The sequence below is a fragment of the Salvelinus namaycush genome, chromosome 7, assembly GCF_016432855.1.
Source record: "Salvelinus namaycush isolate Seneca chromosome 7, SaNama_1.0, whole genome shotgun sequence".
Lineage (NCBI taxonomy): Eukaryota > Metazoa > Chordata > Actinopteri > Salmoniformes > Salmonidae > Salvelinus > Salvelinus namaycush.
In genome coordinates this window covers 42,882,122-42,954,210 of record NC_052313.1, presented here as the reverse complement: position 1 = coordinate 42,954,210, position 72,089 = coordinate 42,882,122, and the positions used below count along the sequence as shown (strand labels likewise).

Below are 72,089 nucleotides of genomic sequence, written 5' to 3'. Positions count from 1 at the left end.
CCGTAGTTGTACCATAGCGTACCGATGCCGGGTTTGTGTTCCAAATGGCACCCTATTCCCTATGTAGTGCACTACTTTTGAACAGAATCCTGGTCAAACGCAGTGCACTACATAGGGAATAGGGTGCCATTTTGGAACAGAAACAGTGGCGCTGGGCCGTTTAGCTATGGTACATCTGCGGCCTGGTGTCTATAGAAATCCTAATTCAGCAGTGCTTCTGTAGAGTACACTGGCCTTGAATTAATTAATTAATAAATGGCTCGCTGACTGAGTGGATGTCTGCTAGCAACATATAGCATCACTCATGTGGCCGGCTGCTCTTCCGCTCCTCATTGAGACGAGTGCGGTAAGTTAAATGATTTGTTCTATATAGCCCAGCCTACACATGAGTTAAGTGCTTGCTTTTTGCTTATAATCCACATGCATTTCTGCAGGCGTCACATAGGCTACATATACTAGGCTAAATATGTAGGGCCTAGGCTATGTATGCACTCACTGAACTGTGAGGCGATAAGTGTCTGCCAAGTGCCATATTATTAAGCAATAAGGCACGAGGGGGTGTGGTATATGGCCTATATGGCCAATATACCACGGCTAAGGGCTGTTCTTACACACGACGCAACGCGGAGTGCCTGGATACAGCCCTTAGCCGTGGTATATTGGCCATATCACAAACACCTGAGGTGCCTTATTGCTGTTATATACTGGTTACCAACGTAATTAAATCAGTAAAATAAATGTATTGTCATACCCATGGTATACGGTCTGATATACCATGGCTGTCAGCCAATCAGCATTCGGGGCTCGAACCACCCAGTTTATAATATTACATAGACAATGTGTTGGCTCATACAATCCATGGAAGCAAGCGAGAAGGGCTCTGATAGCGTACTGAACATAACACTATCACAGAGGTTCCCAACCAGGGGTACTAGGACCCCTGGGGGTACTTTGCCTATCTACAGGGGGTACTTAAGAAGACTCAGGAGACCATAGGCCTACTGGTAAAATGCACATGAGGGGGTAAATCACGTGTACTCCAGCAGAGCAAAATTCAGTTGGTGATACAGTAACAGGCAGTGGTTCCCAACCTTTTTTTTCGATCATGTGAATTAGTCGCCCCTAGAGGGCACTAGTTTTTATGACCTCGGTACAGTACACAGGATGGGTTTGGGTGTATGTTTGTTTTGCTATGGAAATGTAGCATAGCCCTTATCCCCAGAGTGGGTCAAAAAGAAATATCTGCGCCTTTTGAATAAAATCAAAGTTGATAGGCCTAGAATGTTTAATTTTATTAAATATTTTTTGTATTTTACATATTGATTAAATCTATATGAATATAGAAACGTGCGACTGGACAAGAGTGGTAGTGAAGTTGTCAGTGAATCAGGGGTCTTTCTGTACGTGCCTCTTCACCTCACCCTAGTCTTTTCATGTGCCAGTGGAGAATTCAGTGGCCTTGGCTTCTAGTGAAGAAAAATGTGACCTTCTCCATAGCATCCGTCACACCGGCCTTTGAAGTGTGCGCACACACTCAGCGCTCCAGGAGACAAAAGCTCCCTTCAGAACAACACGCCCTAAAGGTTGACTGCCGCGTAACCGTTCTGTCAAAGGTCGTGTAGCTTCCGTAGTGGAAGAATGTAGAGTGGGGGCTTCTGAAAGTTACGTGGTGTGGTAGGTTTACACACTCCGACATCCATCCGCCCCAGGGTCCTGACTTCTGGGAATAATCATGACGAGGTCACCTGTGCACTTAGCTCCACACACACTCAGTCCAGCCCGCCTGTATCTTACACACACACACACACCGACACACATACTAACACACACCGACACACATAGACAGTCCAGTAGGCTTGTATCATCCTGTATCTAATCCTGCCTGGAGGGGGAGCCTGCTCTGCTTAATGACAACCGCCCTGTCTTTGTGTGTGGTCCTCCCTCCCTCCCACTCACATCACAACATCTTATCTGGTCAATGTAGCCTATTCCAGTTCCATGTGAACCGGAAACAGTTTTAATTTCTCAACTTATAGGCCTAACTGTTTTTCTACAATATATGGAAGATGGATATTCTTGAGAGTACTCTTGTCCATTCTTGCTGTAGCTGTGCTAGTTTAAATCTACTCCTAAACACATAGGCCTACTCCGACATACAGACTATCCGAACTCATACTAATAAACACCTAGGCCTACTCCGACATACAGACTATCCTAACTCCTACTAATAAATACCTAGGCCTACTCCGACATACAGACGATCCTAACGCCTACTAATAAACAGCTAGGCCTACTCCTACATACAGACTATCCTAACTCCTACTAATAAACACCTAGGCCTACTCCGACATACAGACTATCCTAACTCCTACTAATAAACACCTAGGCCTACTCCGACATACAGACGATCCTAACTCCTACTGCTAAACATGTTAGTAGTTCCCTGTTTTGATTGATCCTGTTTTCACCATGTCCTCCAACCGTTCCTCTCCCCATCCTCCTCCCTGTGGAATCTTGGCGACACCTCCGGTGTTACGTAAGCCGTAGGTTACTGTTACATAAGAGGAGCCAAGTCTCTAGGCTCTCACTATCCATCACCGGGGACCTAGACTAATCTACCGGCAGGCTGGCGGGGGTACCTGGGGGAGTGGGGTGGTAGCCTGGGGGGGGGGGGGGTAGTCTGCACTTGGCCTCCCTCCCTCTCTACCATCCAGTAAGGTGAGGACCCATCAAGACAGCAGCTCTCTGTTGATTCATCCTTTGGCTCCCCTCGTATTCTACCAACGCCCAGGCTCTTCCTCTTTTTTCCCCCCTCCCTTCTGCTCTGACATTCACTGTAGAGACATGTCCCTGCTTAAGACATTACATTCCCCTTGGCAACGAGCTTCTCTGAAGGACTTCTCTGAAGTTCACCTTTGATCGTTGGTAATATGTCTTATCTGTCTTTCGTCTGACCGTCTTACTTCAATGAATCTATGACACAATTCTCTCAGACCTTTATGTAACAATTGCTTAACACTATGGGCTACTGTATGTTTAAGCTTAAACTCTATTGGACCAGGTCCGCTACTGGAGCAGTACGGAGAACTGAAAACCACACAACTGAATAATTTCGGAAAAGAATGCCGGCTTGTATAAATAAAAATACTTACAAAAAAATGAATCACCTTGAGTAAATATTGATATGTGAAATTTGTACGATGAGCTCAATATGAATGAAATGCATCAATAGTACAATAGACTTAGATATCGGCCATACATCCTGGCTATAGTTTACTAGGGCCCACCCAACTCTATCTTAATCTGACGGTCACTCAGATTTCATTGTTCAATAGAAATAAAATAAACATGAATCCACAGAAAAACACAACCCAATTTACAAATACCGACTTATAAACCACTATGACATGGAATCAAATGTGAGTGACTGTGCCAATCAGTGTAGCATCTGCTTATAACAATCCCACTGCAATGTATGATGCAATGATGTCTTGCAAGAGAAATCCTACCACACCATAGTTGGCGGTGCAAATTCAGTGTTCTCCAAGGAAAAGAAATCTTCGCATGCAAATCGTCTTGTTGATGTCCTGGGTTCGGGCGGCTCGCCATCCTTGGTGGAACTGAATCCATACAACAACAAAAAAAAGCCTGACCAAATCCTGGCGTCAATCTTTCCCTCCATCCCTTCACAGCATGTTTGTATAGATAGGTGAGTGTTAATATCCAGTTCTCTCTTTTTAGTTCAGTTTCATACAACTTCTCAACAATTTGAAACGTAGTTTTTCTTCCATGGAATGGCGGTAGTTCTTCACGTTCTAGCTCTTTTTTTATTTTATCAACTGGTGTATAACGTGAGGTTAGGAGAGGGACTAAGAGAATATTGAGTTTTGATAGGCTCACAATAAACTGCTCGCCATGCAGCTTCTGGCAGCTGATTTGTAATAGCTGTCAACTTAAACATAGCAAGATAGTATAATGTGTTTGATTACTAGTAACGATAGGTTTTCTACATTAGTTGGCCTGCGTTACGTTTGGTCTGTGTTACACATCAAAACAGCCTCCAGGCCCCCATTCCACGGGCAGAGGTTTCTGACTCCTTTTTGACTGGCTCAGCTCGACAGCCCCTGTGACAAACTGGTGTGATTATCCGGCTGTCTGCTGCATGTGTAATGTATTTAGCTAGGCTGGCCTGGCCCATTATGTAACGCAGCCTGCACGGTTAATGGCTTGTCCAGGTTGGAGCAGTGCTGGGGAAGCATTCACCATTAAACCATCAGAGTCACCAGAATGCAGCTGATTTGGTCTGAGGAGCTACAGCTCTGTACTACACAGAGACACGTAGGCGAGTGTGTTCATACATGTGCGCAGACACACCACACACACACACACACAGGGTCAAACGGCACACACAGGTCACCAGATGAGTTATTTAAACTGTAGGGTCATGTGTTTCACTGCTTTATGTTGTCGTGTACTTTAGTGCAGCCCTTTCAATTTTCTGTTTATAGCTAGGTTTCCATCTGTCAAAAAATCGGAATAAAAATAATATGTGCATTTTACCACCACAGATGTGTTTCCATCAAATTGATTTGTTGCGGATAAAAAGCTGTGCGTGGTGACGTAGGACATATCAAAATAACTTTTGCGGTTAAATTCACATGTACCGAAAAATAAATACAGGTAAATGGGTTTCCATCTCATTTTCAACTCTACTGATGGTTTTGTCACAAAAAAATGTTGCGTTTTATATAGCAAATGTGCCCACTCTGGTCTTGACAGCTGGGCTCTAGTCAACGGCTCACAGATGGCGGGTAGGCAACAAAATTATGAGATTGTAATGGACAAAAAATAGATTATTTGTCAAACAGCAGCCAAGCATCACCACCCTGTGAAGTTCATCATAACTTACTTCATCTGTAACCTAGTAAACTGCATGCTTTCCCATGCCGTAGTAGGAGGACATTTCAACATTTTACATAATTTAGCAGACGCTGTTTAGCAGACCATCCAGAGTGACTTATAGTAGTGGGTACATACATTTTCATACTGGACCTGGGAATCGAACCCACAGCCCTGCCGTTGCAAGCGCCACACTCTACCAACTGAGCCACACGGGACCACACAAAATATCAACGTGTGACACGTGTGTCAATATTTGCGCATAAATGCATTTCTCGCCCAATCAATTTAACAGACACATCTTGTATAGCGTATTTTGCTTGGCGGACATTTAGAAAGTTTACCGACAAATTTGCCGTTTCCATCAAGCCTGTCGTGACATTTTAATCTGACGTACTTGACTCGCATAAATAGGTTGGATGGAAACCTGGCTTTTGATGCTATTTTTAACTTGGTGATTTAATTTTATCATTTTTTTTTAGTGTTTGCCAATAGGAGCAAACCTTTTTGAAGGAGTTTGCAAGTAATCACCGGTTGAGGAGAGATGACTGTTTTCTGACATGTTCTTTTATTTTTCCCTCCAGGTACCCACCGTTTTTTGATGACAATCCTTTTGGTATTTATCAGAAGATCCTCGCCGGGAAGCTGGAATTCCCGCGGCATCTGGATTTCTATGTAAAGTAGGTCGTACACACAAACACACACACACACACACACCCAGGCACACACCCAAGCACAGGGGATTGTGCGTGAAATAATGGAGGGAAAGTACCCAAAGTCTACCACTACCTCGGCACAAATGTATTCCATTATGATACATAATATACGATAAGCCGTCTTATATCATTTCAACTTGAGAGGAGAATTTATGGATGTTGTTTTTCACATCACATTTCAATCAGATTTTTAGATTTAGGTCTTGGCATGCAGGAAACAAAATGTTCCTGAGATAAGTCCTTCTCCAGACTGTAATTGGAAACAACCGCATCCACCACCACACTCTCTCTACCCATAACAAACAGTGTGTTTTGGAAATGCATTATTACCAATAATCATGATTAGTACCTGACAATTGGAATTTGTCAGAGGTGCATTGTGAATACCTTTAGTTGTGAATGTGCATCTGGGAATGTACTAAATCCGATATTTAACCTATCTCTCCAGTGTGGACGTGTGTGTGTGTGTGTGTGTGTGAGACCGTGTCTACAACGGATCTACGTGTGTGTGCTAACGGCTGCGTCACACAGCGCAACCATCCTCCCAAACGACCGGGTCAATCAGCCTCCCATGCAGAAGATGAAGAGCTAGCTACGCTGAATGTGGGGTGTGGGCCCTCACTAATGACACACCCTGCTGAGTTGGAACTCGTCCTTTTAAACCCATCACAACCGTCACACTGCTCCTCAGAACAGCTGGGGGTTGGAGTAATGTGAGGAGATTACCAGCTTTAGGAGGAGAGGGCCTGGGACGCGCTCAATCAGCCCTGACACACTGTCCCAACCGGATACCTGGGAGAGGCCACACACACACACACACACACACACACACACACACACACACACACACACACACACACACACAGTGTTACCTAACGCACATACACACACAGTCCCGCTGCTACCAAACACACACACACAGTCCCACTGCTACGTAACACACTAACAATAGAGCCCCCAAACACTTAAGCCGTCTATCTTTTGGCCACCAAAAGAATATTTTTTAATATTCCCTCCAGCTATATCACTGTCACTTTGACCCACTCCCATCCATCCATCACAACTGATGGGTAGAACCTGAGGCAGAGTTGCGTGCCTCTGGCTCTGGCTGTGTTTGTCTGTCCATTGCAGTAACTCTTTTCTATCGCAGAGAAGATAAGACGTGTTACAGTATTACTGAACAGGTGTAAGACCAACTTATTGTAAAATGTTATATGCCATTTTAAATATGCTGTATTTAGTAACGTCACTGTACAGGGCTTTCTGCATAGAAAAGAATTGGGGGCGGCAAAGTGTTTTTTCAGGCCGCCTTAATCCAAACAGAAAGAAAGATACAAAGTGTTTTCAGTGTAAACTTAAATGACTAAAACCAGATATGATCTATGAAGAAAAGATAATGGACCTATGTATTTTTAAATAAGAGGACTGTCGACTAACAATCACCCAAATAAAAACGAGAGAGTCAGGGGAAAATCAAAAAACAATGCATTCAGGAGTATTTTTGTCATGGCATGGGGCCCCCATTTGATTTTGTTATAATGTTTGAGTCACTCAGATAGCATAAGTCATGGCGAAATGTGTAGATTTGCAGGAAATGCACTTTAAAACTGCAACAAAACAAAGGATCTCCGCCACAAGGCAAAATGTGTAGAATTCAAAAAAAATTGTTGGTCGGTGACTTCACCATTGGCCTTTCCCACCACCTAAGCCCCATTTTGATCCCCAAAAAAAGCCCTGCTGTGTGGTGTATTTCCATAGAAATGTACAGTGACATTGTTTGTCGCTTGCATATTGCATAAGATAGAATTGTCTCAATTGGGGTTAAGGAAAGTTGTATTTCCCCTCGACGTTTTTATTTAACCAGGAAAAAAACATTGATGTTAGAAATGTCTTTTGTGATGGAGACCTAGCGAGAGGTCAGCAGGAAGTAGCCAGTGTGTACATACAATTACAATGGTCAGTGACATTTTCTTTTAATCATTGCTTTAAACTCTGATTAAAGTCTTTAAAGTCTTTTGTAGTTCGTTCCAGGACCAAGGAGTATTATAGGAGTAGGATTGTTTCCCCATTTCAGTCCTTGCCCTAGGAACTGTAGAAGAGGGCACTGAATGAGAGCGGAGGCTGTCGGATTGTGAAGTTGTTGTTAGTTGGGAGGGTTTAAGACGCTAATATGCAGACTGTCGATAATCGGATAGTATATTTACGTCTGTGCTGGCATCTCGTTGGTTGTGAGATATACATCAGCTTTATTGAAAGCTCACTCTGTCAGCGCCGGCCGCATATCATCGGAAAACTTACACTGTCATTTTAAAGACAAATTCTTCCCTAAAGTATGCCTACTCCAGCATCTTCATAGTTGTGAAAAGTTTCACTTTAAAACCTGTCACTTTCCCTCAATTAAAAGAGAGGGAGTGAAAGAGCAAGAGCGAGAGCGAGAGAGATGTTTCTGTCAGGATGCACCTCACATATATATATATATATACACACACACACACACACACACACACACACACACACAGGATGTACTGCTCTGTTACCCCATGGCATCTTTATGAGTCCGTCAGGTTATCTGTTGTTCCAATGGCCAAGCTCCTCCATCTTGTTGTCAGCTTTTGGATGGAAACGGACTTCTTGGCTTCTGACTGAAACTGCAGACCTGCAGTAAATCTGCTGTCTGAACACACACACACCCTGCTGTCTGGAGATAGATTGTTAGTGTGAACTCATTGTAACTCTCTCTCTGACTGTCTTTCTATTGTTTTCCAGAGATCTCATCAAGAAGTTCCTCGTCATTGACCGAGCCAGGAGGTTAGGCAATATGAAGGTGAGTTTCAAGATCAAATAATTATTGGGATTCGATTTCAGAAATGTTTATTGTCCCAGGCTATACTAAAACATTACATGAGAACAGATACACAGTACTAATTAAACAGAATTTCAAGTATTTTGTTCACTCGGCAGGTTGTGGAGTGAGTCTTTTGCAGTTTGACGTCACGCTCTCAACACTGAGACGGGAAAGGAAAAAGCCTAGGAAGTGACTGAATGTCTGCATTTGGTTCCAATTAGTTGGATACATAGAGGAAGTTGTTGTAGAGGTAGTTTGCACCGTTAAAGGGGTGGGAGGGGGTTTAGGGTGGATCACAGAAAAACGTATTTCCCCTTCCTATGCACTGTCAGTTTAGTAGTTAATCACATGGGGTGTCGGTTCATTACTTAGTCCTGCCATTTCAGCATAACTGGGCATTCTATGCAAATATGAATTATATCTTGCTGAAAAGATGCCCCCTTTGGTAGCCAGGATGTCCACTGTAGTAGTAGGAGTGAAGCCAGTATGCACAAGCCATCTGCACAGGAAATGTATAGGAGGCAACAGAGAAGCTGTGTTTGCACAGTGAGAAATGGAGTCTCCCTCCACAATGAACACGGTCTCTTGGTAACGCCATATTCCCTTTTATAGTGCACTACCTTTGAACAGGGCCCATAGGGCTCTGGCCGAAAGTAGTGCACTATGTAGGGAATAGGGTTCCGTTTGGGACACTGTGTCACTCAGTGGAGTGATCTGTAATTCCTCTCGCGTGGAATAATTTATTTTTACACCACTGTGATGAATTGGCTCTCCGTCATAACAGGAGGGATTTTATTTTTGAACTGCACAATGCTGCCCATTCTACTAGACACTGAGCGGTCCAAAGTAGGCGCCATGCACATCTTAACTCTCATGGCGAACTGATTGTTCCTTGTTTGCTTGCCACCGTTGTGTGCAGTATGTATGTATGCCTCAGGAACACTGCAGGCCTGGTTTGTACTCATCCACCTAAAATGGAAAGACGGAGTGAAAGGGAAAAAAAGCGTGTATTTATCTGTTTCAGACTTCTAGTCCCTGTAGTCTACCGACATTTTATGATTCATTCATTGGAATCATGTATGTATCTGGCACTGACGTTCAATCGAAGGATGATGTCTGAGTGTTTTGAATTACACTGTTCAAAGGCATAAGAGTCAATGTGGGAGTATATGAAGGCTCTTTTCAATAAAACAACTGTCGGTAAGCACAATGATTAAATAAACATAATTCAGCACACAGTCTGTTATTGACTTGTGCCTCAAAGAGTTTTCTGAGGAAAATGTGCTAGTTAGCTGACTAGCTAGCTGACTCATGGAGTGGTCTAGCCACACACTCGCAGTATACAGGGTGAATCACCACAGACACCGCAAAGTGTTTAGAAAGAATGACGTGTTTTGCTCTAATTATTATTATTTCAAACCGTTTATTCCAGACGAGAAGAACGTTATTTATCCTGATTCCAGATTGTGTCGAATAGACCGCCCACATGCGGCTCTGATGCACAATGTCTTCTCTTGCAGAACGGAGCAGACGATGTGAAAAAGCACAGATGGTTCAAGTCTATAGACTGGGATGGTGTACCTCTGAGAAAACTGAAGGTCTGTCACACTGGCTATGTTACACACGCAATCATCCAGACACATCAATGGGAACACTCGTAAAACATACCCTTTATTTTCAGCATATACTGTTTTCATTAAACTCACCATTTAGAGTTGATATACTTATTTTTTTTTTACACCTGCTTTTTAGCTCTTTGATGTATTCAGCGTCACATTTTTTTGTTCCCTCAGCCACCCATAGTTCCCAAGGTGTCCCACGAAGGTGACACGTCTAACTTTGATGCCTACCCCGAGGACGAGTGGAAGAAAGATGCAACTGTGCCTGCAAAGGATTTAGAAATCTTCAAGAACTTCTAAAAAAAAAAAAGGCGGAAGTAACGGCAGAAATACTTCGAAAAACATATAGGTCTTGTAGAGAAAGACTTAAAAACTTTTAGATCTTGGAAAAAGGGGAGTCCAACTTCTAGATGTTGAAAAAATATAGAAAGACTTCTGGATCTTGCTGAATAACAGAAAGGCTGGTAAATCATCTGAGATGTCACCATTGTATGGTCAGCAAGAGAACTTCTAAGCTTCCAAGTCCCAGAACTTTATCTTGCTTGAAGACATTGAAGTGTTCCACATTGGGTGAAAGAGCAGGACAGCATTGACCTAAAAATAACTAAAAGCATCATCATATCACCACAATATTTATCTATCATTAATTTATTTATTTTTTTCACTTAACTAAAACCTCAATCCTCTGTCCTCAGTTTCTCTGAGCCTTCTCCTGTTATGCAAAAAATAAAATGATGGTCCTCTTTGAACCAAAGGACATTGTTACTGAAATGAATATGTTTAAAATGCAATAATCAGGAATTTTATATTTTGTTGGGCCAAAAAGGTTCCAGTTATCTTTGTTGGAACTTGTGAGACACAACCAACCGAGCAAAGCTTATGATCCAAAAATGATCACGCATACAGTAGACTCAGTATTGAGCTGTACAGTAAATGGAATTTAGATATGTGGTCACTATATCCTTAGTAGATTGTACAGGATATTTGTCAATGAGAAAGTAGCAAACTTGTACAGGAACGTACTACAATATCATGCCAAGCAAGCTTTGAAATATCATGTCATTTATCAAAATTGTCATTTTGAGCTGTAAGTACTTGGCTAACTATCGGCCAGACTTCCGTGCATGTGTGCATCAAGGCCAGACCAGAAAACGCTTGTAAAAGGTGCCTTTGGATGTGACATACTGTATGTCTTCTTCTTTTCTCCTGACAAGCTAGTGGTACTTTTTCAACTTTATTCATATCACACACACTGTTTATACTTGAGCTGTGCTGTTGAAAACATTGACTGTTAATAATAATATACGTGGAATAATTGTTGTGTGGAAGAAGTGTAGCTAGTTGCTGTATGTGGAATCGGGTTTCTCCCGTCTTTTTCTTCCGTCCACTTTGTCCTATTTTGCTGTTCACGCAATAACAGAAAATGTCCCTGTATATTGACTGTTATGTCTATCTTTCTCTAGGTCTCTTTCACGTACTATAAAGAACTGTAGAATACAGATCTCCAGCTGGTTTCATGTATAGCCAAGCAGGAAGTAGTCTCAGCAAGATGCTTGGCCATCTGCTTCAGGCAGCCAATAAACTCTTGTCTTCTCTCCACCAATCATATCACTGGCCAGTAGAAAGCACATCATGACTAGACACATCATAGTACAATCACAAACTGTCTCTCACACTTACTTAGTAACACTTAAGTCATTTGTGTCAATTTTAGTCAACTTAAATTATTTGAATTGTTCAATTCGATTGCTTGTATGTAATGTTTTATGTAGTTTTCTTAATTACCAATTATGAAACAATACTCAGTGTGAGTTTACACCAAACGGACCGAATAATTAGGACTTTTAGTCAACGCATGTATTGTTTTTTTGCATCTTTTTTGTGTATCTAGGGAATTTGTGTGTATCTAGGGATCTAAGTGTGTATCTAGGGAATTTGCTTTACAATCCTCAGCCTTTTGCCTTTTTTTAAGATGTTGTTTTTGTTTATGTATTAGCAAAAAGAAAACGAATATGAAAGAAGAAATACTGTACTTTTAGGTGATATGATATTTTATACCCAATACCATTTTACCAATGCCTTTTGTCAAAGTGTATAGATTTTTTTTTATTATTATTTAACAGCCTACCTTACAAACTTTGTATGGCCTTTTCATATTGTTAATGTTGCAGGACTGTATTTAACTTCTTGAGATACTGTTTAAAAGATCCACACAACCAGGATTAAAAACACCTCCTATCCACTGACTCAACAACTGATTCTCTTTCCTCTCAGAAGTGTGGTTATATTATATTGTAATGTATTAATAGTGTTAACAATTTGGTTATTGCTAAACTTTACTTTCTGATAGGCTAGGTAGAATTGTTTCCATATTGCTTACATCTATGTAATCGTTTCAGATGTATCAGTACTTGGGGTGGTAGGAGCCAGGGTTAGATTTGTAACTCAGCATAGGATGTGATTTTCTATTTCCACATTGGTTTTGTATGTACTGTAGGCGACATGTAAGTGATGTGACTGACGGTTGTCTGGTTAGCCAAACGCTATTAGAGTATCAAAACCTTTCAGCTTCTCTATGATTCAATAGCTCTTAGCTGGCCTTAGAAGTATTAGCTACCACTATTTCAAGTCATCAGACAAATTAACTTTCGGAGTGTTTCCGTCGGTTGGTAATTTGTCTACAAGTTCACCGGCCTAGTCTGTATCTACCCAACATTGTAATTGAGTTGTGTGTGTGCAAGAACACTTTAAACCGCACAGCAGTCATCGATTTTGGAGCTTCATTATCCCCTCTCTTAAAGGCTCTCATTCATCCAAATGAATCTAAAAAGGTATAATTTCAAGGAAGTAATTAGTGTTAACAGTGGAAAGTGACTCGTGTTGTCTGGACCTCCTTGTGTTGCATGACATCCAAGGCTGCTCCAGAGACGCAGAGTGGAGCAGCCTCGGTAATAACTGACTAATGAATCCCTTATGATCAGAGAGACTCCACTGAGACTCTGCGGCTGTTTTTCAAATGGCACCCTATTCCCTGTACAGTGCACTACTTTTGATCAGGGCCCGCCCATAGGGCTTGGGTCAAGAGTAGTGCACTATATAGAGAATAGGGTGCCAATTGAGAGACTGACACTCTTTCCCTGACATCCCAGGAAAGCTGTGTGTGTTCCTCAGTGAATATCACATCTTCTACCCGCTGCACAGTGCAGCTCATGTCCTGTTATTTTCTGTAATGGACGTGTGAAGATGTTTGTACATCTGTGTTTACCATTTATGTTTCTGTGTTGTTCAGCAGATGCTAACGGAGACTCATGTTTGACTGGGGAGAGGGGATCCAGTCGACCACAGTGACTCAACCATATCACAGTCTTACCATAGACACCCATAAGGCATTGAAGGAAATGAACTCTCTCTCTGAATCATTCCTCATTATGAATGATTGAGAATAAGTTAATTGAATTAAACCCTTACAAAAACGATTACATTCAGAAAATGTAAATTCAAACCTTAGGACAATAAGTGCTGTGAGGTACCTCTGCTCTGTCATTGATACAATGCTAGAGCTCTAACACACTTTAGTGTTAACCTCTCACCTCCGGGCGGTCGTAAACAGGAGCCCCGCCTGGACGCCTGACCACCAAGTAAAAGACTAGAGTCTCCTCAGAGCATTCCCCACCCACCCCTTAATGACAAGCAGAGGTCCTTTCTGATGACACTTTAAACACTGTTGTTATGTCAGATTGTCAACGGCACCTGTCATCAGTTTAGCATTGCCTTGTGACACTACCTTGTTGAGAGGTTCTAACAAGTACATGTACCCTCCTCAACGCTATACTTGAGTTAACCACTGAATGAACGCATCAAGAAGACTAGGTCTTGTGTCTCTGGTTAGCAGTTAGCAGCCTACAGGCGGTGCATTCACTATGACTTAGCCGGCAGTTTAGGATGGCTGCTAGGTCTCCTATTGGTGGATGAATGCAGAGTCAGCCAGTTGTGAAAGAATACCTGAGACGGAGGACTGAGCTAGCAAATGACCTTAATTACAGGGGTCTTTTAGTGGGAGCACGGAGCAGGAACCACTTTAATTTGAGAGGGAGCGTATGTCTGGGCCAATAGCCGAGCGGTTAATGGCCTAAGAAGGGTCTGAATTTGAATTACATGACATATGTTCCCTACAAGCATTCACCACCCAGGTAGTATCACTATTCAGAGGTTGGTGGATTAAAAAAAACTGAACAAAAATATAAACTCAACATGCAACAATTTCTAAGATTTTCATGAGTTACAGTTCATATAAGGAATTCAGTCAATTGAAATAAATGAATTAGGCCCTAATCTATGGATTTCACATGACTGGACATACAAATATGCATCTGTTGGTGACAGATACCTTAAAAAAAAAAGTAGGGGCGTGGATCAGAAAACCAGTCAGTATCTGGTGTGACTACCATTTGCCTCATGCAGCGCGACGCATCTCCTTCTCATAGAGTTGATCAGGCTGTGCGAAGTTGCTGGATATGGGCAGGAACTGGAACACGCTGTCGTACGCGTTGATCCAGAGCAACCCAAACATGCTCAGTGAGTGACATGTCTGGTGAGTATGCAGGCCGTTGATGAACTGGGACATTTTCAGCTTCCAGGAATTGTGTACTTATCCTTGCGACATGGGGCCGTGCATTATAATGCTGAAACATGAGGTGATGACGGTGGATGAATGGCACGACAACGGGCCTCAGGATCTCGTCACGGTATCTCTGTGCATTCAAATTGCCATCGATAAAATACAATTGTGTTCATTGTCTTATGCCTGCCCACACCATAACCCCACCGCCAGCATGGGGCACTCTGTTCACAACGTTGACATCTGCAAAGCTCGCCCACACAACACCATACACGTAGTCTGCGGTTGTGAGGCTGGTTGGACATACTGACAAATATTCTAAAACGACGTTGGAAGCGGCTTATGCTAGAGAAATGAGCATTCAATTCTCTGGCAACAGCTCTGGTGGACATTCCTGTAGTCAGCATGCCAATTGCACGCTCCCTCAAAACTTCAGACATCTGTGGTATTGTGTTGTGTGACAAAACTGCACATTTTAGAGTGGCCTTTTATTGTCCACAGCACAAGGTGCACCTGTGTAATGATCATGCTGTTTAATCTGCTTCTTGATATGCCACACCTGTCAGGTGGGTGGATTATCTTTGCAAAGGAGAAATGCTCACTAACAAGGATGTAAACAAATTTGTGTACAATATTTTAGAGAAATACGCTTTTTGTGGGAATGGAACATTTCTGGGATTATTTACTTCAGCTCATGAAACATGAGACAAACACTTTACATGTTGCGTTTATATTTTTGTTCAGTAGATACACATTTTGTTTTTTGCTTGCTGCATAGTTTGAAATCTTACCATATTTAGTGGCATTTTATTTACTCTCACCAAGTTTGTTCCTATCCTAATAAAGTGAGAGAGGGGTAGAGGAGATAGAGAGCATATGTGTAAGTTTGAACTATTTTGCCCTAACTCTTTCACTTGTAAATGGATACATATGCTTCACAAAAAAATCATCCATCAACATAACAGCTGAACAGCTGAATGTGATTGTGTTTCACAAAGTCTTGTCCTTAAGATACGTCCTCTGATGCTGAAGGCCCATATTGGAGCGCTTCACAAGGGCGCTAAATCATTCACAACTCCAAATACCTCGAATCTCAATGTGTTTTGAAATATTAGCATGTAATTCCAGCACAGTTATCCTTATTAGTTGAGGTCTACTTTCATAGTTTTGAATGGTTATTTTTTATCAGTTCTTACGTTAGACGGTGCTCAGACAGCGGCTGTAGAAATGTTTGATTGTTCATACATGCTTGTTGCGAGTTAAAGCTGTGTAGTTTTTTAAAATATTGACACACTAAATAAGAAGTTATGGCTGCCGCCCTGGCATCGGTGCAATGTTTAAATGTCAAGCATGATTTGGAATCATCTCCAAGATACATCTTTCTGGCACGGAGGAAGGAAACATTAAACAGAGCCTGATGGCTGGAAGACAGCAGTGAAATGTATCATCCCTCAGGCAAGGAACAGGTCCAAACACAGCCTGCCTGGCCGCTCTTCTGCCTACTGTCTTCTCCCTCTCCCCGCTGTCTCTCTCAAGCTAAGCTAACATATGGAATTGTTTTAATAGGATCATACCATGGATAATTTAGTTGTTTTGATTTTGGATCATTTAGCTACTGTTTGATTTTGAATTTTAGGATCCCTTTAGGCATCCCCAAAATATATAAAAACATTATTTGATAAAATATTGAATTTAGCCTTTTTTTTATGTATTTATTTATTTCACCTTTATTTAACCAGGTAGGCTAGTTGAGAACAAGTTCTCATTTACAACTGTGACCTGGCCAAGATAAAGCAAAGCAGTGCAACACAAACAACAACACAGAGTTACACATGGAATGAGCAAACATACAGTTAATAATACAATAGAAAAGGTTTATATACAGTGTGTGCAAATGAGGTAGGATAAGGGAGGTGAGGCATTAAATAGGCCATAGTGGCTAAATAAATACAATATAGTAATTAAACACTGGAGTGACACAGTTGAAGTCGGAAGTTTACAGCCATGACATAGAAAATTCCAGAAATAGATGTCATGGCTTTAGAAGCTTCTGATAGACTAACTGACATCATTTGAGTCAATTGGAGGTGTACCTGTGGATTTATTTCAAGGCCTACCTTCAAACTCAGTGCCTCTTTGCTTGACATCATGGGAAAATCTATAGAAATCAGCCAATACCTCAGAAAAATAATTGTAGACCTCCACAAGTCTGGGTCTTCCTTGGGAGAAATGTCCAAATGTTTGAGGTACCACGTTCATCTGTACAAACAATAATACGCAAGTATAAACACCATGGGAACATGCAGCCGTCATACCGCTCAGGAAGGAGATGCGTTCTGTATCCTGGAGATGAACATACTTTGGTGCGAAAAGTGCAAATCAATCCCAGAACAACAGCAAAGGACCTTGTGAAGATGCTGGAGGAAACAGGATGCTTTGTTGCGAAATAGGAAGCCGATTATAGATTTAATTTTGGATTGGAGATGCTTAATGTGAGTCTGGAAGGAGAGTTTACAGTCTAACCAGACACCTAGGTACCGTCCAGAGTAGTGATGCCGGACGGGCGGGCAGGTATGGGCAGCGATCGGTTGAAGCGCATGTGTTTAGTTTTACTTGCATTTAAGAGCAGTTGGAGGCCATGGAAGGAGAGTTGTAGGGCATTGAAGCTCGTCTGGAGGTTAGCTAACACAGTGTCCAAAGAAGGGCCAGAAGTATACAGAAGGGTGTCGTCTGCGGAGAGGTGGATCAGAGAATCACCAGCAGCAAGAGTGACATCATTGATGTATACAGAGAAAAGAGTCGGGCCGAGAATTGAACCCTGTGGCACCCCATAGAGACTGCCAGAGGTCCGGATACACTGAACTTTGTCTGAGAAGTAGTTGGTGAACCAGGCGAGGCAGTCATTTGAGAAACCAAGGTGTTGAGTCTGCCAATAAGAATGTGGTGATTGACAGTCGAAAGCCTTGGCCAGGTCGATGAATACAGCTGCACAGTATTGTCTCTTATCGATGGAGGTTATGATATCGTTTAGGACCTTGAGCGTGGCTGCGATGCACCCATGACCAGCTCGGGAAAACCAGATTGCATAGCGGAGAAGGTACGGTGGTATTCGAAATGGTCGGTGATCTGTTTGTTAACTTGGCTTTCGAAGACCTTAGAAAGGCAGGGTAGGATAGATATAGGTCTGTAGCAGTTTGGGTCTAGAGTGTCTCCCCCTTTGAAGAGGGGGATGACCACGGCAGGTTTCCAATCTTTGGGGATCCCAGACGATACGTATGAGAGGTTGAACAGGCTAGTAATAAGGGTTGCAACAATTTGGGCGGATCATTTTAGAAAGAGAGGGCCCAGATTGTCTAGCCCGGCTGATTTGTAGATTTTGCAGCTCTTTCAGAACATCAGCTATTTGGATTTGGGTGAAGGAGAAATGGGGGAGGCTTTGGTAAGTTGCTGTGGGGGGTGCAGGGCTGTTGACCGGGGTATGGGGTAGCCAGATGGAAAGCATGGCCAGCCATAGAAAAATGCTTATTGAAATTCTCAATTATCGTGCATTTAAAGGTGGTGACAGTGTTTCCTAGCCTCAGTGCAGTGGGCAGCTGGGAGGAGGTGCTCTTATTCTCCATGGATTTTACAGTGTCCCAGAACTTTTTGGAGTTTGTGCTACAGGATGCAAATTTCTGTTTGAAAAAGCTAGCCTTTGCATTCCTAACTGCCTGTGTATATTGGTTCCTAACTTCCCTGAAAAGTTGCATATCGTGGGGGCTATTTGATGCTAATGCAGTACGCCACAGGATGTTTTTGTGCTGGTCAAGGGCAGTCAGGTCTGGAGGGAACCAAGGGCTATATCTGTTCCTGGTTCTAAATTTTGGGGCATGGAATGGGGCATTCTTATTTAAGATGGCGAGGAAATAACTTTTAAAGAATAACCAGGCATCCTCTACTGATGGAATGAGGTCAATATCCTTCCAGGATACCCGGGCCAGGTCGATTAGAAAGGCCTGCTCGCTGAAGTGTTTTAGGGAGCGTTTGACAGTGATGAGGGGTGGTCGTTTGACCGCAGACCCATTACGGACGCAGGCAATGAGGCAGTGATCGCTGAGATCCTTGTTGAAGACAGCAGAGGTGTATTTGGAGGGCAGGTTGGTTAGTATGATATCTATGAGGGTGCCCGTGTTTACGGATTTGGGGTTGTACCTGGTAGGTTCATTGATAATTTGTGTGAGATTGAGGGCATCAAGCTTAGATTGTAGGATGGCCGGGGTGTTAAGCATGTCCCAGTTTAGGTCACCTAACAGCACGAGCTCTGAAGATAGATGGGGGGCAATCAATTCACATATGGTGTCCAGGGCACAGCTGCGGGCAGAAGATGGTCTAAAGCAAGCGGCAACAGTGAGACTTGTTTCTGGAAAGGTGAATTTTTAAAAGTAGAAGCTCAAATTGTTTGGGCACAGACCTGGATAGTAAGACAGGCTATCTCTGCAGTAGATTGCAACTCCGCCCCCTTTGGCAGTTTTATCTTGTCGGAAAATGTTATAGTTAGGGATGGAAATTTCAGGGTTTTTGGTGGTCTTCCTAAGCCAGGATACAGACTCGGCTAGGACATCCGGGTTGGCAGAATGTGCTAAAGCAGTGAATAAAACAAACTTAGGGAGGAGGCTTCTAATGTTAACATGCATGAAACCAAGAATTTTACACTTACAGAAGTCAACAAATGAGAGCGCCTGGGGAATGGGAGTGGAACTAGGCACTGCAGGGCCTGGTTTAACCTCTACATCACCAGAGGAACAGAGTAGGAGTAGGATAAGGGTACGGCTAAAGGCTATAAGAACTGGTTGTCTAGTATGTTCGGAACAGAGAGTAAAAGGAGCAGATTTCTGGGCACGGTAGAATAGATTCAAGGCATAATGTACAGACAAAGGTATGGTAGGATGTGAATACAGTGGAGGTAAACCTATGCATTGAGTGACGATGAGAGAGATATTGTCTCTAGAAACATACATTAAACCAGGTGAGGTCACTGCATGTGTGGGAGGTGGAACTAAAGGGTTAGCTTAGGCGTATTGAGCAAGGCTAGAGACTCTACAGGGAAATAAGGCAATAATCACTAACCAAAACAGCAATGGACCAGGCATATTGACATTAGGGAGAGGCATGCGTAGCCGAGTGATCATAGGGGTCCAGTGAGTAGCTCGGCGGGCTGGAGACACGGCGATTCAGACAGCTAGCGGGCCGGGGCTAGCAAGCTAGCAGAAGGGCCTTAGAGGGACATCGCAACGGAAGAAGTCTGTTGTAGCCCCCTCGTGCTGTTATGTCGGAAGACCAGTCGTGATGGATCAGCAGGGCTCCGTGTGGTAAAGGGGACCAGGCCAATTGGCAAAATAGGTATAATAGCCAAAGAATTTGTCCGATGGGCCTCTTCAGCTAACAGTTCGATATGCTCTGGACAGCTAGCGGGCCGCGGCTAGCAGATGGGAATTCAGGGGACGTCCCGATGGAGGAGCCAGTTGGAGAAAAAAAACTCGGGCAGATTACGTCGGTAGTCCAGTCGTGATGGATCGGCGGGGCTCCATGTCGGCAGTAAAAGATGTCCATGCCAATTGGCAAAATAGGTATGTAGCCCAAGGAGTGGCTGATGGACCTCTTCGGCTAGCCGGGAGATGGGCCTAGCAAAGGCTAGCTCCAGGTTAATTGGTTCTTGCTTCGGGACAGAGACGTTAGCCAGGAGTGGCCACTCGGATAGCAGCTAGCTAGCTGCGATGATCCAGGTGAAAAGGTTCAGAGCTTGCGGTAGGAATCCGGAGATATGGAGAAAAATAAGTTCGATTTGCTCTGGTTTGAATCGCGCTGTGCAGACTGGCAAGAGTTGTCCGGGCTAAAGGTTAGCTGATGACCGCTAGCAGTGGCTAGCTGACTACTAGCTAGTAGCTAGTTAGCTGGCTAGCTGCTGTTGGGGGTTCCGGTTCAAAAGTAAAGAAAATAGCAGATCCATACCACATTGGGTGAGGCGGATTGCAGGAGAGTATGTTGAGGTTAGGAAAAATATATATATATATATGCGAAGAAAAAAAATATTAAAAGATATATACACGACGAAAACAAAGACGCCTGACTGCTACGCCATCTTGGAAATGTAGTACTATAGCCCATAGAAACACACTGAATAACACATTCATAAATGGGGAAAAAAGACAGTGAAAAAAAATATATCATAAGGAATAAGGTTTTGAAGTGTCTGTCCTATGTCTAGGAGATATAAAAAAGCTCAGGGAATACTTTTTGGACACATATTTAACCCCTTATTTTTGTTGGCACAAAACTACCTCCATACTTCCATTTGTTTGTATGGGTTACCTTCAGACGAGTTCAAAGCGGAGAGATTCGTGAGAGTCCCTCCTTTCCATAATGGGGTCATATTAGTTTGTAGTCCAAACCGTTCGGACGCTACAGATGTTTTCGTGAGAAGACTGATTTTCAGGATGTCTCATGATCTGACAAACACCGCTGTAGCTCGACCACCTTCCACCGCAGATGTGGAAGGCCGACATCGGCGGATGCGGTGTATTGAGACGCAGGCCCTGCAAAAATATTCCTAATTTAAACTTCTGGATTTTCATGGGAATTGTTTTTTTAATGTTACTTAGATTTAGGCAGGGGTGCGTCAATCCACTCTTAATTAATAACCAGAGACGGTAGTAAATGTACAGTCGTAGCCAAAAGTTGAGAATGACACAAATATTAATTTTCAGTCTGCTGCCTCAGTTTGTATGATGGCAATTTGCATATACTCCAGAATGTTATGAAGAGTGATCAGATGAATTGCAATTCATTGCAAAGTCCCTCTTTGCCATGAAAATGAACTGAATCCCAAAAAGAAAACATTTCCACTGCATTTCAGCCCTGCCACAAAAGGACCAGCTGACATCATGTCAGTGATTCTCTGGTTAACACAGGTGTGAGTGTTGACGAGGACAAGGCTGGAGATCACTCCGTCATGCTGATTGAGTTCGAATAACAGACTGGAAGCTTCAAAAGGAGGGTGGTGCTTGGAATCATTGTTCTTCCTCTGCCAAACACGGTTACCTGCAAGGAAACACGTGCCGTCACCATTGCTTTGCACAAAAAGGGCATCACAGGCAAGGATATTGCTGCCAGTAAGATGGCACCTAAATCAACCATTTATCGGATCATCAAGAACCTCAAGGAGAGCGGTTCAATTGTTGTGAAGAAGGCTTCAGGGCGCACAAGAAAGTCCAGCAAGCGCCAGGACCGTCTCCTAAAGTTGATTCAGCTGCGGGATCGGGGCACCACCAGTACAGAGCTTGCTCAGGAATGGCAGCCGACAGGTGTGAGTGTATCTGCACGCACAGTGAGGCGAAGACTTTTGGAGGATGGCCTGGTGTCAAGAAGGGTAGCAAAGCAGCCACTTCTCTCCAGGAAAAACATCAGGGACAGACTGATATTCTGCAAAAGGTACAGGGATTGGACTGCCGAGGACTGGGGTAGTCATTTTCTCTGATCAATCCCCTTTCTGATTGTAAAAAGCTTGTCCGGAGAAGACAAGGTGAGCGCTACCATCAGTCCTGTGTCATGCCAACAGTAAAGCATCCTGAGACCATTCATGTGTGAAGTTGCTTTTTAGCCAAGGGAGTGGGCTCACTCACAATTTTGCCTAAGAACACAGCCATGAATAAAGAATGGTACCAACACATCCTCCAAGAGCAACTTCTCCCAACCATCCAGGAACCGTTTGGTGATGAACAATGCCTTTTCCAGCATGATGGAGCACCTTGCCATAAGGCAAAAGTGATAACTAATTGGCTCGGGGAACAAAACATGTATATTTTGGGTCCATGGCCAGGAAACTCCGCAGACCTTAATCCCATTGAGAACTTGTGGTCAATCCTCAAGAGGCGGGTGAACAAACAAAAACCCACAAATTCTGACAACTCCAAGCATTGATGATGCAAGAATGGGCTGCCATCAGTCAGGATGTGGCCCAGAAGTTAATTGACAGCATCCCAGGGCGGATTGCAGAGGTCTTGCAAAAGAAGGGTCAACACTGCAAATATTGACTCTTTGCATCAACTTCATGTAATTGTCAATAAAAGCTTTTGACACTTATGAAATGCTTGTAATTATACTTCAGTATTCCATAGTAACATCTGACAAAAATATCTAAAGACACTGAAGCAGCAAACTTTTTGAAAATGTATATTTGTGTCATTCTTAACTTTAGGCCACGACTGTACTATCCGGGTTGTACCTAGGTCAGACATCCAATAATGCCGGCGGCGGTTTGAGACCTGGCTGGTTTGAGAATGCTCTTGTATAGTTGTGGCAGGTTTAGAACTTCCCGCTTGTATAGACTAGTAGTACACAGCAGTATGTGAACGCTCTCCCTGCATAATAGCATCATATTGGGCAGGTTGATCTTGTCTCCCCAAAGCAGTCAGACACTTCTCCCTGTCAACACCCTGTTATTATTGGCTGGGTGATTTACTCTCTCTCTGTCTCTATTATATTCATATTCAATATGCTTTATTGGCATAAAGGACAAGGTCAATGTTGCTAAAGCGAAGTGATACATAAAATTCTGAAAACAACAGTGACAACCATGAGAATAGTAAATATAATACTAATGGAAAAATGCATACAGTTGAAGTCAGAAGTTAATATACACCTTAGCCAAATACATTTAAACTCAGTTTTTCACAATTCCTGACAATCAATCCTAGTAAGAATTCCCTGTCTTAGGTCAGTTAGGATCACCACTTTATTTTAAGAATGTGAAATGTCAGAATAATAGTAGAGAATTATTTCTTTCAGCTTTTATTTCTTTCATTACATTCCCAGTGGGTCAGAAGTTTACATACACTCAATTAGTATTTGGTAGCATTGCCTTTAAATAGTTTATCTTGGGTCAAATGTTTCGGGTAGCCTTCCACAAGCATCCCACAATAAGTTGGGTGAATTTTGGCCCATTCCTCCTAACAGAGCTGGTGTAACTGAGTCAGGTTTGTAGGCCTCCTTGCTCGCACACGCTTTTTCAGTTCTGCCCACAAATTTTCTATGGAATTGAGGTCAGGGCTTTGTGATGGCCACTCCAATACCTTGACTTGGTTGCCCTTAAGCCATTTTGCCACAACTTTGGAAGTATACTTGGGGTCATTGTCCGTTTAGATACCCATTTGCGACCAAGCTTTAACATCCTGACTGATGTCTTGAGATGTCGCTTCAATATATCCACATAATTTCCCTACCTCATGATGCCATCTATTTTTTTAAGTGCACCAGTCCCTCCTGCAGCATAGCACCCCCACAAACATGATGCTGCCAGCCCCCGTGCTTCACGGTTGGGATGGTGTTCTTCGGCTTGCAAGCCTCCCCCTTCAAGCATAACGATGGTCATTATGGCCAAACAGTTCTATTTTTGTTTCATCAGCCCAGATGATATTTTTCAAATAGGTATGATCTTTGTCCCCATGTGCAGATGTAAACCGTAGTCTGGCTTTTTTATGCCGGTTTTGGAGAAGTGGCTTCCTTGCTGAGCAGCCTTTCAGGTTATGTCGATATAGGATACTTTTGTACGTGTTTCCTCCAGCATCTTCACAAGGTCCTTTGCTGATGTTCTGGGATTGATTTGCACTATTCGCACCAAAGTACGTTCATCTCTAGGAGACAGTACGCGTCTCCTTCCTGAGTGGTATGATGGCTGCGTTGTCCCATGGTGTTTATACTTGCGTACTATTGTTTGTACAGATGAACGTGGTACCTTCAGGCATTTGGAAAATGCTCCCAAAGATGAACCAGACTTGTGGAGGTCTACAATTTTTTTTCTGAGGTCTTGGCTGATTTCTTTTGATTTTTCCATGATGTCAAGCAAAGAGGCACTGAGTTTGAAGGTAGGCCTTGAAATACATCCACAGGTACACCTCCAATTGACTCAAATTATGTTAATTAGCCTATCAGAATCTTCTAAAGCCATGACATCATTTTCTGGAATTTTCAAAGCTGTTTAAAGGCACAGTCAACTTAGTGTATGTGAACTTCTGACCCACTGGAATTGTAATTAAGTGAAATAATCTGTCTGTAAACAATTGTTGGAAAAATTACTTGTGTCATGCACAAAGTAGATGTCCTAACCGACTTGCAAAACTATAGTTTGTTAACAAGAAATTTGTGGAGTGGTTGATAAACAAGTTTTAAGACTCCAACCTAAGTGTATGTAAACTTCCGACTTAAACTGTATATATAACAAATAAATATACAATACAGAAATGTAATAATGGTCAACGTTCAGACTCTATTTCAACAAACAAAAACAGAACAGCCTGAATTGGTCGGGGCATGGACACTACAAGGTGTCGAAAGTGTTCAACAGGGATACTGGCCCATATTGACTCCAATACTTCCCACAGGTGTGTTAAATTAGCTCGATGTCCTTTGGGTGGTGGACCATTCTTGATACACAAGGGATGCTGTAGAGCGTGAAAAACCCAGCGGTGTTGCAGTTCTTGACACACATTTAAGCTAGTGCGGCCGGCACCTTCTACCATACCCCGTTCAAAGGCACTTAAATATTTTGTCATGCCCTATTCATCCTCTGAATGGCACACATACAAAGGCTGTGTCTCAATTATCGAAATGCTTAATCCTTCTTTAACCTGTCTCCTCCCCTTCATCTACACTGATTGAAGTGGATTTAACAAGTGACATCAATAATGGATCATGGAAAACTCAGTGTATATTGTCTATTACTTATAATACATGGAGAAAATAGTACATTTTATGTTTCCTCTCTTAGCTTGTGGCAAGCTGTGACATACCGTGCTGCCAACTCTGTAACATCAGATCTTTCCCCAAAAATATACAAAGTGTCTCTTTGTTTGATTGTTCTGTGAATGTTAAACTTTTCATTTTGAATTTGGGGAAGAATGAGTCTTTAATTAATAGATATTTGGGGCAGGTGATTAGAAAATGTTCTTCACTTTTTAATCTCTCCTGACAAAGTGATGACAGAGTCTGTCCTCTATGGCTAACCATGCTTTTTGATGGCATCTGGTTTCATTTGCCAGGCTATGATCTCGAATTCTGTATTTGGTTAACGTTTTTCTTTGGAGTCTTTTACACCGATTACGTATTCAGTTAAAGTGAAGTCTCTTTCCAATGTTCGGGTAGCATTCCAACTTTCTCTGACCTTTGACCTCACTCCACCAATAGTTGATGTATGCATTCTTATTATTCACCTCAGCTTTTCTTAAGTGTTGCCCTTGGGGCCAGATCACTTGTGCTAATTTCAATCTTGTGTTTTTGGGCCAGTTTTGATAAGCGGTTACTCTCTGGGCAGAGACTGTTGTTCATAAATGCTCTGTCTGTCTCTTTCTCTCTCTGTCTCTTTCTCTCTCTGTCTCTCACTCTCTCTGTTTTGCTCTCCGACTCTCTCTCCCAGGGCCTTTGAAGTATTACTGTTCACTTCAAGATGTCTTATCAATCCTGATTAAACTTCAAGGAAGGAGCGTTATTAGGTGGTTGAGGTCGAGGTGATGTAACGTTACGAGATTAGTTGCATCAGAGTCATGGTTTACGGGAATTGATGGTGCATCTTTCAGTAATTGGAAGACTTTGTGTGAGTTGCACACTGGGAAACATTCCACTGGGCAAAAACGGGTTGAATCAATGTTGTTTCCACATCATTTCAACAGCAAAAAATATAATCAACACGGAAAACTGATTGGATTTGCAGAAAGTAATCAGCGTAAAGGAATTGTATCTTTTAACCTAAATCCAATGTCATGGTGAATTATTTTGTTGCTTTCACGTTGACTTCACGTTAGTCGTGAAGAGGGCACGACAAAGCCTATTACCCCTCGGAAGACTGAAAAGATTTGGCATGGGTCCTCAGATCCTCAAAAAGTTCTACAGCTGCAGCATCGAGAGCATCCTGACTGGTTGCATCACTGCCTGGTATGGTAACTGCTCAGCCTCCGACCGAAAGGCACTACAGAGGGTAATGCGTATGGCCCAGTACATCACTGGGGCCAAGCTTTCTGCCATCCAGGACCTTTATACCAGGCAGTGTCAGAGGAAGGCCATAAAAATTACCAAAGACTCCAGCCACCCTAGTCATAGACTGTTCTCTGTGCTACTGCACGGCAAGCAGCACCGGAGCGCCAAGTCTAGGTCCAAAAGGCTTCTTAACAGCTTCTACCTCCAAGCCATAAGACTCCTGAACAGCTAATCCAATGGCTACCCAGACTATTTGCATTGTCGCCCCCCCCCCCCCCCCCCCCCCCACCCCCTCTTTTACGCTGATGCTACTCTATTTATTATCTATGCATAGTCACTTTAACTCTACCTACATGTACATATTACCTCAATTACCTCGACTAACCGGTACCCCCTGTATATAGCCTCGCTGCTGTTATTTTACTGCTGCTCGTTAATAAAAAAAAATGAAATAAAAAATTTACTTATCTATTTTTTACTTAACACTTATTTTTCTAAAAACTGCATTCTTGGTTAAGGGCTTGTAAGTAAGCATTTCACTGTAAGCATTTCACCTGTTGTATTCGGCGCATGGCTCACTCGAGAGACGCTAACGGAGTCGGTGGAGCCAGCTGGTTTCTTCAGGCATCGCGCCGACAGAAACAAACATCTTTCTGGTAAGAAGAGGGGCGGGGGTGTATGCCTTATGATTAACAAGACGTGGTGTGATCATAACAACATACAGGAACTCAAGTCATTCTGTTCACCTGATTTAGAATTCCTCACAATCAAATGTCGACCGCATTATCTACCAAGGGAATTCTCTTCGATTATAATCACAGCCGTATATATTCCCCCCCAAGCAGACACATCGATGGCCCTGAACGAACTTTATCTGACTCTTTGTAAACTGGAAACCACACACCCTGAGGCTGCATTCATCGTAGCTGGGGATTTTAACAAGGCTAATCTGAAAACAAAACTCCCTAAATTCTATCAGCATATCGATTGTGCTACCAGGGCTGGTAAAACCTTGGATCATTGTTATACTAACTTCCGCGACGCATATAAGGCCCTCCCCCGCCCTCCTTTCGGAAAAGCTGACCACGACTCCATTGTGTTGCTTCCAGCCTACAAACAGAAACTAAAACAGCAAGCTCCCGCGCTCAGGTCTGTTCAACGCTGCTCCGACCAATCTGACTCCACGCTTCAAGACTGCTTCGATCATGTGGATTGGGATATGTTCCGCATTGCGTCCAACAACAACATTGACGAATACGCTGATTCGGTGAGCGAGTTCATTAGAAAGTGCATTGACGATGTCGTACCCACAGCAACGATTAAAACATTCCCAAACCAGAAACCGTGGATTGATGGCAGCATTCGCGTGAAACTGAAAGCGCGAACCACTGCTTTTAACCAGGGCAAGGTGACCGGAAACATGACCGAATACAAACAGTGTAGCTATTCCCTCCACAAGGCAATCAAACAAGCTAAGTGCCAGTATAGAGACAAAGTGGAGTCGCAATTCAACAGCTCAGACACAAGAGGTATGTGGCAGGGTCTACAGTCAATCACGGATTACAAAAAGAAAACCAGCCCGGTCGCGGACCAGGATGTCTTGCTCCCAGACAGACTAAATAACTTTTTTGCTCACTTTGAGGACAATACAGTGCCACTGACACGGCCCGCTACCAAAACCTGCGGGCTCTCCTTCACTGCAGCCGAGGTGAGTAAAACATTTAAACGTGTTAACCCTCGCAAGGCTGCAGGCCCAGACGGCATTCCCAGCCGTGTCCTCAGAACATGCGCAGACCAGCTGGCTGGTGTGTTTAAGGACATATTCAATCAATCCTTATCCCAGTCTGCTGTTCCCACATGCTTCAAGAGGGCCATCATTGTTCCTGTTCCCAAGAAAGCTAAGGTAACTGAGCTAAACGACTACCGCCCCGTAGCACTCACTTCCGTCATCATGAAGTGCTTTGAGAGACTAGTCAAAGCCCATATCACCTCCACCCTACCTGACACCCTAGACCCACTCCAATTTGCTTACCGACCCAATAGGTCCACAGACGACGCAATCGCAACCACACTGCACACTGCCCTAACCCATCTGGACAAGAGGAATACCTATGTGAGAATGCTGTTCATCGACTACAGCTCAGCATTTAACACCATAGTACCCTCCAAACTTGTCATCAAGCTCGAGACCCTGGGTCTCGACCCCGCCCTGTGCAACTGGGTCCTGGACTTCCTGACGGGCCGCCCCCAGGTGGTGAGGGTAGGTAACAACATCTCCACCCCGCTGATCCCCAACACTGGGGCCCCACAAGGGTGCGTTCTGAGCCCTCTCCTGTACTCCCTGTTCACCCACGACTGTTCACCCAACTCAATCATCAAGTTTGCGGACGACACTACAGTGGTAGGCTTGATTACCAACAACGACGAGACGGCCTACAGGGAGGAGGTGAGGGCCCTCGGAGTGTGGTGTTAGGAAAATAACCTCACACTCAACGTCAACAAAACAAAGGAGATGATTGTGGACTTCAGGAAACAGCAGAGGGAGCACCCCCCTATCCACATCGACGGGACAGTAGTGGAGAAGGTGGAAAGTTTTAAGTTCCTCGGTGTACACATCACGGACAAACTGAATTGGTCCACCCACACAGACAGCGTTGTGAAGAAGGCGCAGCAGCGCCTCTTCAACCTCAGGAGGCTGAAGAAATTCGGCTTGTCACCAAAAGCACTCACAAACTTCTACAGATGCACAATCGAGAGCATCCTGTCGGGCTGTATCACCGCCTGGTACGGCAACTGCTCCGCCCACAACCGTAAGGCTCTCCAGAGGGTAGTGAGGTCTGCACAACGCATCACCGGGGGCAAACTACCTGCCCTCCAGGACACCTACACCACCCGATGTCACAGGAAGGCCATAAAGATCATCAAGGACAACAACCACCCGAGCCACTGCCTGTTCACCCCGCTATCATCCAGAAGGCGAGGTCAGTACAGGTGCATCAAAGCAGGGACCGAGAGACTGAAAAACAGCTTCTATCTCAAGGCCATCAGACTGTTAAACAGCCACCACTAACATTTAGTTGCCGCTGCCAACATACTGACTCAACTCCAGCCACTTTAATAATGGGAATTGATGGAAATTATGTAAAAATGTATCACTAGCCACTTTAAACAATGCCACTTAATATAATGTTTACATACCCTACATTACTCATCTCATATGTATATGTATATACTGTACTCTATATCATCTACTGCATCTTGCCATCTTTATGTAATTCATGTATCACTAGCCACTTTAAACTATGCCACTTTATGTTTACATACCCTACATTACTCATCTCATATGTATATACTGTACTCTTACCATCTACTGCATCTTGCCTATGCCGTTCTGTACCATCACTCATTCATATATCTTTATGTACATATTCTTTATCCCTTTACACTTGTGTGTATAAGGTAGTAGTTGTGGAATTGTTAGGTTAGATTACTTGTTGGTTATTACTGCATTGTCGGAACTAGAAGCACAAGCATTTTGCTACACTCGCATTAACATCTGCTAACCATGTGTATGTGACAAATAAAATTTGATTTGATGTGACAAATAAAATGTTATTTTATTTGATTAGTTGACAACTCAACCAAATGTAAGTAGACGTTGTAAATAGACATTGAACTGACATCTGTGCCCAGTGGGATATCAAATTGGAGAAAATGTAGCGATATGTAACATATTATAAGCCTTTACAAGATGTTATAAAGGTTCATACATGCGTATAACAAGTAATAAAGCATTAACCTGTCAGCTGTAAATTAAGTGTTATTCTCCAGCTGAGGGCCATCTTCTCTCTCCCTCTGCCTCACTGTCTCTCACTCCCTCTCACTCTCTCCCTCTTTCTCTCTCTCTCTCCCTCTCTCTGGCGGTGGTCCCACAATCCTCTTTCCATATGCTCACCCATCAGTGTTCCTCGAGAGGTATCCTCCCATGTGGCTATGTTTAAAAGGTGCATCCGCTGAGGTCCCCATGCACTGGGCTACTATTCCATCAGTCTTTTTGGAATCACATATTTTGTCATGAAGCGCTGTATCAATGTGTTACTGTTATGGTTATGCAAGCGGTGCTGTGTCCACACAACCGTTCTGGCTTAGTCTATCTTTTCCAGGAGTGGGGCTTTAAGCCAGACCCTCCCTCTATAGCGTTGCAGAACTAGCTTCTAGTGAAGTTAAGATACTCTGAAGAACCCAGCTTAGAGGAACAATGACCACACTTTAGATTTACTTAGAGTAAGTTTCCATTGATGGTCAGTTGCCATCCATAGGCCTATCCCTCCACCACTCTACTCACATGACACTTACTGCCATACAGTCGTATATTCATGTAAACACCACATTAACACTCCACAAATCTTCAATTACTGTCTCATTATAACACACTGCATACAATGGCCTGTACAGTAACTTAATTTATTTAGCAGGCAGATTCAGTAGTTTAGCAGAGTTAGTGGTAACTTGATGATCAGGCTGTGCTCCACATGGTAACAGCCTGGAGAGTTAGTTAGCCCTGCACGGTTGTGTCGCTATGTCTCTGTCATTTTTCTAATGTACCCATTACCCATTAGGTAGTGTTCCATTGACTAACACATGGACCTTGGCTCTGTTTCTAATTAGATTAGTATGCATACAGTATGTACTGTACTGTCTTCTATGTGCGAGGGCCTTTGTTGCCTTTTATGATTCCAATTAGCCAGTAGCCTACATTGGTTGGGGAACTACAGTACCTGTTGAAAGTTTGAACACACCTACTCATTCAAGGGTTTTTATTTTTTACTATTTTCTACATTGTACAAAAATAATGAAGACATCAAAACGATGAAATGACACATATGGAATCATGTAGTAACCAACAAAGTGTTAAACAAATCAAAATATATTTTATATTTGAGATTCTTCAAAGTAGCCACCCTTTGCCTTGATGACAGCTTTGCACACTCTTGGCATTCTCTCAACCAGCTTCACCTGGAATGATTTTTCCAACAGTCTTGAGGAAGTTCCCGCATATGCTGAGCACTTGTTGGCTGCTTTTCCTTCACTCTGTGGTTCAACTCATCTCAAACCATCTCAATTGGGTTGAGGTCGGGTGATTGTGGAGACCAGGTCATCTGATGCAGCACTCCATCACTCTCCTTCTTGGTCAAATAGCCATTACACAGCCTGGAGGTGTGTTGGGTCATTGTCCTGTTGATAACAAATAATAGTCCCACTAAGTGCAAACCAGATGGGATGTCGTATCACTGCAGAATGCTGTTTTGGTCACTACATGATTCCATATGTGTTATTTCATACTTGTGATGTCTTCACTATTATTCTACAATGTAGAGAATAGTAAAAAAACAGGTTACTTAACAGGTAAATAGGATGCTTTATGGTTATATACTGTACACAGCTAACAGGTAAATAGGAGGCTTTATGGTTATATACTGTACACAGCTAACAGGTAAATAGGATGCTTTATGGTTATATACCGTATAGTGTAGCACAGCTAACAGGTAAATAGGATACTTTATACTGTATAGTGTATACAGCTTATTGCAACATGTATTATCAACTAGTTTCATTTTTATCTCTCTCCCCCTCTCTCTAGTCCTCTCTCCCTGACCTCAGGTCAGTTACCCCAAAGCCCAAAGGTTTTCACAGCTATTACTATGAACAGTATCAGTTCAGCAGCTTCAGTTCCTCCAAGGTTCCTTCAATATTAAACATTTTCCCTGGCCAACCAACCTGACTCAAACTGTTTGCTTTAAGAAAGCTGATATTTTTGTTTTCTTTCTTCTTAAAAGTGTTCATTAATGAGGCTCTTGCTGCTAACCTCCTTGACTAGGAAGAGATGGAATGAGAGTGATGCATCAAACTGCCATTCCACAGATGGTCCTCATCGTGTTGTGTTTTTTATTATCTCAGGTGTGGCTCCCACCTCCCCAGGCCAGTTCATTAGCAGTAAAAAACAATCGCATGCAGACCCACATGGTCGGTCACACACACTGAGACACACTCATGCACGTACGCACAGACACACACAGACGTAAGCATGCATGCTCGCACACACACACCCACACAAAGGGGGACTTAGTCTGAGTAGGGGCTGGAGGATAAGGCTTGATATCCCCCGCCTCTTTGAACCAACAACGGCCGTTTGACAACCCTCTCCATGTTCTCAAAAACAACAGAACCGATTCCCTCAGGCTATAGCAGGTTAAAGCTTGCGAGGTACAATGTAATCACACGATGGAAAACAAGACCGCCGTGCCACATACTGTGTTCTATATTACACGCCATATAGAATGATTACGTCCTTCTGCGAGCCTGAAAACCAACAGTTAAATCATAAGCTTTGACAACAGGCACCCACTCCTGTAGACCTAAAGCGGTACAAGGTGAAGTGAAACTGTCGTCCCTAAGCTATGATAGAACATTGAGGGGTTAGTCTCCAGAAGGGAATCAGTCTGTGATGTGGACAAATCAGCCTTTAGAGGTTTCCCATCCAGTGAGGGGAATGGAGGTGCTGGTACACTGGGGACGGTAGATAAATACAGTTGAAGTCGGAGGTTTACATACACCTTAGACGAATACATTTAAACTCAGTTTTTCACAATTCCTGACATTAAATCAAGTAGAAATTCCCTGTTTTAGGGCAATTAGGATCACCACTTTATTTTAAGAATGTGAAATGTCAGAATAATAATAGAGAGGATTTATTTCAGCTTTTATTTCTTTCATCACATTCCCAGTGGGTCAGAAGTTTACATACACTCAATTAGTATTTGGTAGCATTGCCTTTAAATTGTTTAACTTGGGTCAAACGTTTCGGGTAGCCTTCCACAAGCTTCCCTCAATAAGTTGGGGGAATTTTGGCCCATTCCTCCTGACAGAGCTGGTGTAACTGAGTCAGGTTTGTAGGCCTCCTTGATCGCACACACTTTTTCAGTTCTGCCCACAAATTTTCTATGGGATTGAGGTCAGGGCTTTGTGATGGCCACTCCAATACCTTGACTTTGTTGTCCTTAAGCCATTTTGCCACAACTTTGGAAGTATGCTTGGGGTCATTGTACATTTGGAAGACCCATTTGCAACCAAGCTGTAACTTCCTGACTGATGTCTTGAGATGTCGCTTCAATATATCCACATAATTTCCCTTCCGCATGATGCCATCTGTTTTGTGAAGTACACCAGTCCCTCCTGCAGCATAGCACCCCCACAACATGATGCTGCCAGCCCCGTGCTTCACGGTTGGGATGGTGTTCTTCGGCTTGCAAGTCTCCCCCTTTTTCCTCCAAACATAACGATGGTCTTTATGGCCAAACAGTTCTATTTTTGTTTCAACAGACCAGAGGACATTTCTCCAAAAAGTACGATATTTGTCCCCATGTGCAGTTGCAAACCATAGTCTGGATTTTTTATGGTGGTTTTGGAGCAGTGGCTTCTTCCTTGCTGAGCGGCCTTTCAGGTTATGTCGACTGTTTGTTTCCTCCAGCGTCTTCACAAGGTCCTTTGCTGTTGTTCTGGGATTGATTTGCACTTTTCGCAACAAAGTACGTTCATCTCTAGGAGACGGAACGCGTCTCCTTCCTGAGCGGTATAGCGGCTGCGTGGTCCCATGGTGTTTATACTTGCGTACTATTGTTTGTACAGATGAACATGGTACCTTCAGGCTTTTGGAAATTGCTCCCAAGGATGAACCCGACTTGTGGAGGTCTTGGCTGATTTCTTTTGATTTTCCCATGATGTCAAGCAAAGAGGCACTGAGTTTGAAGGTAGGCCTTGAAATACATCCACAGGTACACCTCCAACTGACTCAAATTATGTGAATTAGCCTATCAGAAGCTTCTAAAGCCATGACATAATTTTCTGGAATTTTCCAAGCTGTTTAAAGGCACAGTCAACTTAGTTGATTTAAACTTCTGACCCACTGGAATTGTGAAGCAGTGAATTATAAGTGAAATAATCTGTCTGTAAACAATTGTTGGAAAAATTACTTGTCATGCACAAAGTAGATGTCCTAATCGACTTGCCAAAACTATAGTTTGTTAACAAGAAATGTGTGGAGTGGTTGAAAAACTAGTTTTAATGACTCCAACCTAAGTGTATGTAAACTTCTGACTTCGACTGTATATAGAAAGTCAAACCTATAGACTGTCTGCTCTGAGGGAGCTATAGAGTTATTAACAGTGTAAAGTCTAGGGGGAATTCGTGTCACTCTGAACTTATCCATCTGTGATTTTGAGATTCAAAATGACTGTGGGTAGGAAGGGAAATGTGAGATTTGACTGCATACCAGAAATTAAATGAAATTGTAACGCTATACTCCAGTTTGGATGTAGGCCTATTCAACCTGTTTAAATGTAGGACATACTGTACGCACACACACACAGATGGTTCCCTGCTTTTTAAACCTCTTAAGGATCGGACCCATTTTTTATATTTTCGCCTAAAATGAAATACCCAAATCTAACCTGAAGCAAAGATATGCATATGCTTGATACCAGAGATGGAAACTCGAGTCTGAGACTTGGACTCGAGTCGCACTTAAGTCGCAAAGAAAATGACTTGCGACTTGGCTTAGACTTGTGATCAGTTGACTTAAGACTTGACTTGGACTCTAGATGAGAGACTCGTGAACAATGCAAGTCAGTAATGAGAAGTTTTAGTTGTGCATTCTGTCAGATAACATGGAACAGGTGGCGTTGTAACACAGAGAAAGTAGTTTAATACATAGGTCTAAAAAGCATTCTAGAACATCTGCGTCATTTGTACGTCACTGTAGTACGACAGTTAAACAATCGTAATCAGCAACAATGTCATCAGGTGGTGAGGCTTTCGTTATTACATTTGGTTACAAGAACCTGCAGTATAATGCCAGTGGGAAAAAAACAAAATGCTGTTTGCAAAACTTGTGGAATTAACATTAAAGATGCTGGCGCAACTGCATGCGACATTTGAAAACTTACTACGAAAGGTCAGTTAGGCTAGCTAGCTAACAACGTTACAATGTGGTAAGACTAATAATAGCCTGTTTAGCAGATTCCAGATAGCTAAAAGATGACACACAAGAAAGCTAACTGGAAATGTATTGCTGTCGAATATTTCTTGAAACGTTAATTAAGAGGTGGGTTGTCAGATGGCTAGGCCTGCTTGTTAGCAGAGATTATTAAGTTACATCTCGGCTATATGCATATCATTCTGAGATGTAATATACTTTCTGTTGTAACCAGGTCCTAGGAAGTAACTTAGTATAAAACGAGAGTTCAAAGCATGCAACTTCTTGGACATTTCTGCTGAAAATCCCATAGACCATATATATTTGTTTGTGTCCTTGTACTTCCATCTCAAGTCAGCAGCAACTATCCATGATGTTGTTGATCTGCAGGTACACTGAATTCTGCAAAGCGAAGGTTACCAGCACAGGGACAGAAGGACAGAGCAGCATCGACTCATTCTTGACCACCACAGGTGTCCATGTGTACAGCCAGGGCCACCCCAGACAGAAGGCCATTACAGAGGCTATATTGCAAGACCTGATCATTTCCTGCAACCTGCCTATGTCCTTAGTGGACAACCCTCACTTTAGGCATTTCATGTCAGTGGTAGATGATAAATATAGACCAGAGAGAAGACCCTAGAGAAGACAGAATCAGTGTCTGTCACTAGATATATGGACTGACAGGGCCATGAGGCGCATCATGGGAGTAACGGCCCATTACATGGCCACAGAAGAGGGGAAAAAACTCCCAGTTGGAGTCAGTTCTGTTGAGCTGTGATAGATTCACAGGGTCACACACTGGGGAAAGAATCTGTGATACATTTAGAGACGGACTAAAGGAAACAAAAATCATAAACAGTGTGATTGCTAAGGTAACTAAACGTTGCAGCTTACTACATACTACCTGTGGTCTGAAAGAAGCATTTGAAGCAGAGTTCCGAGACAGTCATAGTATCCCTGCTGCTGTGTCTACCAGATGGAATTCCATCCTCTGGCTTGTTAAAGCAGTCACCAATCTGAATAAACAGAGCCTCAATACTCTACTTGAGCCCCAAGGACACAAGGAGCTCTGCTTATCACCAAGGGAATGGAGCCAGCTATTGTAGCTAGTGGACATTTTGGACCCTTTTGTCCAGGCCACCGACCTTACTCAGGGGGAGAAAGTGGTGACTCTCAGTGCTGCCCTTCCTTGTGTACTGTCACTCGACTATCGTCTGCAAAGTATACTGAGCACAAGTCGTCACCTAGTCAGTCTAGTAAAAGCACTGCAGCAGTCACTCAAACGCCGATTCCCGGGGATGTTTGTGAATGTCAGAATGGAGTACTCGGATGAACAGGCAACAAAACTTCCATTTGGTGACAATGTATACATAATGGCTACACTGCTGGACCCATCTTTCTGCCTGTTTTGATCATGATGTCCTCATACCACATGAAGATAAAGCTGAATTGAAGGAGAGTCTGATTGGTAGATACAATGCATTGCAACATGCAATGTTTTCTATGTCACTTACATTAAAATAATGTTTTTTCATGTATAATGTATTCTGTTATATTCTTGATCATATACGTAATTGTATGAATGCTTTTCAGACCTTGTTCTGGCTGAGGCACGGAACGTCACCGTTACGGAGAGCAGTTTACGGAGATAAACAAGAACAACCACCTGCCAAAACCTCCAGACTGTTCTCTGGCTACCGAAACAAGATTAGCAAGAAGGAAGGAGACAAAGTTATCTTTCAGAGCAGATATTATTCGCTACATTAAAGTATCTTCTGATGAAAATTAAGTTGATTGCTTGGATTTTTGGAGAATCTATGCAAAAGAATTTCCAATGCTCAAGCAGGTAGCAATGACAGTGTTGGCTGTGCCTGCCACCTGTGCCCCAGTGGAGAGAATGTTTTGTCATGGAGGTCTCATCATGCGCCCTCATCGTGCCAGGCTCAGTGCAAGGACGCTGACAAACTTGATCTTTCTGAAATGCAACCTGTCTGCAACATAAATGTTCTCTGTCTTAAGGCACAGGATGTAATTTGCTAATTGTTACAGGAAATTGTATTTCTGTTAAGTGTCCGGGTCAGTAAATATATTTTAGGAATAAAGGTCATTACGTTTGATATATAGGACACTTTAGTGCAGTTAATGAACAGTTGTCAGTCATTTTTGGCTTACATTCATGCTTGTCATTTATCTTCCCTCACCTACAGATGTTCTGTTTGTGTGACAGAATGAAGTGAAATAGAGACAATGTCTGCCACAAAATACTATGCACTTTAAAATGTTATGCTAGCTTTTTTTCATATCCGGTACAATTACTTTTTTTAATGTAAACTGTCTACATTTTAAGAGGAAATTATTTTGATTTAAATAGCGCCTGATGTGCTTTCTTTCATACAAGTATGGACTAATGAACAAGGGAGTCTCTTCAAATAATTTACAAGGTTTATAGACCTAACCCACAGCAGGCAGAAAGCCATTGCCAAAAGGGACTTGAGACTTGACAAAGACTTGGCCCTAATAGACTTTCTTTTTTTTTTTTCTTTTTTTTTTTGTCATTTAGCAGACACTCTTATCCAGAGCGACTTACAGTAGAGTGCATACATTTTTATTACATTTTACATACTGAGACAAGGATATCCCTACCGGATATCCCTACCGGCCAAACCCTCCCTAACCCGGACGACGCTATGCCAATTGTCCGTCGCCCCACGGACCTCCCGGTTGCGGCCGGCTGCGACAGAGCCTGGGCGCGAACCCAGAGACTCTGGTGGCGCAGCTAGCACTGCAATGCAGTGCCCTAGACCACTGCGCCACCCGGGAGGTTCTCGGGAGGACTTGACTTGGACTCTACCTCAAAGACTTGTGAACATCGCTGCTTGATACCATTTGAAAGGAAACACTGAAGTTTGTGGAAATGTGAAATTAATGTAGGAGAATATAACACAGATCTGGTAAAAGATCATTTGCAAGAGAAAGGCAATAATATAATATTGTAGTTTTTGCAGCAATGTGTGTGCAAAGTTTCAGATTGATCCAGTGAAGCATTACAATACTGGACAATATTTTGTACCAAGTCTGCCCAAATGTGCCGAATTGGTCAATTGATACATTTTCAAGTACATAACTATAGAGAACATACACAAATTATATGGTAATACAAAATGTAAGTTTACAGACTCCCAGGAATGTCATACATGATTGATCATTAGCTTATACACTAACTTTCACACATCTAGATGGCCGGGCGGGGTTGGTGTGGAGCTAGCCAGGCTTCAAACTGTAGAAACCAGTTCCTACATTTGAATATAAAAATGGATTTTATCAAATTAATCTATGCTACAATTTATCTCTGGGACCCTCAGAATGACAAATCAGAGCAAGATTACTGAATGTAAGTACATTATTTACCTTCGGAGGTGAATGTATCAAACCAGTTGCCGTGATAAAAGTTTTTTATTGTTGTGCACTCAAACAAAAGCATGGTATTTTTTCACTGTAATAGCTACTGTAAATTGGACAGTGCAGTTAGATTAACAAGACGTAAAGCTTTCTGCCAATATAACACATGTTTGTGTCCTGGAAAGTATGCTGTTACTTACAATGTATGATATAATTTCCCAACATAACTATAAATAATGATGTATCGCCATGATAATAATGTATAGGCATTATCACTATTGTCCCCTGTGTGTGGCTGTGTATTGGAACAACTGACAGCTGTGGGTGGGATGGCTCCCTGCACAGATGATTCATAGATCCCCTGGTGAAGGGAGACTACTGACATGTAACTGGCTCCCACACCTGGCAGCTAGTGGAGTGGACGCTGCCTCAACCTCAGCTGGGGCTGAGACTGGCCCCCGGCCTCAGCCCGGGCTTCAGCCTCTGCCTCAACCCCCTCAGGCCCAGCCTCTGCCTCAATCCACAGCTGCAGCTTCAGCCCTACCCTATCCTCCCAGCCACATCCCCGACCCTATACCTCATCCCCAGCCTCAGGTGGCGTATCCGCCCATCCCGTCTTGAGCCGAGGAGAGCACAGCTGCAGCCCAACAGGCCGTTGATACCGCTGAGTAGTCCCGGCCGACAGCCATGTGAAGTAAGCAAGGCTCTGGGCCAGTTGAAGACAAAAAGGAAAAAGGCAGTAGTTCAGACTCAGGGTGTGTCCAAAATGGCACCCTATCCCCTCTACAGGCTCTGGTCGAGAGTAGTGCACTATTTAGGGAATAGAGTGCCATTTGGGATGCATCCTGACTCAGAGCTATGGAATGACTGACCTACAAACCTGTCTGTCTTCTCTCCACAAAGAAATATCCACCACAAATTATTTTCATCTGTTTATTAGTTATTATAGCACTGGTAATAATCAGCATATTAATGACACAACATTAGGTGCATTATGTCATGGGTGCAAGAATAGCATAACGGCTTGAATGAGTAGCTGCAATAATCTTTGGTTGTATAGTATTGGAGAATGAATGGTGTTTATTATTGCTGAGCTGTGTGGTTGGTGGGTCAGATCATGGCAGCAGATGTCTCTCCTGAGGGAGAGCATAGCATGTGTTTAGTGGTTGAGAGTCTGGGTCTGGCTCAGACCTGGGTTCAAGAAGTATTTGGTTTCTGTCAAATGCTTTGAGCGTTTTGATCGAGCCTGTCTGGAGTGCCAGATAGGCGAGGTTCACACGTTTGGAACTACCCCAATTGGTTCAATTGCGTCACCCCAGCTCAATCAAGTGTAGCTTAAACGTTGAAAGAAAACAAATACTATTTGAATCTAGGTTGTCTAGCTCATAGAGCAGTCATAGAACACTGCCTGTTGTGTGGAAACTTTAACATTGTCTGACAAAAGAAGGAGGGGAACGAGAAACACATTGAAGGATTTTTAGAGACGCTGTGTGTGCAGGAAATCTAATTAGAGCCGTTGAACACCGTGAATGCGTTAGATTAAATAAGGAGTAGTGCTAATTAAAATGTGATAGAAATAGTTTCCCATCCAGTAAGTTTTATTCAACAAATAAACTCAAAATTAGGTGTACATTGTGTTACATTAAAAAAAAGCAAAAGCATTTCACTCTTGTAGATTTCTTCTTTATTTAGTTAATTATATTTACCCACCAACCTGATTAGAAGTAGTTTTAACTATAGATATGTGGAATGGCTGTTGTTGAACATACTGAGGTACATGCCAGCTCCGAGACTAAGTAGCATGTCAAATGGAAATCCTGTCATTCAATTTAGTGCAGCCAGGTAACACAAAGCAGCTCCCTGTTCTGAATGACACCTGTCAAACCCCATTACACCTGGACGTGGTTGGTAAAGTTTTACGTCTGTACATGAGGTTACAACCTTCAGAAGACCCAAACAGGAAAGAAGTGAGAAATTGAATCAGTCCTGGGATGTTTCTGGACCTTTCTGAATGAGTTAGAGCACATGTTGAGCAGATGGACGTCGTGATGAATGTCTTTCTGAAAGGTGAGGAGGTCACCAAGAGTTTTCCACTGATCTATATGGTTCTGTTATCTCCATGATTCAAAGGCTGTTTCTACTGCATGGCAGGTTTATGGAGAGTTTACCTTGGCCTCTGTAGTTACTTACGCTTCTTCACAAAAACCACATCGCTCTTGCGTACTCAGACTTGCAGACGGGCTCTGCAGACGGGCTCTGACTTATATAAAGGTTTGAGTGTCTGAAGAATGGTGCCCTTTGTTAAAGTCAACCTAACTCATGGAAGGACCTGCCCCGGTCAGACCTGGGTTCAAATATTATTTGAAATCTTTCAAATACTTTCAGCGTTTGCTTTAACATGGCTGGAGAGGGACTTTTCTATTGTTTTCATTGCAACAGGCACAGTTACAATCAATCAAGCACAGCTACACAGTGTTGAACCAAGGTCTTGTCTGGACCCTGTTTCAACCATACACAAGGTCTATCCCTGAAAATCTACTTCAAGACTTGAAGGATAGCACAGGTCATAGATCCCTTTCCCCCCTGTCAACATCATGACAGTGGAACAACTAAAAGGTATGACACTGCAGAATGCAGGATTTCGTGTCTCTTTCCAAGCATTCGCCTCCTACCCCTCTCCCCTGGTGTTTGTGTAATGTCCGAACTCAATCCGAACATTCAGTAGCCTCTAAAATAATTATTCTGCTCTAACAAGCCAAAATCTCACCCTATTACCTATAGTGCTACATTTGGCCAGCGCCTCTGAGAGACTTCTAGTTCTAACAGGCTTTTTCCATGCATGTCCAAAACATTCCGTGTCCAAAACATCACCCTATTCCTAAGGCCTATGCTCTGGCCAAAAGATCTGCACTGCTCTGGCCAAAAGAAGTGCACAATATAGGGAATAGGGTGCCATTTCAGACACACAGCCAGTGAGATACAAAGATTTCGTATTTCTGAGTAATTCTGAATACTGTAACTAGGACACATGCGAGAGCCATATGTCCCGGTGAAAAAGACACCCCCCCCATGGTTTATTTTCTCGGATCGTTCGTCATGGTGCCTTGTCGGGTACAGTATGCCCGCTCATTCACTGTACCTCTGTGTATCCATCCACACTGCTGCCATGGCGAGGAGCGAGGAACTAGAGTAGTCTGGCATCCATTGCATCCTGACTCTCTCTGTGAGTCTATTCAACACACATTACACACAGTCATGGTGTGTGACTGGTCTAGCTCAGTTGACCTCTACGCCCCCGTGGGTATCTACCAGGGTGAGGCAAATAATTCCCTTACTTTTTTTATGGCCATCGTATGGATGGATTTTTTTTTACCCATTGCTGGCTCCGTGATATGTGGACAAAGATGAAGACTAAATACCAGGGTAGACTGATTTTAATTCAGTCAAATCAGGAAGTGAACAATTCCAAACCAAGACAACAGAACATACATGAGAACCCCTTCACATGCCTGACACTACTGTATTGTCATGTAAAATATGGCATGGACAATAAGTTATTTGTTGCTAATCTGCCTCGATTTGTAAGCTTGATTTATTCATTATAAGGCTAATCATCCCACTGCGCCTAATGATAGTATATAAAGGCCTTTAAGTTTGCTATTGGGTTTTCTTCCTCAACAGAGCTATAGATTTCCCCTCTCCTTAATAACAGCTTTGTTATTCTATAATTGACCGTCATTAAAGCTTTCCTAAAGGTTTTATGGATTCTGTCTCAGGGTAGATGTTGATGTTGTTTACTCAGCTAACTGAATGCCTGTTGTGGTCGATGCTTTAGCGAGAGAGAGAGAGAGAGAGAGAGCACACGAGAGCGCGAGAGAGAGACACTAAGGAACTAAGTCCTTTTGCAAAGATGAAACACTGTAAACACATTTAACACATTTAACCCAAGTACATTGGTTTCTTAAATAAACACATTTATTGTAATTAATCGAGCAAAATACCTTTCTGCAGGAGACTTCTTTGTGTGTCGTAAATACAGTGTATTTTCCCCGCCTTCTGCATAGCACTGCATCATAAAATGAAAATGCCAAATACAAGTTATGAGTTTTAATGATGCTGTATCTGAACCTGCACTAGAAAGCCAAAAATAATATGAATGGCATGTTAAGAGATAACACATTGTAGTAACTTGCAAAAGGCAAAGTAATGCAAGTGAGTAATGCAAGTGCATAGTCATAATTCACAATGATATCTTTCCACTCTTGGCAAAGGGTATGGTACCAGTAATTAGTCTATGAGGGGAAGGTATCATTTTGGTGGCATGCACAATCGCCATCAATCAAGTATTTCCAATATTAATTTCATGATACATTTCTCATCTTCTTTTACAGATCTCCAGAGTGGAAATCCCAGAACATTAACCCTCATCAAATGAAATCTACTATATGTGTATGTATGCTCTTTAAAGAGGATATCTTGCACAAGCTATCTGACTTTTGGGCCAACTTGTCAAGATGACGCAATGTGTGTGGTACTTGACTGAGTTGACTCTGTACTTTAGGTCCCCCTCTTGGCACTTTGATATTGGCCGCACCTACATGTGGCTTTGGTGCAGCTGTGTGCTATTGGTTGTGGAAGTGACACGGTGATGGATGTCGGGACAGGATCACAGTCTGACATATCTCAGGCGTTTGGTCGAACACACAGGCTTCTCAAGCTCTCTGACCCCCTGGGAAACATTGAACTCTTCGCTCCTCAAGGTTGACATGATCACACAGAGCATGTCAATAGGGTCCGCTGCCTCCCTCAGCCACAAGGCTTCCCACTGGTGGGTTAAAGGACTATAATGTGAGGTCAGTCCCCAGGGGTCAGATTTTCTGAACTTTTATATAGACCTCACCCTACAAGCATACACTTGATCTGATTTACATGTTCTAAAAGTCTGTCCTATAAACTCCAAATCAACTATGGGGATAGAGGGACCAGTGTGACAGACTGTTTGTGGTTCCTGAAATGCTTGCAAATGACACATGTGCTTGCTGATACAGTACTGTGTGTGTTGTGTGGTAGAGGGGGAGATGTTAAATGACAGGGCTGTAAAACCAACATAAACTTTACCTTGGGTCTGTCTGCTCCCTTCACTTAGTAGGTTACCTCACATGGTGGTCTACAGCAGAGAAGTACAACAGAGAAAAGGAGTAGGCTGTTGGTATCTCCCTCCACAGCAGAGAAGTAGAACAGAGAAAAGAAGTAGCCTGTGGTATCTCCCTTATTTTTTTATAAATGAATTCATACATTTTAATGAAGATAAAGTCTCAAAGCAGCGATTCCTGTAAGTGGCCAACTGTCAATGTGATGACACAATGATTATGCACGTAGTTGAATGGAAAAACGATATCCTTATTGTAACGACCTACTGTAGCCGACTTCAGCAGTTGCCGTCTCTTACCTCTATCTCACTTTGTCACCCCTCATTGGGTCCTTCTGCTTCTCAAAGCTTACTGTATGTTGGAAACGATTAGCCATTCACTCATCCCTCGCTGTCGGTGGAAGGCGCATCATGCACTGTAAAGTTTTGGGCAAAAGTGTAATTTTCTTTGCGAAGTTTCTCAAGGGCTACACACGAAACAAAACGGATACTTCAAACAGTCTATCGAAGCCCTTTGCGCATTTTTGTCTACGGATTTTACATCGGAATTTCTTGTAACGATTTTATTATTTGGGGAGTTTGTCATTATAGGACTGTATAACTATGGAGTTATGCGCTTCGTGAGGAGTGGCATTGAGGAGAAACCAAAGCCATGGTAAAATGGGATACAGTGAGTCTGGATCTAAATAAAGGTTAATACATTATATTATAAGGTGAGATGTTTAACATTTTCCTTTCGGTTCAGGTCATACCATGTTTTATGTGCGTAAAGTTGCGTTCATACAGTGGTCACTAATTTCGCGCGTAGTCTATCGATTTTCTCTACTGTGAGGTATTTTGTCAGAGATCACTTTTTCATTTGTATTTGGGTACTACTGAAATAGGCCTATAATTAATCTGTAACTCTCGACCAGCTCCAGCGATAGGAACACTTTGTGGTGGATGGATGCGCAGCTGAAGATGGCCCGTCCCGCAGCATTCATATTGATACTGTCCATGCTGATGGCGCCAGTTACAAGTCTCCCCTGCCCGCGCCAGTGCACGTGCCCTCAGGCCACAGAGGTGCACTGCACGTTCCGTTCCCTGCTCACCGTGCCCGCCGGCATACCCAGACAAGTGGAGCGCATGAACCTGGGGTAAGCCTGGTCGATTGGCTTTATTCAATGACCCGCAATGAGACCGTAGGCCTAAAAAACAAGCATCATGCACAGTAACTTATACCGATAGACGAACAGTATGGGTAAAATGTGAAGTGCATAAAGTATACGATTTTTATTTATGCATGTGCCTTGTAGACCAATAAAAATAAATAATAAGCAATCAAATAGTCACTTTTCATTAGAGGCCTTTCGAATTGTTTATAGTTAAGTACTTGTTCAAATGTGCTTAGCATGTGACTGAAATTAATCTCTCTGCAACTCACAAGTAAATATGCCTTCAGTGAAGTCTGATGTAATCTTATTATATGCTTATTATATACCCCATGCTTTTTACGGAGTCATTTCACATATGAGCTTTAGCCATTTCGTAAAAAGAACAGAGAAGCCCACCCACTGTATATGTTCCCAACTACAGTACCACCTTTATTGACAATGTTTGGATCACGTGGTCTTAAGTTCCGTCAGGTCTTTAACAGTGTCTTCTTATATAGTCAGAAATGAAGGCACGTTGCTCCACAAAGAACAAGTCAAGTAAGTTAATAGTCCGTCATGAATTGCTTGTGTCGTTGTTGTTTCCTGTAGGTTTAACACCATAAACCATGTGACTCAGACCTCTCTGTCTGGGTTGAGGAAGCTGGAGCTTCTGATGATGCATGGGAACGATCTCTACAACATTCCCAACGGAGCCTTCAGGGATCTCATGTCCTTACAGGTACAAATCAAATTGTATTTGTCAAATGCACCGAATACAACAGACCTTATAGTGAAATGCTTACTTATAAGCCCTAAACCAACAATGCAGTTTTAATAAAAATGTGTGTTAAGTAAAAAAAAATAGATAAGTACATTTTTTAAATTAAAATAATAAATAATTAAAAAGCAGCAGTAAAATAAACAGTAGCGAGGCTATATTCAGGGGGTACCGGTACAGAGTCAATGTGCGGGGGCACAGTTTAGTCGAGGTAATTGAGGTAATATGTACATGTAGGTAGAGTTAAAGTGACTATTTATAAATAATAAAATGCAAATAGTCTGGGTAGCCATTTGATTAGCTGTTCAGGAGTCTTATGGCTTGGGGGTAGAAGCTGTTAAGAAGCCTTTTGGACCTAGACTTGGCCCTCCGGTACCGCTTGACGTGTGGTAGCAGAGAGAACAAGCAGAGAGACAATTTTTAGGGCCTTCCTCTGACACCGCCTGGTATAGAGGTCCTGGATGGCAGGAAGCTTGGCCCCAGTGATGTACTGGGCCATTCGCACTACCCTTTGTAGTGCCTTGTGGTCAGAGGCCATACCAGGCAGTGATGCAACCAGTCAGGATGCTCTCGGTGGTGCATCTGTAGAACCTTTAGAGGATCTGAGGACCCATGCCAAATCTTTTCAGTCTCCTGAGGGGGAATAGGCTTTGTCGTGCCCTCTTCACGACTGTCTTGGTGTGTTTGGACCATGATAGTTTGTTGGTGATGTGGACACCAAGGAACTTGAAGCTGTCAACCTGCTCCACTACAGCCCCATCAATGAGAATGGTGTGCTTGGTCCTCATTTTCCTGTAGTCCACAATCATCTCCTTTGTCTTGATCACGTTGAGGGAAAGGTTGTTATCCTGGCACCACACGGCCAGGTCTCTGACCTCCTCTGTATAGGCTGTCTCATTGTTGTCGGTGATCAGGCCTACCACTGTTGTTTCATCCGCAAACTTAATGATGGTGTTGGAGTCATGCCTGGCCATGCAGTCATGAGTGAACAGGGATTACAGGAGGGGACTGAGCACAGACCCCTGAGGGGACCCCGTGTTGAGGATCAGCGTGGCAGATGTGTTGTTACCTACCCTTACCACCTGGGGGCGGCCCGTCAGGAAGTCCAGGATCCAGTTGCAGAGGGAGGTGTTTAGTCCCAGGGTCCTTAGCTTAGTGATGAGCTTTGAGGGCACTATGCTGTTGAATGCAGAGCTGTAGTTAATGAATAGCATTCTCACGTAGGTATTCCTTTTGTCCAGGTGGAAAAGGGCAGTGTGGAGTGCAATAGAGATTGCATCATCTGTTGGGGCGGTTGCAAATTATGGTGGGTCTGGGGTTTCTGGGATAATGGTGTTGATGTGAGCCATTATCAGCCTTATTAAGCACTTCATGGCTACAGACGTGAGTCTATGGGTCGGTAGTCAAAATGTCAGTGAAGACACTTGGCAGTTGGTCAGCGCATGCTCGGAGTACACGTCCTGGTAATAGGTCTGTGAATGTTGACCTGTTTAAAGGTCTTACTCACATCGGCTACGGAGAGCGTGATCACACAGTCGTCCGGAACAGCTGATGCTCTCATGCATGCTTCGGTGTTGCTTGCCTCGATCGAGCATAGAAGTAATTTAGCTCATCTGGTAGGCTCGTGTCACTGGGCAGCTCGTGGCTGTGCTTCCAGTAATAAACAGGAAATGTTGATTGACATGAAATATCACCTCAGTACTGTACAGTAGGATATAGAGTATAGTACCAGGCAATTGTTCCATTCTATTATTATATTCTACTCCATTCTACTATACTCTATTCCAGAGTTTCCTAAACTCTGTCCTGCACCCTGGCGCCCCCTGGGGGCACGTTATGGTTATTGCCCTAGCACTACGCAGCTGATTCAAATAATCTAAACTTGACGATGAGTTGGTTATTTGAAGTTTGGGAAACCCTGCTCTATTCTATTAGGATAAAAACTCACTCACCTCTGCCTTTCTTCCCCTCAGATGCTGAAGATGAGCTATAACAAACTGAAGGAGATCAACAGACACACTCTCCAGGGTCTGTGGTCTCTGACCAGACTCCACCTGGACCACAACCATCTGGAGTTCATTCACCCAGACACCTTCCAGGGCCTCACCTCCCTACGTCTCCTACAGCTGGAGGGGAACAGACTGCAGCAGCTCCACCCCTCTACCTTTTCCACCTTCTCCATGATGGGACACTTCCACGTCTCCACCCTCAGGTGAAGCCTAGCATTATGAACTACAGTACCCATAATGCTCTGGACAATATTTGGTTTTATCTTAGTATCGGGCACTTTCTCGATTCATCTTTCATAGATTATTTGCGTCCTCTCTCCTCACCGCCTTCTCAAAACCCATTGTAGAGGAATGTCAGAGGGGCGGGACCTTGTACCTTCTCTAATGCAGTTGAAAATGAGGCAAGAAAATATGATGTGAGGAATCACGGAAAGAGGAATTGAGATGGAGCCAAGACGTTCCTGAAGCTAATGTTATAATGTCCCTCCTGTCTCTTTATCGATACATCAGGCACCTGTACCTGTCGGAGAACAGGCTGACCTCGCTGCCCCAGAAGCTGCTGGGAGGAATGCCCCAGCTGGAGAACCTATTCCTGCATGGGAACCCCTGGACATGTGACTGCAGGATGAAGTGGTTCACCGACTGGGACAAAAACTCACCAGGTTATGTAAACTCAGCTAAAAAAGAAACATCCTCTCACTGTCAACTGCGTTTATTTTCAGCAAACTTAACATGTGTAAATATTTGTATGAACATAACAAGATTCATCAACTGAGACATAAATCTCCTCGTGGACTGCACTAGATTTGACAGTTCTTGCTGTGAGATGTTACCCCACTCTTCCACCAAGGCACCTGCAAGTTCCAGGACATTTCTGGGGTGAATGGCCCTAGCCCTCACCCTCCGATCCAACAGGTCCCAGACGTGCTCAATGGGATTGAGATCCGGGCTCTTCGCTGGCTATGGCAGAACACTGACATTCCTGTCTTGCAGGAAATCACGCACAAAATGAGCAGTATGGCTGGTGGCATTGTCATGCTGGAGGGTCATGTCAGGATGAGCCTGCAGGAAGGGTACCACATGAGGGAGGAGGATGTCTTCCCTGTAACGCACAGTGTTGAGATTGCCTGCAATGACAACAAGCTCAGTCCGATAATGCTGTGACACATCGCCCCAGACCATGACGGACCCTCCACCTCCAAATCGATCCCACTCCAGAGTACAGGCCTTGGTGTAACGCACATTCCTTCGATGATAAACGCGAATCCGACCATCACCCCTGGTGAGACAAAACCGCGACTCGTCAGCAAAGAGCACTTTTTGCCAGTCCTGTCTGGTCCAGCGACGGTGGGTTTGTGCCCATAGGCGACGTTGTTGCCGGTGATGTCTGGTGAGGACCTGCCTTACAACAGGCCTACAAGCCCTCAGTCCAGCCTCTCTCAGCCTACTACGGACAGTCTGGGCACTGATGGAGGAATTGTGTGTTCCTGATGTAACTCGGACAGTTGTTGTTGCCACCCTGTACAGGTCCCGCAGGTGTGATGTTAGGATGTACCGATCCTGTGCAGGTGTTGTTACACGTGGTCTGCCACTGCGAGGACGATCAGCTGTCCGTCCTGTCTCCCTGTAGCGCTATCTTAGGCGTCTCACAGTACGGACATTGCAATTTATTGCCCTGGCCACATCTGCAGTCCTCATGCCTCCTTGCAGCATGCCTAAGGCATGTTCACACAGATGGTCAGAGACCCTGGGCATCTTTCTTTTGGTGTTTTTCCAGAGTCATTAGAAAGGCCTCTTTAGTGTCCTAAGTTTTCATAACTGTGTCCTTAATTGCCTACGGTCTGTAAGCTGTTAGTGTCTTAACGACCGTTCCACAGGTGCATGTTCATTAATTGTTTATGGTTCATTGAACAAGCATGGGAAACAGTGTTTAAACCCTTTACAATGAAGATCTGTGAAGTTATTTGGATTTTTATGAATTATCTTTGAAAGACAGGGTCCTGAAAAAGGGACGTTTCTTTTTTTGCTGAGTTTATTTCATTTACCAGCTACTCAGTGAATGTACGTATTCGTCAGTGATGGCGGATACAATTGGATCAATACTCAAAGCATAAGGCAGCTGTCATTTTACACATTTGTGCCGTGAAAATGTATGTCCAAAACCTAACCAAACTTCACATTTGGAATTCCAAACATTGAATAATGATGTTAATGTTCCCTCTCATTTTCCTTTCTTTATAGGTGTGCTGAAGTGTAAAAAGGACAGGGCCTACCCAGGAGGTCAGCTCTGCTTTATGTGTTACTCCCCAAAGAACGTACGAATGAAAGAAGTCCTGGGCCTGGACACACTGGTCTGCTCTAGCCCCGTTATCACCTCCCCTGATCGACCTACGGCCCAAGAGGACACAGAGACAGAGGTCATGACCCTGGAGGAGTTCAAGGGGTCGTTCGGCAACATTACCCTAGGCCTGACGGACGAGCATGGGAACAAAGTGGATCTGGAGTGCAGCGTCGGAGAGCCCCGCAGGGAGTGGTCTAAGGTCAGCTGGGAGCAGGTCAACCCTCTGCAGCTGGCCTATAATGTGAGTATCTCCGTGGATCTGGGGTGTCCCATCAACAGGGACAATTTTGAGAGACTCTGGAGGCTGATCGCCTACTATAGCGACACGCCCGCTCACCTGCAGAGAGAGATCATGCTGACTAAGGAGCCGGTGCCCAGCTACAGGTAGGCTGGATTAAGAAACCGCTTTTTAACTTATCATTATGGGCCAAATTCCAACTTCTACTTGAGTAACATTTGCACTTAGTCATACAATGAGAACAATGCACGTGAACATTTGTGGAAGTTAGGATTTGCCCATATGTGATTATTATGTGATTTTATGTGTTCATTTTAGAGTGGTCCTCAATACAGGGCACGGTTGTCAAACTAATTTTCCCCATCGGCCGCATTCGGTCTTCACCGAGGTCCGGAGGGCCACACTTATGATGAATTGTATTTCCTCGCCATCAAAATGTGCAAAAGATTGTCCTCACTCTATTTTTCGATGCTCCCTGACTGTCTAGCTTTCGTTTCGATGACTGTTAGCTAGCTGGACAGAGTGAAGAGACTGTAAATGTAGGTCCATTATCATTTCTACACAGTCTTGACTTGGTTTTAGTCATTTAAATGTTGATTGGGATGGTTTTTTCCCACAAAAATAAATTAATATACAGTACCAGTCAAAAGTTTGGACACACCTAATCATTCCAGGGTTTTTCTTTATTTTTACTATTTTCTACATTGTAGAATAATAGTGAAGACATCAACACTATTAAATAACACATATGGAATCATGTAGTAACCAAAAAAGTGTTAAACAAATCTAAATATATTTTAGATTTTAGATTCTTTAAAGTAGCCAAATCAAATCAAACTTTATTTGCCACATGCGCCGAATACAATAAGTGTAGACTTTACCGGGAAATGCTTACTTAAAAAATATTTACCAAGTAGGCTAAAATAAAAAGTAATAATAAAAAGTAACACAATAAAAATAACAATAACGAGGCTATATACAGGGGGCACCGGTACCGAGTCAGTGTGTAGGGGTACAGGCCAGTTGAGGTAATCTGTACATGTAGGTGGGGGCGAAGTGACTATGCATAGGTAACAAACAAACATCGAGTAGCATCAGTGTACAAAAGGGAAGGGGGTCAATGTAAATTGTCCGGCTGCGATTTTTATGAATTGTTCAGCAGTCTAATCCTAGACTTGGCGCTCCGGTACACCTTGCTGTGCGGTAGCAGAGAAAACAGTCTATAACTTGGGTGACTGGAGTCTCTGACAATTTTATGGTCTTTCCTCTGACACCACCTATTATATAGGTCCTTGATGGCAGAAAGCTTGGCCCCAGTGATGTACTGGGCCGTTCGCACTACCCTCTGTAGCGCCTTATGGTCAGATGCCGAGCAGTTGCCATACTAGGCGGTGATGCAACCGGTCAGGATGCTCTCGATGGTGTAGCTGTAGAACCTTTTGAGGATCTGGGGACCCATGCAAAACCACTGTTGTGTCGTTTTGTCGTGCGTTCTTCACGACTGTCTTGGTATGTTTGGACCATGATAGTTTGTTGGTGATGTGGACACCAAGGAACTTGAAATATCGACTCACTCCACTACAACCCTGTCGATGTTAATGGGGGCCTGTTCAGCCCGCCTTTTCCTGTAGTCCACAATCAGCTCCTTTGTCTTGCTCACATTGAGGGAGAGGTTGTTGTCCTGGCACCACACTGCCAGTTCTCTGACCTCGTCCCTATAGGTTGTCTCATAATTGTCGGTGATCCGGCCTACCACTGTTGTGTCGTCAGCAAACTTAATGATGGTGTTGGAGTCGTGTTTGGCCACGCAGTCGTGGGTTAACAGGGAATACAGGAGGGGACTAAGTGCACACCCCTGAGGGGCCCCTGTGTTAACTGGACTCACTCCAATTCGCATACCGCCCCAACAGATCCATAAATGATGCAATCGCAATCGCACACCACACTGCCCTTTCTCACCTGGACAAAAGGAACACCCATGTGAGAATGCTGTTCATTGACTACAGCTCAGCGTTCAACACCATAGTGCCCACAAAGCTCATCACTAAGCTAAGGACTCTGGGACTAAACACCTTCCTCTGCAACTGGATCCTGGACTTCCTGACGGGCCGCCCCCAGGTGGTAAGAGTAGGCAACAACACGTCTACCATGCTGATCCTTAACTTCTTCGGGCTAGGGGGCAGTATTCGGAAGTTTGGATTACCTTCGCTTCTTTGGGCATAGGGACTATGGTGGTCTGCTTGAAACATGTAGGTATTACAGACTCGGTCAGGGAGAGGTTGAAAATGTCAATGAAGACACTTGACAGTTGAGCCGCGCATGCTTTGAGTACATGTCCTGGTAATCCGTCTGGCCCAGAGGCTTTGTGAATGTTGACCTGTTTAAAGGTTTTGTTCACATCGGCTACCAAGAGCGTTGTCACACAGTCATCCAGAACAGCTGGTGCTCTCGTGCATGCTCAGTGTTGCTTGCCTCGAAAGCGAGGCATAAAAGGCATTTAGCTCGTCTGGTAGGCTTGCGTCACTGGGCAGCTCGTGTCTGGGTTTCCCTCTGTAGTCCGTAATAGTTTTCAAGCCCTGCCACATTCGACGAGCTTCAGAGCCGGTGTAGTAGGATTCAATCTTAATCCTGTATTGACGCTTTGCTTGTTTGATGGTTCGTCTGAGGGCATAGCGGAATTTCTTATAAGCATCCGGATTAGTCTCCAGCTCCTTGAAAGCGGCAGCTCTAGCCTTTAGCTCGATGTGGATGTTGCCTGTAATCCATGGCTTCTGGTTGGGATATGTACGTACAGTCACTGTGGGGACGACGTCATCGATGCACTTATTGATGAAGCGATGACTAAGGTGGTGTATTCCTCAATGACATTGGATGAATCTCGGAACATATTCCAGTCTGTGCTAGCAAAACAGTCCTGTAGTGTAGCATCCGCATCATCTGATCACTTCCGCATTGAGCGAGTCACGGGTACTTCCTGCTTTAGTTTTTGCTTGTTAGCAGGAATCAGGAGGATAGAATACTGGTCAGATTTGCCAAATGGAGGGTGGGGAGAGCTTTGTATGCATCTCTGTGTGTGGAGTAAAGGTGGTCTAGGATTTTTTTCCCCCTGGTTGCACATGTGACATGCTGGTAAAAAATGTGGTAAAACTGATTTAAGTTTGCCTGCATTAAAGTCCCCGGCCACTAGGAGTGCCGCTTCTGGGTGAGCATTTTCTTCTTTGCTTATGGCCTTATAGAGTTGGCTGAGAGCGGTCTTAGTGCCAGCTTCGTTTTGTGGTGGTAAAATAGACAGCTACGAATAATACAGATGAGAACTCTCTTGGTCGATAATGTGGTCTGCAGATTATCATAAGGTACTCTACCTCAGGTGAGCAATACCTCGAGACTTCTTTAATATTAGACATCGCGCACCAGCTGTTATTGACAAAAAGACACACACCCCCACCCCTCGTCTTACCAGAGGTAGCGTCTATGTTCTGCTGGTGCATGGAAAATCCCGCTAGCTCTATATTGTCCGTATCTTCGTTCAGCCACGTCTCGGTGATACATAAGATGTTACAGTTTTTAATGTCCCGTTGGAGGGATAATCTTAATAGTAGGTCATCAATTTTATTTTCCAATGATTGCACGTTAGCAAGAAGAATGGAAGGCATTGGGAGTTTACTCGCTAGCCTCCGAATTCTCAGAAGGATCCCCGATCTGCGTCCCCTTTTCCGGTGTCTTTTCTTCACACAAAAGGCGTGGATCTGGACCTGTTCCAGTGAAAGCAGGATATCCTTCTCGTCGGACTCGTTTTAGGAAAAAGTTTCTTTGATTATTAATAATAATCAAACCACCCGCAGGCTGGATTGAATGGGCCTTGAGTTCAATACGTGATATAGAGCATCTAATTTCATACTGCTATGTTATGTTTTATGTTATGTGTTTTTTTTCTAATAAACTCAAACTTCTTGATCTCCAGGTACAGGCAGGACCTGGAGAGAGACGCATTGTACTACACAGGGGTTAAGGCTAACATGGTAGCTCAACCATCCTGGCTGATGCAGAGCTCTGTGGACCTGCAGCTGAACAGGCCCCAGTCCACTGGGAAGAGCGTCAAGCTGATCCTCAGCACCCACCTCACACAGACCGTGGAGCCTGAGCTGGAGCGCAGACACCGTAGGACATGGGTCATGATAGAGAACACAAACACTACCAGGACGGTGCTGAGTGTTGTAGTGGGCAGCCCTGCTGTAATGGACTATAACGTGTTGAGCTCAGGAGACACAGTGGTTCGCTGGATGCTGCCAGACGGGACCCAGCTGGAGGCACCGTACAGCAGCCCAGACAACAGGGTGTCAGTGTTGAGCACCGGTAGGTTGGATATTAAAGCTGTAGGACACTCAGACTCAGGGATATATTACTGTATCGCCCAGGTCTCTGACGACCTCAGTGTCCTCCCTTTCCGCCTGACGGTCGAGGAGTCCTCCAGTCCTCCCCCTCTTGGAGGGGATGAGATGGCGCCTACCCTCGTAGAGGGGTTCACCGGTGTCCCTCTCACTCTAAACTGTGTCGTGTCTGGCTCTCCTGACCCTGAGATTAACTGGATCCTTCCTGACAGCAGCATAGTGAGTCACAGAGCCAACTCTTCTAGAGCGCTGGTGTATTCCAACGGAACTCTGAGAGTCCCAGAGAGTCGACTGACAGACAGTGGATATTATAAGTGTGTGGCCATGAACCAGCATGGTGTGTATTCCCTGGCGACTAAGGTGACTCTCACCAGACAGTTAGGAGCAGAGATACGACCACTGAGGAGAATGAGGCCACAGTCTGCTTCAGGGGTCAACACCAGGGTCAAAGCCCCCATGGGGGACACTGAGGAGGCATCAGGGGACAATGACGACACACAGGAGGAAGTCCCCTCCTCGCCTTCCTCCTCCTCCTCATCCCCGAGCCGTGTGGGGCTAATGAATCGGAGGAGAGGTCAAAGTTCAAACAGGGGTGGTGGTCATCCATTTAGAAACACATGGAGGCGACCTGCTGTACCTAGAAAACCAACCACGACAGGGACAAATGATGAAGACAAGAAAAACACAGTGGGGACGAGGAGGAGGATTAACGTGGCAAACAAAAATATAGACCCGGAGAAGTGGGCGGACATTTTGGCCAAAATCCGTGACAAGAACGGACAGGGTAACACTAACATAACACCCAGCTCAACTCACCTCACCACAAAGAAGAAGCAGGAGTCAACAACAACAGCTAGCGCTAAGCAGACAGAGTCTCCTTACAACATAGAGGGATCAACAGACGACCTACATGAGGAAGAGGAGGAGGAGCTATACACACCCACTACTATACCGCATATACCCACTCGACACACTACTTACACTACAGACTCAGATGTGGATACAGCCTCAAATCATGCACTTTTCGCGCAGCCGGTCACAGAGCCTGTCACATCTGTTCCCCAGCAGCTCAGTAACACTGTCACACACACAGAGACGCAAGGCAGGCACACAGTCACACACACACACTCCCAGACCCTGGGTCAGCTGCATGTGAACGTCTTGACCAGTTCTTCGTACAACGATTCTTTACAAGGAGAAAATCAAAGCACCACCACCACCGCTTTGACTACAGATGTTGCGGCTACAGAGTCTGATATCTCACCCACGTCTGAGGATAATCAGGGGGCGAAAGACGCTAACGGACCCAGTGTTGTTAGCAGCTTTAATGAAGGAAGTGACGTATATTTAGACAGAGCTGAACTTGACCCACCACTCACCACCACCACAGTTAGAGGGTACTCTGAATCGGAAACAGAGAGAGATGAATTTGACCACTCTCTCACTGAGACTCAGAGCACAACTGCTAAACTAGACACACCTACTCAGCTAAAGCAGCATACAAGGTCTAACATAACCCATCTTCCACTCAGCACACCCTCTCCCACAACCGAGCTCACTTCAGCTGTGTATATGAGGAAGGAAACTCCAGGTGAGGTGGCTACTCGACTCAGAAACCAGAACTCCAGGAGGAGGAATGGGGGTGGGGGCAGGAGAAGACGGCCCAATACGGGCAGAAAGAAGCCAAAGCCTAATAATCCGTTGAGAAGTGATTTTACAACTGCAGCCACATCTATGGACGCGCTCCCAACAACTACCAAGGCAACCACTGCCACATGGATTAAAATAGAAGCGTTCGACAAGGCCAAAAGCATGACGGACAGATTTAATACCGCAGTTCCATCGACGGGCAGCCAAGCGACGTCATCAGGCAGAGTGAGTCACGAAGAGAACACAGTAGTCTCTTTATACGAAGACGGGATTGACCCCTCACCTACAACTCGCTCCGAGACAAAGGACACCCTTTCACCACACGCCAAACCACTGTTCGGGAGCACAACAGCCCCACCGGTGTCTCCTACAACCTCTTTAACAGAAACACATAAACAAACATCCCAGAGCAGCCATCACAGAACAGTCCCAGAAAGAGCCTCTCAGACTCCGAACACTCAGAGCCCAGTTCCAGAGCACTCGGTTGTGCACACGACAGCCCGTCAGGGGAATTTTACAAGCACCCCCCGTCCTGCCGTTAAACCAACCGAGACAACACAAAGGGGAGGCAGCGCTACTGTAGACCTTCACCCTGTTCCAAGTCCTGACAAGTCCCCGGAGAATCGCAACACTCGCCCGGGAGTGCCAGCAGATGGACAGCTCGACACACCAGACTATCGATATACAACAGGTACGACTGAGGTTAAAAAAGCGCCGGTCAAAGAGATTGACAGCGCGTCTCCGTCCATCCGGCATGAAATAACCAGCGCACACGGCACAACACACGCCCCAACACACGCCCCGGGTGCCTCGACAAAAGAGTCCTTCCATGAGGAGGCAGAACATGAGAAGGCTCGGGTTAGCACCGCTGAAAGGCCGGTGACATCTGAAAGCTCTCGTCGCGGATCTGGTCCCGATAAAACAGCCACTGTTAAGCCCAGAACAACCTTTGATGGGCACTATAACATCAGAGAAAGCACTTCCACCACAGGCAAAGACCAAACACCAGTGGAAAATGGTGCAGTTTCTGTTGCTGCTACTACAACAAAGGATGTTTCTCCCACTATGTCACCTGTCACCTCCACATCAGTTAGGACATCCATAGTTTTCCCCTCTAGGGTGAAGCCTCAGAACCCTGTACTAAACACTCCATCCACTAGGGTCAGGACCCAACCTTCATCCAGAACAGTGGAGGTTCCCTCCAACTCCAACCACATCCCAGACAGTCACAGAGAGAGAGTCCTCATCTCTCAACCCGACCAGAGAAACAACCCGATCCTCAACAGAGGAGACACCATCCTAATCACAAGATCTGACCCCAACAGACAACCGCCACCAGCCGACTCCCACACCACTACTAAACTAGAGTCAACTGACATCAAGCCTGATCCAGTCACCGGTGTTAAACCAACCACCACAGAACCCAGAACACCCCACAGGACAGTCACGAACACAAACAACCAGATGGTCAAACAGACGACCATCACAACCACTCTCGCTTCCACCGCCACAAAGAGCTTTTCTCAGACTTCATCAGTGTCTTCATCAAGGCCTCAGAGTCCATCCAGTGGGGGCCAGAGGACAGAGACCCCTACCCAGACACAGGGGTTATCAGGTGGGGTGTCGGGAGGTGGTGAGAGACCCTCCGTAGCGGGACCTGTTGTAAGAGGGAAGCCCCGGATCACCAATGTGGATGTGCGGACAGTGACAGTGAATGCAGAGATGGATGCACAGCTGCCCTGTGTGGCTGTAGGGGAGCCCAAGCCTTTCCTCTCCTGGACGAGAGTCTCCACTGGTATGTATAACAGTACTTCCTTTTCTGTTCTCCCCTCTTCATAGAACATACTCCTTCACCCTCTATTACAGAACGACACAGCTGTATGTACAGTGGGGAGAACAAGTATTTGATACACTGCCGATTTTGCAGGTTTTCCTACTTACAAAGCATGTAGAGGTCTGTACTTTTTATCATAGGTACACTTCAACTGTGAGAGACGGAATCTAAAAATCTAAAATCACATTGTATGATTTTTAAGTAATTAATTTGCATTTTATTGCATGACATAAGTATTTGATACATCAGAAAAGCAGAACTTAATATTTGGTACAGAAACCTTTGTTTGCAATTATAGAGATCATACGTTTCCTGTAGTTCTTGACCAGGTTTGCACACACTGCAGCAGGGATTTTGGCCCACTCCTCCATACAGACCTTCTCCAGAACCTTCAGGTTTCGGGGCTGTCGCTGGGCAATACAGACTTTCAGCTCCCTCCAAAGATTTTCTATTGGGTTCAGGTCTGGAGACTGGCTAGGCCACTCCAGGACCTTGAGATGCTTCTTACGGAGCCACTCCTTAGTTGCCCTGGCTGTGTGTTTCGGGTCGTTGTCATGCTGGAAGACCCAGTCACGACCCATCTTCAATGCTCTTACTGAGGGAAGGAGGTTGTTGGCCAAGATCTCGCGATACATGGCCCCATCCATCCTCCCCTCAATACGGTGCAGTCGTCCTGTCCCCTTTGCAGAAAAGCATCCCCAAAGAATGATGTTTCCACCTCCATGCTTCACGGTTGGGATGGTGTTCTTGGGGTTGTACTCATCCTTCTTCTTTCTCCAAACACGGCAAGTGTTTGTTGTTGCCTTCTCACCAAGCTGCTTGCCTATTGTCCTGTAGCCCATCCCAGCCTTGTGCAGGTCTACAATTTTAGCCCTGATGTCCTTACACAGCTCTCTGGTCTTGGTCATTGTGGAGAGGTTGGAGTCTGTTTGTTTGATTTAGTGTGTGGACAGGTGTCTTTTAAACAGGTTCAAACAGGTGCAGTTCAAACAGGTGCAGTTAATACAGGTAATGAGTGGAGAACAGGAGGGCTTCTTAAAGAAAAACTAACAGGTCTGTGAGAGCCGGAATTCTTACTGGTTGGTAGGTGATCAAATACTTATGTCATGCAATAAAATGCAAATGAATTACTTAAAAATCATACAATGTGATTTTCTGGATTTTTGTTTTAGATTCCGTCTCTCACAGTTGAAGTGTACCTATGATAAAAATTACAGACCTCTACATGCTTTGTAAGTAGGAAAACCTGCAAAATCGGCAGTGTTTCAAATACTTGTTCTCCCCACTGTAAGCCTGTTAATGTAACAAAATAGGAGAACCCTATATGTCATGATATAAGCTATGCTCCATTCTTATGCGTTTCAACAGACAACATGTTGCAGAAATAATCCGTTATCTGCATTGTTTTAATCTGCTCGATGTCTTGAAACACACATTATTTTCATTCGTGCAGGAGCGACAGTAGCCCAGAACACTCGGGTCCAGAGGTTCGAGGTCCATCCCAACGGCACGTTAATCATCCGTAACAGCCAGCCCCAGGACCGAGGCCAGTACCTCTGTATGATCCAGAACCAGTATGGCATGGACAAGATGGTGGTCTCCCTGATGGTCCTGGCCCAGCATCCCAGAGTGCTCCAGCCGCGCTACCGCGATGCTACCGTGTACCACGGGGACGGCATCGATCTGGAGTGCCAGGTACAGGGACATCCCATGCCCCGGGTCACCTGGGTGCTGCCTGACAGGGTCCACCTCGCTGCGCCCCCAGCCCCGGGCCCTGCCAACCCAGCCAGTGGCCCCCAGCCCGGCCCACAGTCTGGCCCTAAGCACGTGGACCTCCTCAGTAACGGTACTCTCCGGATAACCGAGGCCAGCTACACAGACAGAGGGATCTATAAATGTATCGGCAGCAGCGTGGCTGGAGCCGATACAGTCTCTGTCCGTCTCCATGTGGCAGCCTTGCCTCCAGTCATCCAACAACCTCGCTATGAGAACATGTCCCTCCCCGAGGGAAGCACGGCCTACATCCACTGCACCGCCAAAGGAGCCCCTACGCCCATCATGCGCTGGACCACGCCCGACGGAGTCCAGCTCCTCACCTCGCAGTTCGTCAACGGACGTAATTTCTTTGTCTTCCCCAACGGGACCCTGTACGTCCGTGGGCTAGGCCAAGGCGACGCGGGGAGATATGAGTGTGTGGCCAGTAATGCGGTAGGAGCCTCCAGGAGAACCAGCATTCTGACCGTACTGAGACTCCCATCCTCCACCAAGGCCAGGATTACCTCCTCGTCTCCCCAGAGGTCTGACGTGGTCTACGGGGCGCTTCTGAGGCTCGACTGCATTGCCACAGGAAAACCAGAGCCCAGGATCGTCTGGAGGACCCCCTCTAAGAAACTAGTGGATTCCCAGTACAGGTATGCATCTTCTGGCATTTTTTTAACTCACTGTCTAATATGCCCTTCAGGCCATTGTCTGTATGTCCGGTGCCTTCAGAAAGTATTTATACCTTTGACTTTTTACACATTTTGTTCTGTTACAGCCTGAATTTAAAATGGATTCAATTGAGATGCTATGTTACTGGTCTACACACGATACACCATTATGTCAACGTAGAATTAAGTTTTTAGAAATCTTGACAAATTCATTTAAAAAAATGAAAAGCTGAAATGTCTTAAGTCAATAAGTATTCAACCCCTTTGTTATGGCAGGAGTAAAAGTGTGCTTAACAAGTCACATAATAAGATGCATGGACTCACTCTGTGTGCAATATTAGTGTTTAACGTGATTTGTAAATGACTACCTCATCTCTGCACCCCACACATAGAATTATCTGTAAGTTCCCTCAGTCGAGCAGTGAATTTCAAACACAGATTCAATCACAAAGACCAGGGAGGTTTTCCAATGCCTTGCAAAGAAGGGCACCTATTGGTAGATGGGTTAAAAAAACAATGACATTGAATATCCCTTTGAGCATGGTTAATTAATTACACTTTGGATGGTGTATCAATACACACATTCACTACAAAGATACAGGCGTCCTTCCTGCCGGAGAGGAAGGAAACCACTCAGGAATTTCACCATGAGGCCAATGGTGTCTTTAAAATAGTTAGAGTTTAATGACTGTGATAGGAGAAAACTGAGGATGGATCAACAACATTGTAGTTACTCCACAATACTAACCTAAATGACAGAGTGAAAAGAAAGAAGCCTGTACAGAGTTAAAATGTTACAAAACATGCATCCTGTTTGCAATAAGGCACTAAAGTAAAACTGCAAAAAATATGGCAAAGAAATTAACTTTATGTCCTGAATACAAAGTGTTATGTTTGGGGCAAATCCAATACAACACATCACTGAGTACCACTCATCATATTTTCAAGTTATGATAAAAAATATATATATATAACTAACCACAGGCAAAATCCTAGAGGAAAGCCTGGTTCAGTCTGCTATCCAACAGACACTGGAAGACAAATTCACCTTTCAGTAGAACAATAACCTAAAGCACAAAGCCAAATCTACACTAGAGTTGCTTAACAAGACGACATTGAATGTTCCTTAGTGGCCTAGTTACAGTTTTGACTTAAATCGGCTTGAAAATCCATGGCAAGACTTGAAAATGGCTCTCTAGCAATGATCAACAATCAACTTGACCAAGCTTGAAGAATTCTTTCAATAATAATGTGCAAATATTATATAATCCAGGTGTGCAAAGCTCTTAGTGATTTACCCAGAAAGACTCACATCTGTAATCACTGCCAAAGGTGATTCTAACATGTATTCACTCAAGAGTGTGAGTACTTATGTAAATTAGATATTTCTGTAATTTATTTTCAATTATATTAGCAAAAATTTCTAAAAACATGTTTTCACTTTGTCATTATGGGGTATTGTGTGTAGATGAGTGAAAAAAATATATTTAAGCAATTTTGAATTCAGGCTGTAACACAACAAAATGTGGAATAAGTGAAGGGGTATGAATACTTTCTGAAGGCATTGTATATGAACTATCATCATCAGATGTTGTCATGAATGAGAAGGTTTACTGTGAAATCATACAGGGGCACATTTTCTATTCCCTAAAGGTTAGCTGAAAAACCATCAAAGGAAGACCTAAAATGGCTGCTGTTAACAGCAGGAAATACTGTTATTCACAAACAATAACAACTTGTTTTTGTTGGGGGGGGTTTTCAGCTTCGACCCCAGGATAAAGGTGTTCACCAACGGTTCTCTGGCCATCCAGGCCATGACAGAGAAAGATGATGGGGACTACCTGTGTGTGGCCCGAAACAAGATGGGGGACGACTACATGCTTCTGAGGGTTAACGTGCTGACCAAGCCGGCCAAGATTGAGCAGAAGCAGCTGCTGGCGAGTCAGAAGGTCTGTCTTTTGTCTTAGGTTTCTATGTACATAATGGGCCACATCCCAAATGGCACCATATTCCCTGTATAGTGCACTACTTTTGACCAGAGCCCTATGGGCCTTAGTGAAAAATAGTGCACTATATAGGGGTTAGGGTGCTATTTGGGGCAGAACCTTGGTGTTTTTAATGTGATATTTTAATGTTTTGCATCTGAGTGTCATGCAAATATTTCGGTCGGTTTTCTGTCTGATGTACTATTGGATAGAAAATAAATATTTTTGAATTTGAATTTGAAGGTGATGTATGGAGGAGACCTGAAGGTGGACTGTGTAGCGTCTGGCCTCCCCAACCCTGAGATCCGCTGGGCTCTGCCGGACGGCACCATGATCAACACACTGAAACAGACGGATAGTAGGGTTAGAGGTGGGCGCACCCGCAGGTACTTGGTGTTTGGTGAATCGCATCAACTTTACACATACCGTAATATGTTATTGAATCACATAATACAGTATGTACACCCAATCTGTTATTGAATCACATAATACAGTATGTACACCCAATCTGTTATTGAATCACATAATACAGTATGTACACCCAATCTGTTATTGAATCACATAATACAGTATGTACACCCAATCTGTTATTGAATCACATAATACAGTATGTACACCCAATCTGTTATTGAATCACATAATACAGTATGTACACCCAATCTGTTATTGAATCACATTAACTGCATAGTCGATAAGAATCACAACACCATTTTCAAACAATCACCCAACCCCTCCCACCCCCCAGATACGTGGTGTTCGACAACGGGACGTTGTACGCCAACGACGTGGGGATGAGAGAGGAAGGAGACTACACCTGCTACGCTGAGAACCAGATAGGGAAGGATGAGATGAAGGTTCACGTCAAGGTGGTGGCGGACCCTCCGATCATCAGAGACAAAACTCAAAGCCCTGAAGTCATCAGGGTTCTTTATGGGGAGACCGTGTCTCTGAAGTGCAGCGTCAAGGGAGAGCCGACCCCAGTCATCACGTGGCTATCCCCCACTAACCGGGCCATTGCCTCCTCCCCCACTAAATACCAGGTCCATAATGATGGCACATTAGTGGTCAAGAAGGCGCAACGCTTTGATGCTGGTAACTACACCTGCACAGCTAGGAACAGTGCCGGCCAGGACCGCAAAGTCACCAGGGTGGAAGTCCTTGTGACGCCACCGACCATCAATGGACTGAGAGGTATGGTCAACACTATCAGAGTGACGGCTATAAGGGACCAGCGCACCATGCTGGCCTGCGAGGCCGTGGGGACACCCATCCCCCGGGTCATGTGGGTGTTACCGGAGAACGTCATCCTCCCGGTGCCATACTACGGCAGCAGAATGACGGTGCATCGCAACGGTACGTTGGATATACGTTCGCCGAAGGGGACCGACTCGGCTCAGCTGGCCTGCATCGCACGCAACGAGGGCGGGGAGGCCAGGCTGATGGTCCACCTGGAGGTTAAAGAGATGGTAGAGAGACCGCAGCTCAGAGGGCCCAAAACAGAGAGCCTCTCTCTAACGGTAGGCAGTACCATGACCCTGAACTGCTCCTTTGAAGGAGGCCCAGCACCCCCAACGGTAACCTGGATCCTCCCTAATGGTTCCCCCCTCATGAGGGGTGCCCAGTTCTCCAAGTTCTTCCACCGACCTGACGGCTCCTTGGTCATCACTAACCCCGCTGTCTCTGAGAGTGGTATGTACCGCTGCCTGGCGAGGAATGTAGCCGGGCTAGTGGAACGTACTATTACTTTAGCCCCGGAGAGGAAACCAGAGATCAATAACCGCTACAACTCCCCCATCAGTATTATGAATGGGGAGAGCCTCCAACTCCACTGTCTCTCTACGGGGGACCCCCTCCGGCTGACGTGGACACTGCCCAGTGGGGTGGTCCTGGGGCGGCCACAGAGAGCCGGTCGCTACGCCGTACTGGCCAATGGGACGCTCGCCATCCAGCAGGCGTCCGTCTACGACCGCGGCTCCTACGTCTGCCGAGCGGCTAACGAGTACGGCAGCGCCCTGCTCTCCGTGCCCGTCATCGTCATCGCGTACCTGCCTCGCATCACCAATGGCCCGCCTCCCGTGATGTACGCTCGCCGCGGCGTGGCGGTCCAGCTGAACTGTGTTGCCACGGGGATCCCCCGAGCTGAGATTGCCTGGGAGACGCCGGAGAGGACGCGGCTAGCGGTCAGTGCCCAGCCACGCCTCTTTGGCAACAAGTACCTCCACCCACAAGGCTCTCTCATCATCCAGAACCCCACACAGAGAGACCAGGGCTTCTACAAATGCACCGCCAGGAACGCGATAGGGGTCGATACTAAAGCCACCTATCTACATGTGTTCTGATTAGCCTTAGACAAATCATTTTTTTTATCATATGCCCAAGAAACTGCCAAAGGAGCTGAGCACGGCCAATGCTTTTCATCCATCCACATAATGTTGAAGAGACTTTGAATCACTGTCAACGCAAAGTAAAGATACACTTTCCAATCGGTAGCTAAACAAACGAGCTACTGTGTATGCAGTAGCTGTGCTGTATGTGTCCTGTGACGTCATTCAAGGCCATGTTTCAGCTGCATTTCAAAAAAAACATTTTGTGACAAAGCCATTTTTCACTCATCAAAAAACACTTTGCCATGAAGGACTTTAATAGAGAGCAAAAACTGTAGTATTACTATTTGTAGCATTATATGAGTATATGTAGTATATCTTTTCCATCTCCTGCGCTGACAATGACAATTTTATGTCAAACTGTGTAGATAAGCGTAGCTCAATATCTTTTTACGTTCGATTAATGAAAATATTCTAAATGATATACTGTTGATACAGAAAATATCCAATACTGCTGAGATGGGGACGATTTCAGGGGTCTAAGCAACAATGGCTGGTGCTACAATTATGAATAGCTGCTTCACAACCATCCATATTATCTTACTATCTTAACCAAAAGTATTTTTAATGACCGCTAACCCTGCTATTTACAGGAGCGACTCGCACATTACCGTTACTGTGATTATTGTACATGCAATTTGGTTTAGATCTGCTTGCAACCCACATAGGTGTCAACATCAACTCATAAAATAATACTAATATGTTTTTACATGCCCTCATTATTAAATTATTTGTCTTTAAAAGACTCTGATGTATAGGAATTTTACACGTTTTTTAATAAAGAGAAGCTCAAAATCCATCTTGTCGAATATTACTTATGTAAGTTTGAGAAAAGACTATGGATGCATCCCAAATAATGCACTATGTAGGAAATAGGGTGCGTTTTAAGATGCAGCCATAGTTTATGGGCCCTGATCAAAAGTAGTGCACTACAAAGGGAATAGGGTGCAATTTGGGAAGGGGGTAAGAACTTCAAACTAGGTCAGGACAGAATAAGGATCCGTCTTCCAAGAGTAAACATTTCAAACGTAGCTCTGGGATTTATTATACAGTCATGGTCCCTCTCTTGCTAAAAGGAGAACCATCTGTTTGTGTGTGGGAAATCCTCTATTAGTTCACTGGTTTCCCTCTGAAAGAATTACTGCTTTAACTATACAGACTTAATTGTAATCGGCTTTCATGATTTATGAAATCCACTCACAACTTGAAGTGGTGCAGTACCGCTGCCAGAGGGATGACATAGAAAATGTGTTTATTTGACTATTGATGGACCTGCTCTTCAGGAAATGGCCCGTACAATTGGCTGTTGAGCCCAAAGAATACATTTTCCCGCTTTTTGTTTCAAATAATCAAAGTAATAAAGGCTTCAGCTGTCTCTCACTGACCCAGGCCCAGGTCAAACACAAAGCAGAAACCACCCAGGGCAGCTGCTCACATCTTGGACACACTTGTGGTCCTGTCTCTCCCGGTACTATAGAGATGAAGTCATCCATTTGCCATTACAGTACCATATTGTCATCGGCACTAAGTACTGCAGTCTTGCTGTGTTTATATAAACTATTTCTTTCCATTTCCACCTCCGCTCTGCTCTGTCTTTAACATGGTTAACGTAATACCTTATTATGCAAATAGTGAGACTGGTGACATCATAGGAGAGAGAGAGAGAAAGACAGAGAGAGAGGACGAGAGAAAGAGAGAGAGAGGTAGTGAACTCATGGGCAACTGAGTTCTTCTGCAAAAAGATAGAAAATAGAGTTGGATAAATGTAGATAAACTTGAAATGTTTTGCAAGGACTTATACAGGATACTAACCTCAACATCAAAACTTTTAATCCAAATCAATATTCCATACCTAAAATTACCTGAATGGACTATTACTACAAAGGACTAACCTGTACGTACCCCCGCACTTTGACTAGGTACCAGTACCCCATGTATATAGCCGCGTTATTGTTATGTAATTTCTTGTGTTACTTTTTGATTATTATTATTATTTTTTTTTTTAAGTACTTTAGTTTATTTAGTTTATTCTTATCTCTATTTCTTGAACTGCATTGTTGGTTAAGGGCTTGTAAGTAAGCATTTCACGGTAAGGTCTACACCTGTTGTATTCTGCGCATGTGGCAAATAAAATTTGATTTGACTATCAAGAAAAAACTTCTAACAAACCAAAACCTGCAGAAGAAACACAGCGGAACCTGGAAACACCATCAAACACAAAACTGAGTGAGTAATGTTCAGTCTGAACCTACTTCTGAAGCCAACAAATGTAAAGACTATAATAGGGTTGCAAAGGGTCGAAAACTTTCCAGTAAATTCCGGAAAGTTAAGCCCGGGAATTTTGGGAATCTTTCTTAAATTGGTAAGTTTTTATTAGAATCCTGGGTGGGGTGAATATATTTTATATGACATAAAAAAATTTGTTAACAAGTAAATAGTAGCCTACAGCAAACTGTGTTTAAATAATTTCATACTTGTTAACAATTTCTGCTATGTACATTTGCAAATACTGTGCCAAATCATATGTGAAGAATGCAACAAAGATGCAGAATCATCTGGCCAAGTGCATAAAGTTCCCTCAGCGCTCACAACAAGCAACCTCTGGCAAAAGTCCCTCTACTTCTATTCGAGGTGAAAAATATGAATCAGACACCTTATCGATAGCAACAGCTCATTGTCCTCCTGGAATCAAAAGTTTTTTTGACTCAATGGAGGAACGTAGTCAGAGAAATGCTTATGAATGTCTTGCTCGAGCTGTGTATACAACTGGTTCAACTCTGATGCTCACAGGTAAAGTGTATTGGAAGAGATTTCTGAATGTTCTTTGCCCAGCATACACCACTCCAACCAGACATGCTTTATCTACTCATTTGCTGGATGCAGAGTTCAACAGAGTTCAAGTGAAGGTCAAGCAAATCATTGCGAAAGCAGACTGTATTGCAATCATCTCTGATGGGTGGTCGAATGTTCGTGGGCACAAGCGAGATGATGCACATGATGCAGATGAGCTGAAGGCAGTCATCAATGACCTTGGACCACAGAAGGTATTTGCACTAGTGACAGACAAGGCTGCGAACATGAAGGCTGCTTGGTCTAATGTGGAGGAGTCCTACCCTCAGATTGAGGGAAACAATGCCATCCTGTCTGATGTTCATCCTGACTCTGTTTGCAGATGTAAGAGAAGAAATCCGTACTGCCCTGCCCACTTCACTGTTGCTCCAAGCAGAGGAAACTGCAGTTCTGAAATACATCAAAAAGCGTCAAGACTTCTGCCTGAAGCCCATACAAATCTGAGGCTTTTTGAGCCTGACAACGAGCCATCCTCAACAAGGTTGGAAAGTGACAGTGAAGATGAGGCCTCAGAGTTTGATGTTCAAGAGGTGAACATTGAGGAGTTCCAGGGAGAAGACATGGAAGCCTGAGAGGAAGACAACCAAAGCTTTAGTCTAGAAACTATCATTTTACAGAAGTATGTTGAAAACATTTTTGGGAGATGCGATGGATCATTCAATATTTCCTTTCTTTTGTTGTTCAGTGAAATCATCCCATGTGGAGAGTCAACTCATTTAATTAAAGTTCAATTCGTAACTAATTTTTTGTATTTTATTTTCTATTGGAAAGATTTAATCATTTGCAATTATGTCTACTTGCGATAAGGTAAAAGGTTTATGTTTCTGTCTCCATATGATATGGTAAAAAAAACATCTACATTTAAATTGTATTAATATTCATGTGCATACAGTGGCAAGAAAAAGAATCCTTTGGAATTACCTGAATTTCTGCATAAATTGGTCATTAAATTTGATCTGATCTTCATCTAAGTCACAACAATAGACATACACAGTGTGCTTAAACTAATAACACAGAAATTATTGTATTTGTCTTGTCTATATTGAATACATCATTTAAACATTCACAGTGTAGGTTGGAAAAAGTATGTGAACCCCTAGGCTAATGACTTCTCCAAAAGCCAATTGGAGTCAGGTGTCAGCTAACCTGGAGTCCAATCAATGAAACGAGATTGGAGATGTTGGTAAGACCTGGCCTGCCCTATTAAAAAACACACCAAAAAAATGAGTTTGCTATTCACAAGAAGCATTGCCTGATGTGAACCATGCCTCGACCAAAATAGATCTCAGAAGACCTAAGTTTAAGAATTGTTGACTTGCATAAAGCTGGAAAAGGTTACAAAAGTATCTCGAAAAGCCTTGATGTCCATCAGTCCACGGTAAGATAAATTGTCTATAAATGGAGATAGTTGCACTGTTGCTACTCTCCTTAGGATTGTCCGTCCTGCAAAGATGACTGCAAGAGCACAGCGTAGAATACTCAATGAGGTTAAGAAGAATCCTAGAGTGTCAGCTAAAGACTTACAGAAATCTCTGGAACATGCTAACATCTCTGTTGACGAGTCTACCATAGGTAAAACACTAAATAAGAATAGTGTTCATGGGAGGACTCCACGGAAGAAGCTACTGCTGTCCCAAAAAAAACATTGCTGCATGTCTGAAGTTCGCAAAAGAGCACCTGGATGTTCCAGACAGATGAAACTACAATTGAGTTGTTTGGAAGGAACACACAACACTGTGTGGAGAAAAAAAGGCACAGCACAGCAACCTCAAAACCTCATTCCAACTATAAAGTATGGTGGAGGGAGCATCATGGTTTGGGCTGCTTTGCTGCCTCAGGGCCTGGACAGCTTGCTATCATCGACGGAAAAATATATTCCCAAGTGTAACAAGACAATTTGCAGGAGAATGTAAGGCTATCTGTCCGCCAATTGAAGCTCAACAGACGTTGGGTGATGCAACAGGACAATGACCCAAAACACAGAAGTAACTCAACAACAGAATGGCTTCAACAGAAGAAAGTATGCCTTTTAGAGTGGCCCAGTCAGAGTCCTGACCTCAAGAGCAGTTCACACCAGACAGAGAGCAGTTCACACCAGACATCCCAAGAATATTGCTGAACTGAAAAAGTTTTGTAAAGAGGTATGGTCCAAAATTCGTTGTGCAGGTCTGAGCCGCAACTACATAAAACGTTTGGTTGAGGTTATTGCTGCCAAAGGAGGGTCAACCTGTTATTGAATCATATACTTTCCCCACCCTGCATTGTGTCAATAAAGACATGAAAACGTATAATTGTTTGTGTGTTATTAGTTTAAGCAGACTGTGTTTGTCTATTGTTGTGACTTAAATGAAGATTAGATTAAATTTTATGACCAATTTATGTAGAAATCCAGGTAATTCCAAAGGGTTCACATAATTTTTCTTGCCACTGTATATTTCCGTTAATTCCCATATACTCCCGTTAATTCACATAAATTCCCATTAATTCCCACAAAGTTTCCACCTCTGAATATTCCCCAAATTGTGCAACCCTAGACTATAATCTCTAGGTAATTTTGTTATATAAATCTTAATAAATAAGGCTACTAAGCTACCAAGCTGTTAGGACAAAACTGACCTGGCTGCAACTTCAATTAGCACTGAAGTGTGAAGTGAGAGGTGTGAAAACTCTTGAGCACAAAGATGGCTGGAGAGTTTCACAGGAGATGGACGGCTGTCTGAGAGAGCTGGCAGTTCTACGGACTGAGGTGAGAGAACTTAAAGAGGCACACATGGCACTGAAGGAGGTGAGAAAGTTGAGGTGTGACAGAGAGTAGGACACTCCCCCACAAAAGCCAGCAGAATACCCCACCTCAGATCTGCACCTCAACACCACAATGGAACAGACAACATAGGACCCACCACCCCAACAGACCCAACACCCTCCTAACAGCCCCCCTGTCAGCTCCTCTGATCAATCAATCAATCAAATGTATGTATAAAGCCCTTCTTACATCAGCTGATGTCACAAAGTGCTGTACAGAAACCCAGCCTAAAACCCCAAACAGCAAGCAATGCAGGTGTAGAAGCACGGTGGCTAGGAAAAACTCCCTAGAAAGGCCAAAACCTAGGAAGAAACCTAGAGAGGAACCAGGCTCTGAGGGGTGGCCAGTCCTCTTCAGTCTGTGCCGGGTGGAGATTATAACAGAACATGGCCAAGATGTTCAAATGTTCATAGATGACCAGCAGGGTCAGATAATAATAATCACAGTGGTTGAAGAGGGTGCAACAGGTCAGCACCTCAGGAGTAAATGTCCATTGGCTTTTCATAGTCAATCATTCAGAATATCTCTACCGCACCTGCTGTCTCTAGAGAGTTGAAAACAGCAGGTCTGGGACAAGGTAGCACGTCCGCTGAACAGGTCAGGGTTCCATAGCCGCAGGCAGAACAGTTGAAACTGGAGCAGCAGGACGACCAGGTGGACTGGGGACAGCAAGGAGTCATCAGGCCAGGTAGGCCTGAGGCATGGTCCTAGGGCTTAGGTCCTCTGAGAGAGAGAAGAGAGAGAGAGAAAGAGAGAGAGAGAGAATTAGAGAGAGCATACTTAAATTCACACAGGACACCGGATAAGACAGGAGAAATACTCCAGATATAACAGACTGACCCTAGATCCCCGACAAATAAACTATTGCAGCATAAATACTGGAGGCTGAGACAGGAGGGGTTGGGAGACACTGTGGCCCCGTCTGACGATACACTGGACAGGGCCAAACAGGCAGGATATAACCCCACCCACTTTGCCAAAGCAC

General features: G+C 44.0%; 2 protein-coding genes across 2 annotated transcripts in view; both read left to right on the top strand.

Annotated features, from left to right (window-relative positions):
• LOC120051263 (cAMP-dependent protein kinase catalytic subunit PRKX-like) overlaps positions 1–12,325 on the top strand; it is a 20,438-nt gene extending 8,113 nt beyond the window's left edge. Inside the window, exons 5-8 of the mRNA XM_038998030.1 lie at positions 5,484–5,579; positions 8,382–8,439; positions 9,981–10,058; positions 10,254–12,325. Coding sequence (XP_038853958.1) covers positions 5,484–5,579; positions 8,382–8,439; positions 9,981–10,058; positions 10,254–10,379 — 358 coding nt within the window. The 3' untranslated portion in view covers positions 10,380–12,325. The remainder of the gene's footprint in view (positions 1–5,483; positions 5,580–8,381; positions 8,440–9,980; positions 10,059–10,253) is intronic.
• Positions 12,326–39,299: 26,974 nt separating this feature from the next.
• LOC120050730 (matrix-remodeling-associated protein 5-like) lies at positions 39,300–66,249 on the top strand. Its single transcript, XM_038997294.1, has 13 exons — positions 39,300–39,317; positions 39,543–39,827; positions 45,321–45,418; positions 46,025–46,154; positions 48,167–48,405; positions 48,713–48,864; positions 50,444–50,927; positions 54,743–55,953; positions 57,910–58,614; positions 60,107–61,064; positions 62,845–63,031; positions 63,311–63,453; positions 63,813–66,249. Exons 1-13 carry the CDS (start codon positions 39,300–39,302, stop codon positions 65,404–65,406), a joined length of 6,204 nt encoding a protein of 2,067 aa, XP_038853222.1. The 3' UTR covers positions 65,407–66,249.
• Positions 66,250–72,089: the final 5,840 nt, after the last annotated feature.

Coding starts and splice junctions, on each gene's coding strand:
- LOC120050730 (XM_038997294.1), top strand. Junction 58,615..60,106: donor CTGGACGAGAGTCTCCACTG/GTATGTATAACA, acceptor TCATTCGTGCAG/GAGCGACAGTAGCCCAGAAC. Junction 63,454..63,812: donor AGAGGTGGGCGCACCCGCAG/GTACTTGGTGTT, acceptor CCCACCCCCCAG/ATACGTGGTGTTCGACAACG.